This window comes from Pseudophryne corroboree, unplaced genomic scaffold, assembly GCF_028390025.1.
Source record: "Pseudophryne corroboree isolate aPseCor3 unplaced genomic scaffold, aPseCor3.hap2 scaffold_407, whole genome shotgun sequence".
Classification (NCBI taxonomy): domain Eukaryota; kingdom Metazoa; phylum Chordata; class Amphibia; order Anura; family Myobatrachidae; genus Pseudophryne; species Pseudophryne corroboree.
Window position 1 is genome coordinate 324777 of NW_026970044.1, and position 69001 is coordinate 393777.

At 42.0% G+C, this 69001-nt stretch overlaps 29 non-coding genes and 3 pseudogenes across 29 annotated transcripts; 1 reads left to right on the top strand and 31 right to left on the bottom strand.

The window, feature by feature from the left end:
• Nucleotides 1–3188: 3188 nt before the first annotated feature.
• On the bottom strand, nt 3189–3262 carry TRNAN-AUU (transfer RNA asparagine (anticodon AUU)). The gene has a single exon. It is a non-coding gene; the product is annotated as a tRNA-Asn (tRNA).
• A 17891-nt stretch (nt 3263–21153) lies between these two features.
• On the bottom strand, nt 21154–21316 carry LOC135024312 (U1 spliceosomal RNA). The gene has a single exon (XR_010221152.1). It is a non-coding gene; the product is annotated as a U1 spliceosomal RNA (small nuclear RNA).
• A 152-nt stretch (nt 21317–21468) lies between these two features.
• On the bottom strand, nt 21469–21632 carry LOC135024342 (U1 spliceosomal RNA). Its single transcript, XR_010221173.1, has one exon. It is a non-coding gene; the product is annotated as a U1 spliceosomal RNA (small nuclear RNA).
• Nucleotides 21633–22303: 671 nt separating this feature from the next.
• LOC135024294 (U1 spliceosomal RNA) lies at nt 22304–22466 on the bottom strand. Its single transcript, XR_010221136.1, has one exon. It is a non-coding gene; the product is annotated as a U1 spliceosomal RNA (small nuclear RNA).
• A 152-nt stretch (nt 22467–22618) lies between these two features.
• LOC135024329 (U1 spliceosomal RNA) lies at nt 22619–22782 on the bottom strand. Its single transcript, XR_010221160.1, has one exon. It is a non-coding gene; the product is annotated as a U1 spliceosomal RNA (small nuclear RNA).
• Nucleotides 22783–23453: 671 nt separating this feature from the next.
• Nucleotides 23454–23616, bottom strand: LOC135024298 (U1 spliceosomal RNA). Its single transcript, XR_010221140.1, has one exon. It is a non-coding gene; the product is annotated as a U1 spliceosomal RNA (small nuclear RNA).
• Nucleotides 23617–23768: 152 nt separating this feature from the next.
• On the bottom strand, nt 23769–23932 carry LOC135024336 (U1 spliceosomal RNA). Its single transcript, XR_010221167.1, has one exon. It is a non-coding gene; the product is annotated as a U1 spliceosomal RNA (small nuclear RNA).
• Nucleotides 23933–24601: 669 nt separating this feature from the next.
• LOC135024302 (U1 spliceosomal RNA) lies at nt 24602–24764 on the bottom strand. Its single transcript, XR_010221143.1, has one exon. It is a non-coding gene; the product is annotated as a U1 spliceosomal RNA (small nuclear RNA).
• A 152-nt stretch (nt 24765–24916) lies between these two features.
• On the bottom strand, nt 24917–25080 carry LOC135024292 (U1 spliceosomal RNA). Its single transcript, XR_010221134.1, has one exon. It is a non-coding gene; the product is annotated as a U1 spliceosomal RNA (small nuclear RNA).
• Nucleotides 25081–25753: 673 nt separating this feature from the next.
• Nucleotides 25754–25916, bottom strand: LOC135024300 (U1 spliceosomal RNA). Its single transcript, XR_010221141.1, has one exon. It is a non-coding gene; the product is annotated as a U1 spliceosomal RNA (small nuclear RNA).
• Nucleotides 25917–26068: 152 nt separating this feature from the next.
• On the bottom strand, nt 26069–26232 carry LOC135024334 (U1 spliceosomal RNA). The gene has a single exon (XR_010221165.1). It is a non-coding gene; the product is annotated as a U1 spliceosomal RNA (small nuclear RNA).
• Nucleotides 26233–26924: 692 nt separating this feature from the next.
• LOC135024314 (U1 spliceosomal RNA) lies at nt 26925–27066 on the bottom strand (annotated as a pseudogene).
• Nucleotides 27067–27218: 152 nt separating this feature from the next.
• Nucleotides 27219–27382, bottom strand: LOC135024293 (U1 spliceosomal RNA). The gene has a single exon (XR_010221135.1). It is a non-coding gene; the product is annotated as a U1 spliceosomal RNA (small nuclear RNA).
• A 671-nt stretch (nt 27383–28053) lies between these two features.
• LOC135024326 (U1 spliceosomal RNA) lies at nt 28054–28240 on the bottom strand (annotated as a pseudogene).
• Nucleotides 28241–28404: 164 nt separating this feature from the next.
• Nucleotides 28405–28568, bottom strand: LOC135024330 (U1 spliceosomal RNA). The gene has a single exon (XR_010221161.1). It is a non-coding gene; the product is annotated as a U1 spliceosomal RNA (small nuclear RNA).
• A 671-nt stretch (nt 28569–29239) lies between these two features.
• Nucleotides 29240–29402, bottom strand: LOC135024308 (U1 spliceosomal RNA). The gene has a single exon (XR_010221148.1). It is a non-coding gene; the product is annotated as a U1 spliceosomal RNA (small nuclear RNA).
• A 152-nt stretch (nt 29403–29554) lies between these two features.
• On the bottom strand, nt 29555–29718 carry LOC135024353 (U1 spliceosomal RNA). Its single transcript, XR_010221183.1, has one exon. It is a non-coding gene; the product is annotated as a U1 spliceosomal RNA (small nuclear RNA).
• Nucleotides 29719–30364: 646 nt separating this feature from the next.
• On the bottom strand, nt 30365–30527 carry LOC135024309 (U1 spliceosomal RNA). Its single transcript, XR_010221149.1, has one exon. It is a non-coding gene; the product is annotated as a U1 spliceosomal RNA (small nuclear RNA).
• Nucleotides 30528–30679: 152 nt separating this feature from the next.
• On the bottom strand, nt 30680–30843 carry LOC135024331 (U1 spliceosomal RNA). The gene has a single exon (XR_010221162.1). It is a non-coding gene; the product is annotated as a U1 spliceosomal RNA (small nuclear RNA).
• Nucleotides 30844–31541: 698 nt separating this feature from the next.
• On the bottom strand, nt 31542–31677 carry LOC135024307 (U1 spliceosomal RNA; annotated as a pseudogene).
• A 152-nt stretch (nt 31678–31829) lies between these two features.
• LOC135024343 (U1 spliceosomal RNA) lies at nt 31830–31993 on the bottom strand. Its single transcript, XR_010221174.1, has one exon. It is a non-coding gene; the product is annotated as a U1 spliceosomal RNA (small nuclear RNA).
• Nucleotides 31994–32639: 646 nt separating this feature from the next.
• LOC135024310 (U1 spliceosomal RNA) lies at nt 32640–32802 on the bottom strand. Its single transcript, XR_010221150.1, has one exon. It is a non-coding gene; the product is annotated as a U1 spliceosomal RNA (small nuclear RNA).
• A 152-nt stretch (nt 32803–32954) lies between these two features.
• Nucleotides 32955–33118, bottom strand: LOC135024341 (U1 spliceosomal RNA). The gene has a single exon (XR_010221171.1). It is a non-coding gene; the product is annotated as a U1 spliceosomal RNA (small nuclear RNA).
• A 671-nt stretch (nt 33119–33789) lies between these two features.
• Nucleotides 33790–33952, bottom strand: LOC135024311 (U1 spliceosomal RNA). The gene has a single exon (XR_010221151.1). It is a non-coding gene; the product is annotated as a U1 spliceosomal RNA (small nuclear RNA).
• A 152-nt stretch (nt 33953–34104) lies between these two features.
• LOC135024289 (U1 spliceosomal RNA) lies at nt 34105–34268 on the bottom strand. Its single transcript, XR_010221131.1, has one exon. It is a non-coding gene; the product is annotated as a U1 spliceosomal RNA (small nuclear RNA).
• A 665-nt stretch (nt 34269–34933) lies between these two features.
• LOC135024313 (U1 spliceosomal RNA) lies at nt 34934–35096 on the bottom strand. The gene has a single exon (XR_010221153.1). It is a non-coding gene; the product is annotated as a U1 spliceosomal RNA (small nuclear RNA).
• A 152-nt stretch (nt 35097–35248) lies between these two features.
• Nucleotides 35249–35412, bottom strand: LOC135024332 (U1 spliceosomal RNA). The gene has a single exon (XR_010221163.1). It is a non-coding gene; the product is annotated as a U1 spliceosomal RNA (small nuclear RNA).
• A 671-nt stretch (nt 35413–36083) lies between these two features.
• On the bottom strand, nt 36084–36246 carry LOC135024297 (U1 spliceosomal RNA). Its single transcript, XR_010221139.1, has one exon. It is a non-coding gene; the product is annotated as a U1 spliceosomal RNA (small nuclear RNA).
• Nucleotides 36247–36398: 152 nt separating this feature from the next.
• LOC135024333 (U1 spliceosomal RNA) lies at nt 36399–36562 on the bottom strand. The gene has a single exon (XR_010221164.1). It is a non-coding gene; the product is annotated as a U1 spliceosomal RNA (small nuclear RNA).
• Nucleotides 36563–37233: 671 nt separating this feature from the next.
• Nucleotides 37234–37396, bottom strand: LOC135024295 (U1 spliceosomal RNA). The gene has a single exon (XR_010221137.1). It is a non-coding gene; the product is annotated as a U1 spliceosomal RNA (small nuclear RNA).
• A 152-nt stretch (nt 37397–37548) lies between these two features.
• Nucleotides 37549–37712, bottom strand: LOC135024354 (U1 spliceosomal RNA). The gene has a single exon (XR_010221184.1). It is a non-coding gene; the product is annotated as a U1 spliceosomal RNA (small nuclear RNA).
• A 2838-nt stretch (nt 37713–40550) lies between these two features.
• On the top strand, nt 40551–40624 carry TRNAN-AUU (transfer RNA asparagine (anticodon AUU)). The gene has a single exon. It is a non-coding gene; the product is annotated as a tRNA-Asn (tRNA).
• The last annotated feature ends 28377 nt before the right edge of the window (nt 40625–69001 follow it).

Genomic DNA, 69001 nt, shown 5'->3' on the forward strand with positions numbered 1-69001 from the left:
GGCAGATTGAAACTATCTTCTGCTATATGCATTTTTTTTTGTTAATTAAAGTAATCCAAAACTGGGATTGATATTTTGGCTCTTTTATTTTTACTTAAAGTACAACAACTTTTACCATTTTAATTTGTTTTAATAGTATATTGACAGTATTGTTTTCTTTCAAAAATCCACTTCATTTTCTTTACCCTATTATTAAAATGGTAATTGACAAAAACAAACTACATTGTCACCAGAAGAGCAATACAAAATGTACAAGTGATATATTAAAATCATATTTCCAGCTTGAATTTCAATGATGCATTGGGGCAACGATTTTGTGAGAAACATCTTCACCCTTAAATAAAGATTTTCTTAATTCCTTACCTGTGTGCTAATTAGATATCACCTTGTTTTCATATTAAACAGACTTCCACATGAGAAAGCAGCAAGGATGCAGTGGCGTTAATGTTTCCTGGTGTCAACTTGTATTATTTCAGTAGACATTGAAATAAGGATGCATCTTGCTGCCTTTCCAATGAAGCAAGTTTAATTTAGTAATAGGTGAAAAACCATCCTTACAAAGGTGTTATTCAGAGACTTGGCTTTGTGGACACTTTTCAGAGAACAAATTTGTTAGCATAAAAATAAAGCCAGAAAATGAAGAGCTGTTTAATCACTCAATTGGATTTTTCTGCCAGCATATTTTTTTTCTCTGTAACCCACTGCTAAATTGTGCTTCCTAGCTGTTTTCATAAAATCACTGAATCAAATCTAACTCTGATTACATCAGAGAAGGCCAGGTACTCTACACCGTAACAGGGGGTTTGAAATTTTGACTTGTCTACTTAAAGATCACCAAAATCTGATAACAAGGGAAATTAGGTTCCTGGGTGGGATTGAACCACCAACCTTATGGTTAATAGCCGTACATACTAACTGATTGCGCCACAGAGACACTTTGCAAAAGTCTATACTGACAAAGGCTAATAAGCATTCATCTAAAACGTTTCCTAGAAAAACTTTAAAAAGTCAATAATCTGGAGAGTTTTTGTAAGATGTTTCTTCCATCAACCAACGAAGAAACACATTGGTACTTTCCCATAATGAGTGAGTGCTTCAGGATCTCTTGCACTTACATGTGCAGCAGAGTACTGCAATGGAAGCATGCTGGGCCCATAACCCAGAGGTAGGCAGATTGAAACTATCCTCTGCTATATGCATTTTTTTTTGTTAATTAAAGTAATCCAAAACTGGGATTGATATTTTGTCTCTTTTATTTTTACTTAAAGTACAATAACTTTTACCATTTTAATTTGTTTTAATAGTATATTGACAGTATACTAAATCCACTTCATTTTCTTTACCCTATTATTAAAATGGTAATTGACAAAAACAAACTACATTGTCACCAGAAGAGCAATACAAAATGTACAAGTGATATATTAAAATCATCTTTCCAGCTTGAATTTCAATGATGCATTGGGGCAACGATTTTGTGAGAAACATCTTCACCCTTAAATAAAGATTTTCTTAATTCCTTACCTGTGTGCTAATTAGATATCACCTTGTTTTCACATTAAACAGACTTCCACATGAGAAAGCAGCAAGGATGCAGTGGCGTTAATGTTTCCTGGTGTCAACCTGTATTATTTCAGTAGACATTGAAATGAGGATACATCTTGCTGCCTTTCCAATGAAGCAAGTTTAATTTAGTAATAGGTGAAAAACCATCCCTACAAAGGTGTTAATCAGAGACTTGGCTTTGTGGACACTTTTCAGAGAACAAATTTGTTAGCATAAAAATAAAGCCAGAAAATGAAGAGCTGTTTAATCACGCAATTTGATTTTTTTGCCAGCATATTTCTTTTTCTCTGCAACCCACTGCTAAATTGTGCTTCCTAGATGTTTTTATAAAATCACTGAATCAAATCTAACTCTGATTACATCAGAGAAGGCCAGGTACCCTACACCATAACAGGGGGTATGAAATTTGACTTGTCTACTTAAAGATCACCAAAATCTGATAACAAGGTCAATTACTTCCCTGGGTGGGATTGAACCACCAACCTTTTGGTTAAAAGCCGTACACACTAACTGATTGCGCCACAGATACACTTTGCAAAAGTACATACTGACAAATGCTAATAAGCATTCATCTAAAACGTTTCCTAGAAAAACTTAAAAAAGTCAATAATCTGGAGCGTTTTTGTAAAATGTTTCTTCTATCAACCAACGAAGAAACACATTGGTACTTTCCCATGATGAGTGAGTGCTTCAGGATCTCTTGCACTTACATGTGCAGCAGAGTACAGCAATGGAAGCATGCTGGGCCCATAACCCAGAGGTAGGCAGATTGAAACTATCCTCTGCTATATGCATTTTTTTTTGTTAATTAAAGTAATCCAAAACTGGGATTGATATTTTGGCTCTTTTATTTTTACTTAAAGTACAATAACTTTTACCATTTTAATTTGTTTTAATAGTATATTGACAGTATTGTTTTCTTTCAAAAATCCACTTCATTTTCTTTACCCTATTATTAAAATGGTAATTGACAAAAACAAACTACATTGTCACCAGAAGAGCAATACAAAATGTACAAGTGATATATTAAAATCATCTTTCCAGCTTGAATTTCAATGATGCATTGGGTCAACAAATTTGTGAGAAACATCTTCACCCTTAAATAAAGATTTTCTTAATTCCTTACCTGTGTGCTAATTAGATATCACCTTGTTTTCACATTAAACAGACTTCCACATGAGAAAGCAGCAAGGAAGCAGTGGTGTTAATGTTTCCTGGTGTCAACTTGTATTATTTCAGTAGACATTGAAATGAGAATGCATCTTGCTGCCTTTCCAATGAAGCAAGTTTAATTTAGTAATAGGTGAAAAACCATCCTTACAAAGGTGTTAATCAGAGACTTGGCTTTGTGGACACTTTTCAGAGAACAAATTTGTTAGCATAAAAATAAAGCCAGAAAATGAAGAGCTGTTTAATCACTCAATTGGATTTTTCTGCCAGCATATTTTTTTTCTCTGCAACCCACTGCTAAATTGTGCTTCCTAGCTGTTTTTTTATAAAATCACTGAATCAAATCTAACTCTGATTACATCAGAGAAGGCCATGTACCCTACACCATAAAAGGGGGTTTGAAATTTTGACTTGTCTACTTAAATATCACCAAAATCTGATCACAAGTTTAATTACGTCCCTGGGTGGGATTGAACCACCAACCTTTCGGTTAATAGCCGAACACACTAACCGATTGCGCCACAGAGACACTTTGCAAAAAGTGCCTACTGACAAAGGCTAATAAGCATACATCTAGAACGTTTCCTAAAAAAACATAAAAAAATCAATAATCTGGAGAGTTTTTGTAAGATGTTTCTTCCATCAACCAACGAATAAACACATTGGTACTTTCCCATGATGAGTGAGTGCTTCAGGATCTCTTGCACTTACATGTGCAGCAGAGTACTGCAATGGAAGCATGCTGGACCCATAACCCAGAGGTAGGCAGATTGAAACTATCCTTTGCTATATGCATTTTTTTTGTTAATTTAAGTAATCAAAACTGGGATTGATATTTTTGCTCTTTTATTTTTACTTAAAGTACAATAACTTTTACCATTTTAATTTGTTTTAATAGTATATTGACAGTATAGTTTTCTTTCAAAAATCCACTTAATTTTCTTTACCCTGTTATTAAAATGGTAATTGACAAAAAAAACTACATTGTCACCAGAAGAGCAATACAAAATGTACAAGTGATATATTAAAATCATCTTTCCAGCTTGAATTTCAATGATGCATTGGGGCAACAATTTTGTGAGAAACATCTTCACCCTTAAATAAAGATTTTCGTAATTCCTTACCTGTGTGCTAATTAGATATCACCTTGTTTTCACATTAAACAGACTTCCACATGAGAAAGCAGCAAGGATGCAGTGGCGTTAATGTTTCCTGGTGTCAACCTGTATTATTTCAGTAGACATTGAAATGAGGATGCATCTTGCTGCCTTTCCAATGAAGCAAGTTTAATTTAGTAATAGGTGAAAAACCATCCCTACAAAGGTGTTAATCAGAGACTTGGCTTTGTGGACACTTTTCAGAGAACAAATTTGTTAGCATAAAAACAAAGCAAGAAAATTAAGAGCTGTTAAATCAAGCAATTTGATTTTTTTGCAAGCATATTTCTTTTTCTCTGCAACCCACTGCTAAATTGTGCTTCCTAGATGTTTTTATAAAATCACTGAATCAAATCTAACTCTGATTACATCAGAGAAGGCCAGGTACCCTACACAATAAGAGGGGGTTTGAAATTTTGACTTGTCTACTTAAATATCACCAAAATCTGATAACAAGGTCAATTACGTCCCTGGGTGGGATTGAACCACCAACCTTTTGGTTAATAGCCGTACACACTAACTGATTGCGCCACAGAGACACTTTGCAAAAGTACATACTGACAAAGGCTAATAAGCATTCATCTAAAACGTTTCCTAGAAAAACTTAATAAAGTCAATAATCTGGAGAGTTTTTGTAAGATGTTTCTTCTATCAACCAACGAAGAAACACATTGGTACTTTCCCATGATGAGTGAGTGCTTCAGGATCTCTTGCACTTACATGTGCAGCAGAGTACAGCAATGGAAGCATGCTGGGCCCATAACCCAGAGGTAGGCAGATTGAAACTATCCTCTGCTATATGCATTTTTTTGTTTGTTAATTAAAGTATTCCAAAACTGGGATTGATATTTTGGCTCTTTTATTTTTACTTAAAGTACAATAACTTTTACCATTTTAATTTGTTTTAATAGTATATTGACAGTATTGTTTTCTTTCAAAAATCCACTTCATTTTCTTTACCCTATTATTAAAATGGTAATTGACAAAAACAAACTACATTGTCACCAGAAGAGCAATACAAAATGTACAAGTGATATATTAAAATCATCTTTCCAGCTTGAATTTCAATGATGCATTGGGGCAACGATTTTGTGAGAAACATCTTCACCCTTAAATAAAGATATTCTTAATTCCTTACCTGTGTGCTAATTAGATATCACCTTGTTTTCACATTAAACAGACTTCCACATGAGAAAGCAGCAAGGATGCAGTGGCGTTAATGTTTCCTGGTGTCAACCTGTATTATTTCAGTAGACATTGAAATGAGGATGCATCTTGCTGCCTTTCCAATGAAGCAAGTTTAATTTAGTAATAGGTGAAAAACCATCCTTACAAAGGTGTTAATCAGAGACTTGGCTTTGTGGACACTTTTCAGAGAACAAATTTGTTAGCATAAAAATAAAGCCAGAAAATAAAGAGCTGTTTAATCACTCAATTGGATTTTTCTGCCAGCATATTTTTTTTCTCTGCAACCCACTGCTAAATTGTGCTTCCTAGCTTTTTTTATAAAATCACTGAATCAAATCTAACTCTGATTACATCAGAGAAGGCCAGGTACCCTACACAATAACAGGGGGTATGAAATTTGACTTGTCTACTGAAAGATCACCAAAATCTGATAACAAGGTCAATTACGTCCCTGGGTGGGATTGAACCACTAACCTTTTGGTTAATAGCCGTACACACTAACTGATTGCGCCACAGAGACACTTTGCAAAAGTACATACTGACAAATGCTAATAAGCATTCATCTAAAACGATTCCTAGAAAAACTTAAAAAAGTCAATAATCTGGAGAGTTTTTGTAAGATGTTTCTTCTATCAACCAACGAAGAAACACATTGGTACTTTCCCATGATGAGTGAGTGCTTCAGGATCTCTTGCACTTACATGTGCAGCAGAGTACAGCAATGGAAGCATGCTGGGCCCATAACCCAGAGGTAGGCAGATTGAAACTATCCTCTGCTATATGCTTTTTTTTTGTTAATTAAAGTAATCCAAAACTGGGATTGATATTTTGGCTCTTTTATTTTTACTTAAAGTACAATAACTTTTACCATTTTAATTTGTTTTAATAGTATATTGACAGTATTGTTTTCTTTCAAAAATCCACTTAATTTTCTTTACCCTATTATTAAAATGGTAATTGACAAAAACAAACTACATTGTCACCAGAAGAGCAATGCAAAATGTACAAGTGATATATTAAAATCATCTTTCCAGCTTGAATTTCAATGATGCATTGGGGGCAACGATTTTGTGAGAAACATCTTCACCCTTAAATAAAGATTTTCTTAATTCCTTACCTGTGTGATAATTAGATATCACCTTGTTTTTGCATTAAACAGACTTCCACATGAGAAAGCAGCAAGGATGCAGTGGCGTTAATGTTTCCTGGTGTCAACTTGTATTATTTCAGTAGACATTGAAATGAGGATGCATCTTGCTGCCTTTCCAATGAAGCAAGTTTAATTTAGTAATAGGTGAAAAACCATCCTTACAAAGGTGTTAATCAGAGACTTGGCTTTGTGGACACTTTTCAGAGAACAAATTTGTTAGCATAAAAATAAAGCCAGAAAATGAAGAGCTGTTTAATCACTCAATTGGATTTTTCTGCCAGCATATTTTTTTTCTCTGCAAACCACTGCTAAATTGTGCTTCCTCGCTGTTTTTATAAAATCAATGAATCAAATCTAACTCTGATTACATCAGAGAAGGCCAGGTACCCTACACCATAAGAGGGGGTTTGAAATTTTGACTTGTCTACTTAAAGATCACCAAAATCTGATAACAAGATCAATTACATCCCTGGGTGGGATTGAACCACCAACCTTTTAGTTAATAGCCATACACACTAACTGATTGCGCCACAGAAACACTTTGCGAAAGTGCATACTGACAAAGGCTAATAAGCATTCATCTAAAACGTTTCCTAGAAAAACTTTAAAAAGTCAATAATCTGGAGAGAATTTGTAAGATGTTTCTTCCATCAACCAACGAAGAAACACATTGGTACTTTCCCATGATGAGTGAGTGCTTCAGGATCTCTTGCACTTACATGTGCAGCAGAGTACTGCAATGGAAGCATGCTGGGCCCATAACCCAGAGGTAGGCAGATTGAAACTATCCTTTGCTATATGCATTTTTTTTGTTAATTAAAGTAATCCAAAACTGGGATTGATATTTTGGCTCTTTTATTTTTACTTAAAGTACAACAACTTTTACCATTTTAATTTGTTTTGATAGTATATTGACAGTATTGTTTTCTTTCAAAAATCCACTTAATTTTCTTTACCCTATTATTAAAATTGTAATTGACAAAAACAAACTACATTGTCACCAGAAGAGCAATACAAAATGTACAAGTGATATATTAAAATCATCTTTCCAGCTTTAATTTCAATGATGCATTGGGGCAACGATTTTGTGAGAAACATCTTCACCCTTAAATAAAGATTTTCTTAATTCCTTACCTGTGTGCTAATTAGATATCACATTGTTTTCACATTAAACAGACTTCCACATGAGAAAGCAGCAAGGATGCAGTGGCGTTAATGTTTCCTGGTGTCAACCTGTATTATTTCAGTAGACATTGAAATGAGGATGCATCTTGCTGCCTTTCCAATGAAGCAAGTTTAATTTAGTAATAGGTGAAAAACCATCCCTACAAAGGTGTTAATCAGAGACTTGGCTTTGTGGACACTTTTCAGAGAACAAATTTGTTAGCATAAAAATAAAGTCAGAAAATGAAGAGCTGTTTAATCACTCAATTGGATTTTTCTGCCAGCATATTTTTTTTCTCTGCAACCCACTGCTAAATTGTGCTTCCTAGCAGTTTTTTATAAAATCACTGAATCAAATCTAACTCTGATTACATCTGAGAAGGCCAGGTACCCTACACAATAACAGGGGGTATGAAATTTGACTTGTCTACTTAAAGATCACCAAAATCTGATAACAAGGTCAATTACGTCCCTGGGTGGGATTGAACCACCAACCTTTTGGTTAATAGCCGTACACACTAACTGATTGCGCCACAGAGACACTTTGCAAAAGTACATTCTGACAAATGCTAATAAGCATTCATCTAAAACGTTTCCTAGAAAAACTTAAAAAAGTCAATAATCTGGAGAGTTTTTGTAAGATGTTTCTTCTATCAACCAACGAAGAAACACATTGGTACTTTCCCATGATGAGTGAGTGCTTCAGGATCTCTTGCACTTACATGTGCAGCAGAGTACAGCAATGGAAGCATGCTGGGCCCATAACCCAGAGGTAGGCAGATTGAAACTATCCTCTGCTATATGCATTTTTTTTTGTTAATTAAAGTAATCCAAAACTGGGATTGATATTTTGGCTCTTTTATTTTTACTTAAAGTACAATAACTTTTACCATTTTAATTTGTTTTAATAGTATATTGACAGTATTGTTTTCTTTCAAAAATCCACTTCATTTTCTTTACCCTATTATTAAAATGGTAATTGACAAAAACAAACTACATTGTCACCAGAAGAGCAATACAAAATGTACAAGTGATATATTAAAATCATCTTTCCAGCTTGAATTTCAATGATGCATTGGGGCAACGATTTTGTGAGAAACATCTTCACCCTTAAATAAAGATTTTCTTAATTCCTTACCTGTGTGCTAATTAGATATCACCTTGTTTTCACATTAAACAGACTTCCACATGAGAAAGCAGCAAGGATGCAGTGGCGTTAATGTTTCCTGGTGTCAACCTGTATTATTTCAGTAGACATTGAAATGAGGATGCATCTTGCTGCCTTTCCAATGAAGCAAGTTTAATTTAGTAATAGGTGAAAAACCATCCCTACAAAGGTGTTAATCAGAGACTTGGCTTTGTGGACACTTTTCAGAGAACAAATTTGTTAGCATAAAAATAAAGTCAGAAAATGAAGAGCTGTTTAATCACTCAATTGGATTTTTCTGCCAGCATATTTTTTTTCTCTGCAACCCACTGCTAAATTGTGCTTCCTAGCAGTTTTTTATAAAATCACTGAATCAAATCTAACTCTGATTACATCTGAGAAGGCCAGGTACCCTACACAATAACAGGGGGTATGAAATTTGACTTGTCTACTTAAAGATCACCAAAATCTGATAACAAGGTCAATTACGTCCCTGGGTGGGATTGAACCACCAACCTTTTGGTTAATAGCCGTACACACTAACTGATTGCGCCACAGAGACACTTTGCAAAAGTACATACTGACAAATGCTAATAAGCATTCATCTAAAACGTTTCCTAGAAAAACTTAAAAAAGTCAATAATCTGGAGAGTTTTTGTAAGATGTTTCTTCTATCAACCAACGAAGAAACACATTGGTACTTTCCCATGATGAGTGAGTGCTTCAGGATCTCTTGCACTTACATGTGCAGCAGAGTACAGCAATGGAAGCATGCTGGGCCCATAACCCAGAGGTAGGCAGATTGAAACTATCCTCTGCTATATGCATTTTTTTTTGTTAATTAAAGTAATCCAAAACTGGGATTGATATTTTGGCTCTTTTATTTTTACTTAAAGTACAATAACTTTTACCATTTTAATTTGTTTTAATAGTATATTGACAGTATTGTTTTCTTTCAAAAATCCACTTCATTTTCTTTACCCTATTATTAAAATGGTAATTGACAAAAACAAACTACATTGTCACCAGAAGAGCAATACAAAATGTACAAGTGATATATTAAAATCATCTTTCCAGCTTGAATTTCAATGATGCATTGGGGCAACGATTTTGTGAGAAACATCTTCACCCTTAAATAAAGATTTTCTTAATTCCTTACCTGTGTGCTAATTAGATATCACCTTGTTTTCACATTAAACAGACTTCCACATGAGAAAGCAGCAAGGATGCAGTGGCGTTAATGTTTCCTGGTGTCAACCTGTATTATTTCAGTAGACATTGAAATGAGGATGCATCTTGCTGCCTTTCCAATGAAGCAAGTTTAATTTAGTAATAGGTGAAAAACCATCCCTACAAAGGTGTAATCAGAGACTTTGCTTTGTGGACACTTTTCAGAGAACAAATTTGTTAGCATAAAAATAAAGCCAGAAAATGAAGAGCTGTTTAATCACTCAATTGGATTTTTCTGCCAGCATATTTCTTTTTCTCTACAACCCACTGCTAAATTGTGCTTCCTAGCTGTTTTTATAAATCACTGAATCAAATCTAACTCTGATTACATCAGAGAAGGCCAGGTACCCTACACCATAACAGGGGGTTTGAAATTTTGACTTGTCTACTTAAAGATCACCAAAATCTGATAACAAGGTCAATTACGTACCTGGGTGGGATTGAACCACCAACCTTTTGGTTAATAGCCGTACACACTAACTGATTGCGCCACAGAGACACATTGCAAAAGTATATACTGACAAGGGCTAATAAGCATTCATCTAAAACGTTTCCTAGAAAATCTTTAAAAAGTCAATAATCTGGAGAGTTTTTGTAAGATGTTTCTTCCATCAACCAACGAAGAAACACATTGGTACTTTCCCATGATGAGTGAGTGCTTCAGGATCTCTTGCACTTACATGTGCAGCAGAGTACAGCAATGGAAGCATGCTGGGCCCATAACCCAGAGGTAGGCAGATTGAAACTATCCTCTGCTATATGCTTTTTTTTTTGTTAATTAAAGTAATCCAAAACTGGGATTGATATTTTGGCTCTTTTATTTTTACTTAAAGTACAATAACTTTTACCATTTTAATTTGTTTTAATAGTATATTGACAGTATTGTTTTCTTTCAAAAATCCACTTAATTTTCTTTACCCTATTATTAAAATGGTAATTGACAAAAACAAACTACATTGTCACCAGAAGAGCAATACAAAATGTACAAGTGATATATTAAAATCATCTTTCCAGCTTGAATTTCAATGATGCATTGGGGCAACGATTTTGTGAGAAACATCTTCACCCTTAAATAAAGATTTTCTTAATTCCTTACCTGTGTGATAATTAGATATCACCTTGTTTTTGCATTAAACAGACTTCCACATGAGAAAGCAGCAAGGATGCAGTGGCGTTAATGTTTCCTGGTGTCAACTTGTATTATTTCAGTAGACATTGAAATGAGGATGCATCTTGCTGCCTTTCCAATGAAGCAAGTTTAATTTAGTAATAGGTGAAAAACCATCCTTACAAAGGTGTTAATCAGAGACTTGGCTTTGTGGACACTTTTCAGAGAACAAATTTGTTAGCATAAAAATAAAGCCAGAAAATGAAGATCTGTTTAATCACTCAATTGGATTTTTCTGCCAGCATATTTTTTTTCTCTGCAAACCACTGCTAAATTGTGCTTCCTCGCTGTTTTTATAAAATCAATGAATCAAATCTAACTCTGATTACATCAGAGAAGGCCAGGTACCCTACACCATAAGAGGGGGTTTGAAATTTTGACTTGTCTACTTAAAGATCACCAAAATCTGATAACAAGATCAATTACATCCCTGGGTGGGATTGAACCACCAACCTTTTAGTTAATAGCCGTACACACTAACTGATTGCGCCACAGAGACACTTTGCGAAAGTGCATACTGACAAAGGCTAATAAGCATTCATCTAAAACGTTTCCTAGAAAAACTTTAAAAAGTCAATAATCTGGAGAGTTTTTGTAAGATGTTTCTTCCATCAACCAACGAAGAAACACATTGGTACTTTCCCATGATGAGTGAGTGCTTCAGGATCTCTTGCACTTACATGTGCAGCAGAGTACTGCAATGGAAGCATGCTGGGCCCATAACCCAGAGGTAGGCAGATTGAAACTATCCTTTGCTATATGCATTTTTTTTGTTAATTAAAGTAATCCAAAACTGGGATTGATATTTTGGCTCTTTTATTTTTACTTAAAGTACAATAACTTTTACCATTTTAATTTGTTTTGATAGTATATTGACAGTATTGTTTTCTTTCAAAAATCCACTTAATTTTCTTTACCCTATTATTAAAATTGTAATTGACAAAAACAAACTACATTGTCACCAGAAGAGCAATACAAAATGTACAAGTGATATATTAAAATCATCTTTCCAGCTTGAATTTCAATGATGCATTGGGGCAACGATTTTGTGAGAAACATCTTCACCCTTAAATAAAGATTTTCTTAATTCCTTACCTGTGTGCTAATTAGATATCACCTTGTTTTCACATTAAACAGACTTCCACATGAGAAAGCAGCAAGGATGCAGTGGCGTTAATGTTTCCTGGTGTCAACCTGTATTATTTCAGTAGACATTGAAATGAGGATGCATCTTGCTGCCTTTCCAATGAAGCAAGTTTAATTTAGTAATAGGTGAAAAACCATCCCTACAAAGGTGTTAATCAGAGACTTGGCTTTGTGGACACTTTTCAGAGAACAAATTTGTTAGCATAAAAATAAAGCCAGAAAATGAAGAGCTGTTTAATCACTCAATTGGATTTTTCTGCCAGCATATTTTTTTTCTCTGCAACCCACTGCTAAATTGTGCTTCCTAGCAGTTTTTTATAAAATCACTGAATCAAATCTAACTCTGATTACATCAGAGAAGGCCAGGTACCCTACACAATAAGAGGGGGTTTGAAATTTTGACTTGTCTACTTAAATATCACCAAAATCTGATCACAAGGTCAATTACGTCCCTGGGTGGGATTGAACCACCAACCTTTTGGTTAATAGCCGAACACACTAACCGATTGCGCCACAGAGACACTTTGCGAAAAGTACATACTGACAAAGGCTAATAAGCATACATCTAGAACGTTTCCTAGAAAAACATTAAAAATCAATAATCTGGAGAGTTTTTGTAAGATGTTTCTTCTATCAACCAACGAATAAACACATTGGTACTTTCCCATGATGAGTGAGTGCTTCAGGATCTCTTGCACTTACATGTGCAGCAGAGTACTGCAATGGAAGCATGCTGGACCCATAACCCAGAGGTAGGCAGATTGAAACTATCCTTTGCTATATGCATTTTTTTTTGTTAATTTAAGTAATCAAAACTGGGATTGATATTTTTGCTCTTTTATTTTTACTTAAAGTACAATAACTTTTACCATTTTAATTTGTTTTAATAGTATATTGACAGTATAGTTTTCTTTCAAAAATCCACTTAATTTTCTTTACCCTATTATTAAAATGGTAATTGACAAAAAAAACTACATTGTCACCAGAAGAGCAATACAAAATGTACAAGTGATATATTAAAATCATCTTTCCAGCTTGAATTTCAATGATGCATTGGGGCAACAATTTTGTGAGAAACATCTTCACCCTTAAATAAAGATTTTCGTAATTCCTTACCTGTGTGCTAATTAGATATCACCTTGTTTTCACATTAAACAGACTTCCACATGAGAAAGCAGCAAGGATGCAGTGGCGTTAATGTTTCCTGGTTTCAACCTGTATTATTTCAGTAGACATTGAAATGAGGATGCATCTTGCTGCCTTTCCAATGAAGCAAGTTTAATTTAGTAATAGGTGAAAAAACATCCCTACAAAGGTGTTAATCAGAGACTTGGCTTTGTGGACACTTTTCAGAGAACAAATTTGTTAGCATAAAAATAAAGCCAGAAAATGAAGAGCTGTTTAATCACGCAATTTGATTTTTTTGCCAGCATATTTCTTTTTCTCTGCAACCCACTGCTAAATTGTGCTTCCTAGATGTTTTTATAAAATCACTGAATCAAATATAACTCTGATTACATCTGAGAAGGCCAGGTACCCTACACAATAACAGGGGGTATGAAATTTGACTTGTCTACTTAAAGATCACCAAAATCTGATAACAAGGTCAATTACGTCCCTGGGTGGGATTGAACCACCAACCTTTTGGTTAATAGCCGTACACACTAACTGATTGCGCCACAGAGACACTTTGCAAAAGTACATACTGACAAATGCTAATAAGCATTCATCTAAAACGTTTCCTAGAAAAACTTAAAAAAGTCAATAATCTGGAGAGTTTTTGTAAGATGTTTCTTCTATCAACCAACGAAGAAACACATTGGTACTTTCCCATGATGAGTGAGTGCTTCAGGATCTCTTGCACTTACATGTGCAGCAGAGTACAGCAATGGAAGCATGCTGGGCCCATAACCCAGAGGTAGGCAGATTGAAACTATCCTCTGCTATATGCATTTTTTTTTGTTAATTAAAGTAATCCAAAACTGGGATTGATATTTTGGCTCTTTTATTTTTACTTAAAGTACAATAACTTTTACCATTTTAATTTGTTTTAATAGTATATTGACAGTATTGTTTTCTTTCAAAAATCCACTTCATTTTCTTTACCCTATTATTAAAATGGTAATTGACAAAAACAAACTACATTGTCACCAGAAGAGCAATACAAAATGTACAAGTGATATATTAAAATCATCTTTCCAGCTTGAATTTCAATGATGCATTGGGGCAACGATTTTGTGAGAAACATCTTCACCCTTAAATAAAGATTTTCTTAATTCCTTACCTGTGTGCTAATTAGATATCACCTTGTTTTCGCATTAAACAGACTTCCACATGAGAAAGCAGCAAGGATGCAGTGGCGTTAATGTTTCCTGGTGTCAACTTGTATTATTTCAGTAGACATTGAAATGAGGATGCATCTTGCTGCCTTTCCAATGAAGCAAGTTTAATTTAGTAATAGGTGAAAAACCATCCCTACAAAGGTGTTAATCAGAGACTTGGCTTTGTGGACACTTTTCAGAGAACAAATTTGTTAGCATAAAAATAAAGCCAGAAAATGAAGAGCTGTTTAATCACTCAATTGGATTTTTTTTGCCAGCATATTTTTTTTCTCTGCAACCAACTGCTAAATTGTGCTTCCTAGCTGTTTTTTATAAAATCACTGAATCAAATCTAACTCTGATTACATCAGAGAAGGCCAGGTACCCTACACCATAAGAGGGGGTTTGAAATTTTGACTTGTCTACTTAAAGATCACTAAAATCTGATAACAAGATCAATTACATCCCTGGGTGGGATTGAACCACCAACCTCTTAGTTAATAGCCGTACACACTAACTGATTGCGCCACAGAGACACTTTGCGAAAATGCATACTGACAAAGGCTAATAAACATTCATCTAAAACGTTTCCTAGAAAAACTTTAAAAAGTCAATAATCTGGAGAGTTTTTGTAAGATGTTTCTTCCATCAACCAACGAAGAAACACATTGGTACTTTCCCATGATGAGTGAGTGCTTCAGGATCTCTTGCACTTACATGTGCAGCAGAGTACAGCAATGGAAGCATGCTGGGCTCATAACCCAGAGGTAGGCAGATTGAAACTATCCTCTGCTGTATGCTTTTTTTTTTTAATTAAAGTAATCCAAAACTGGGATTGATATTTTGGCTCTTTTATTTTTACTTAAAGTACAATAACTTTTACCATTTTAATTTGTTTAATAGTATATTGACAGTATTGTTTTCTTTCAAAAATCCACTTAATTTTCTTTACCCTATTATTAAAATGGTAATTGACAAAAACAAACTACATTGTCACCAGAAGAGCAATACAAAATGTACAAGTGATATATTAAAATCATCTTTCCAGCTTGGATTTCAATGATGCATTGTGGCAACGATTTTGTGAGAAACATCTTCACCCTTAAATAAAGATTTTCTTAATTCCTTACCTGTGTGCTAATTAGATATCACCTTGTTTTCGCATTAAACAGACTTCCACATGAGAAAGCAGCAAGGATGCAGTGGCGTTAATGTTTCCTGGTGTCAACTTGTATTATTTCAGTAGACATTGAAATGAGGATGCATCTTGCTGCCTTTCCAATGAAGCAAGTTTAATTTAGTAATAGGTGAAAAACCATCCCTACAAAGGTGTTAATCAGAGACTTGGCTTTGTGGACACTTTTCAGAGAACAAATTTGTTAGCATAAAAATAAAGCCAGAAAATGAAGAGCTGTTTAATCACTCAATTGGATTTTTTTTGCCAGCATATTTTTTTTTCTCTGCAACCCACTGCTAAATTGTGCTTCCTAGATGTTTTTTATAAAATCACTGAATCAAATCTAACTCTGATTACATCAGAGAAGGCCAGGTACCCTACACAATAAGATGGGGTTTGAAATTTTGACTTGTCTACTTAAATATCACCAAAATCTGATCACAAGGTCAATTACGTTCCTGGGTGGGATTGAACCACAAACCTTTTGGTTAATAGCCTTACACACTAACCAATTGCACCACAGAGACACTTTGCAAAAAGTACATACTGACAAAGGCTAATAAGCATTCATCAAGAACGTTTCCTAGAAAAACTTTAAAAAGTCAATAATCTGGAGAGTTTTTGTAAGATGTTTCTTCCATCAACCAATGAAGAAACACATTGGTACTTTCCCATGATGAGTGAGTGCTTCAGGATCTCTTGCACTTACATGTGCAGCAGAGTACTGCAATGGAAGCATGCTGGGCCCATAACCCAGAGGTAGGCAGATTGAAACTATCCTTTGCTATATGCATTTTTTTTGTTAATTAAAGTAATCCAAAACTGGGATTGATATTTTGGCTCTTTTATTTTTACTTAAAGTACAATAACTTTTACCATTTTAATTTGTTTTGATAGTATATTGACAGTATTGTTTTCTTTCAAAAATCCACTTAATTTTCTTTACCCTATTATTAAAATGGTAATTGACAAAAACAAACTACATTGTCACCAGAAGAGCAATACAAAATGTACAAGTGATATATTAAAATCATCTTTCCAGCTTGAATTTCAATGATGCATTGGGGCAACGATTTTGTGAGAAACATCTTCACCCTTAAATAAAGATTTTCTTAATTCCTTACCTGTGTGATAATTAGATATCACCTTGTTTTCGCATTAAACAGACTTCCACATGAGAAAGCAGCAAGGATGCAGTGGCGTTAATGTTTCCTGGTGTCAACTTGTATTATTTCAGTAGACATTGAAATGAGGATGCATCTTGCTGCCTTTCCAATGAAGCAAGTTTAATTTAGTAATAGGTGAAAAACCATCCTTACAAAGGTGTTAATCAGAGACTTGGCTTTGTGGACACTTTTCAGAGAACAAATTTGTTAGCATAAAAATAAAGCCAGAAAATGAAGAGCTGTTTAATCACTCAATTGGATTTTTCTGCCAGCATATTTTTTTTCTCTGCAAACCACTGCTAAATTGTGCTTCCTAGCTGTTTTTATAAAATCAATGAATCAAATCTAACTCTGATTACATCAGAGAAGGCCAGGTACCCTACACCATAAGAGGGAGTTTGAAATTTTGACTTGTCTACTTAAAGATCACCAAAATCTGATAACAAGATCAATTACATCCCTGGGTGGGATTGAACCACCAACCTTTTAGTTAATAGCCGTACACACTAACTGATTGCGCCACAGAGACACTTTGCGAAAGTGCATACTGACAAAGGCTAATAAGCATTCATCTAAAACGTTTCCTAGAAAAACTTTAAAAAGTCAATAATCTGGAGAGTTTTTGTAAGATGTTTCTTCCATCAACCAACGAAGAAACACATTGGTACTTTCAAATGATGAGTGAGTGCTTCAGGATATCTTGCACTTACATGTGCAGCAGAGTACAGCAATGGAAGCATGCTGGGCTCATAACCCAGAGGTAGGCAGATTGAAACTATCCTCTGCTGTATGCTTTTTTTTTTTTAATTAAAGTAATCCAAAACTGGGATTGATATTTTGGCTCTTTTATTTTTACTTAAAGTACAATAACTTTTACCATTTTAATTTGTTTTAATAGTATATTGACAGTATTGTTTTCTTTCAAAAATCCACTTAATTTTCTTTACCCTATTATTAAAATGGTAATTGACAAAAACAAACTACATTGTCACCAGAAGAGCAATACAAAATGTACAAGTGATATATTAAAATCATCTTTCTAGCTTGAATTTCAATGATGCATTGGGGCAACGATTTTGTGAGAAACATCTTCACCCTTAAATAAAGATTTTCTTAATTCCTTACCTGTGTGCTAATTAGATATCACCTTGTTTTCGCATTAAACAGACTTCCACATGAGAAAGCAGCAAGGATGCAGTGGCGTTAATGTTTCCTGGTGTCAACTTGTATTATTTCAGTAGACATTGAAATGAGGATGCATCTTGCTGCCTTTACAATGAAGCAAGTTTAATTTAGTAATAGGTGAAAAACCATCCCTACAAAGGTGTTAATCAGAGACTTGGCTTTGTGGACACTTTTCAGAGAACAAATTTGTTAGCATAAAAATAAAGGCAGAAAATGAAGAGCTGTTTAATCACTCAATTGGATTTTTTTTGCCAGCATATTTTTTTTCTCTGCAACCCACTGCTAAATTGTGCTTCCTAGCTGTTTTTTATAAAATCACTGAATCAAATCTAACTCTGATTACATCAGAGAAGGCCAGGTACCCTACACAATAAAAGGGGGTTTGAAATTTTGACTTGTCTACTTAAATATCACCAAAATCTGATCACAAGGTCAATTACGTTCCTGGGTGGGATTGAACCACCAACCTTTTGGTTAATAGCCTTACACACTAACCAATTGCACCACAGAGGCACTTTGCAAAAAGTACGTACTGACAAAGGCTAATAAGCATTCATCAAGAACGTTTCCTAGAAAAACTTTAAAAAGTCAATAATCTGGAGAGTTTTTGTAAGATGTTTCTTCCATCAACCAATGAAGAAACACATTGGTACTTTCCCATGATGAGTGAGTGCTTCAGGATCTCTTGCACTTACATGTGCAGCAGAGTACTGCAATGGAAGCATGCTGGGCCCATAACCCAGAGATAGGCAGATTGAAACTATCCTTTGCTATATGCATTTTTTTTGTTAATTAAAGTAATCCAAAACTGGGATTGATATTTTTGCTCTTTTATTTTTACTTAAAGTACAATAACTTTTACCATTTTAATTTGTTTTAATAGTATATTGACAGTATTGTTTTCTTTCAAAAATCCACTTCATTTTCTTTACCCTATTATTAAAATGGTAATTGACAAAAACAAACTACATTGTCACCAGAAGAGCAATACAAAATGTACAAGTGATATATTAAAATCATCTTTCCAGCTTGAATTTCAATGATGCATTGGGGCAACGATTTTGTGAGAAACATCTTCACCCTTAAATAAAGATTTTCTTAATTCCTTACCTGTGTGCTAATTAGATATCACCTTGTTTTCACATTAAACAGACTTCCACATGAGAAAGCAGCAAGGATGCAGTGGCGTTAATGTTTCCTGGTGTCAACCTGTATTATTTCAGTAGACATTGAAATGAGGATGCATCTTGCTGCCTTTCCAATGAAGCAAGTTTAATTTAGTAATAGGTGAAAAACCATCCCTACAACGGTGTTAATCAGAGACTTGGCTTTGTGGACACTTTTCAGAGAACAAATTTGTTAGCATAAAAATAAACCAGAAAATGAAGAGCTGTTTAATCACTCAATTGGATTTTTTTGCCAGCATATTTTTTTTCTCTGCAACCCACTGCTAAATTGTGCTTCCTAGCTGTTTTTTATAAAATCACTGAATCAAATCTAACTCTGATAACATCAGAGAAGGCCAGGTACCCTACACAATAAGATGGGGTTTGAAATTTTGACATGTCTACTTAAATATCACCAAAATCTGATCACAAGGTCAATTACGTTCCTGGGTGGGATTGAACCTCCAACCTTTTGGTTAATAGCCTTACACACTAACCAATTGCGCCACAGAGACACTTTGCAAAAGTACATACTGACAAAGGCTAATAAGCATTCATCTAGAACGATTCCTAGAAAAACTTTAAAAAGTCAATAATCTGGAGAGTTTTTGTAAGATGTTTCTTCCATCAACCAACGAAGAAACACATTGGTACTTTCCCATGATGAGTGAGTGTTCCAGGATCTCTTGCACTTACATGTGCAGCAGAGTACTGCAATGGAAGCATGCTGGGCTCATAACCCAGAGGTATGCAGATTGAAACTATCCTCTGCTGTATGCTTTTTTTTTTTAATTAAAGTAATCCAAAACTGGGATTGATATTTTGGCTCTTTTATTTTTACTTAAAGTACAATAACTTTTACCATTTTAATTTGTTTTAATAGTATATTGACAGTATTGTTTTCTTTCAAAAATCCACTTAATTTTCTTTACCCTATTATTAAAATGGTAATTGACAAAAACAAACTACATTGTCACCAGAAGAGCAATACAAAATGTACAAGTGATATATTAAAATCATCTTTCCAGCTTGAATTTCAATGATGCATTGGGGCAACGATTTTGTGAGAAACATCTTCACCCTTAAATAAAGATTTTCTTAATTCCTTACCTGTGTGCTAATTAGATATCACCTTGTTTTCGCATTAAACAGACTTCCACATGAGAAAGCAGCAAGGATGCAGTGGCGTTAATGTTTCCTGGTGTCAACCTGTATTATTTCAGTAGACATTGAAATGAGGATGCATCTTGCTGCCTTTCCAATGAAGCAAGTTTAATTTAGTAATAGGTGAAAAACCATCCCTACAAAGGTGTTAATCAGATACTTGGCTTTGTGGACACTTTTCAGAGAACAAATTTGTTAGCATAAAAATAAAGCCAGAAAATGAAGAGCTGTTTAATCACTCAATTGGATTTTTTTGCCAGCATATTTCTTTTTCTCTGCAACCCACTGCTAAATTGTGCTTCCTAGCTGTTTTTTTTTATAAAATCACTTAATCAAATCTAACTCTGATTACATCAGAGAAGGCCAGGTACCCTACACCACAAGAGGGGGTTTGAAATTTTGACTTGTCTACTTAAAGATCACCAAAATCTGATAACAAGGTAAATTACGTCCCTGGGTGGGATTGAACCACCAGCCTTTTGGATAATAACCGAACACGCTAACTGATTGCGCCACAGAGACACTTTGCAAACGTACATTCTGACAAACGCTAATAAGCATTCATCTAGAACGTTTCCTAGAAAAACTTTAAAAAGTCAATAATCAGGAGAGTTTTTGTAAGATGTTTCTTCCATCAATCAACGAAGAACATTCAAGCTGATTTCTTGCAGCAGCTGGGCACTGTAACAGCTCCAGAGCTGCTCTGTAAGGCAACTAAAAGGGTGTGGGCCCTGCAGCACTACCTGAAGTTCGCATTGTGCGTTGGAAGGCACAAAGTAAGCAGACGGGAGAAGTCAGGATAGTGCGCAAGGGCATAGAAGGGAGCGGCTCAAGAAAAGAGAAGTGGAAACAGACAGCAAATTAGGCTGGAGAGAGCCCTGAGACAAAGAGATCTGAATTATACGAGAGCCGACCAGGGGAAACACAAATTATGCAGTCGAGTTTCCCACATTTGGGGAAATCGCTGGAGCAGCGCACACAGAGTGCAATGGGTGAGCCTTGCCCTGGGAGAAGCACCTTCCTGATCATAGTATCTCACCTGGCAGGTAAGTAGGAGTTGGGCAAGAGCTGAGGAGGGTCGCTGCTCGGGCACCCCCCTGTCAAGTGAAGGAGATCCAACTGAGGCAGCACAAGAGAACTCTCGAAAGAAGAACAAGGCTAGAGGAAGATCTGAGACAAAGAAATCTGGCTTTTACCAGAGCTGACCAGAGGAAAGCACAAACACAGTCCCCCACTACCACAAATAATGCAGTCGAGTTTCCCACATTTGGGGAAATCACAGGGGTCAGCATACCCAGAATGCAATGAATGAACCTCACCCTGGGAGAACAATCTTCATGACCATGGTATCTCCTATACAAAATAAGTATGATTTGGGATAGGGCTGGGGAGGGCCGCTGCTCAGGCACATCTCTGTCAAGTAAAGGAGATTCAACTGAGGCAGCACAAGGGAACTCTCATCTGGGGACAACAACTGCAGGGAGAACACATATTTTCAGATGAACATGGGAGGGCAGAAGGCTGCCTAATACTGAAGCACCCCCAAACAACAAACCAAATGCAACAACTAGTACAAGCATTCCTGGGGGAAGGCCTGCAGCAGATGGATTTGCATATGGTGATGTCATCCAAGCAGTGGGTCAAAGTTGGCTTCAACCCTCGTCTGCATATGAAAAGAGAAAAGGGGCGTGCAGGGCATGGCGGCCTTTTGCGGCGCTTGGATGACCCCTAGTTCGCATTAAACACCTCCACCCTACTTCGGTGTGGGGCTCATGTTGGCTATGCCCCAGCCCCTGAAGCATTCAAGCTGATTACTTGCAGCAGCTGGGCACTGTAATAGCTCCAGAGCTGCTCTGTAAGGCAAGTAAAAGGGTGTGGGCCCTGCAGCACTACCTGTAGTTCGCATTGTGCGTTGGAAGGCACAAAGTAAGCAGATGGGAGAAGTCAAGATAGTGCGCAAGGGCATAGAAGGGAGCGGCTCAAGAAAAGAGAAGTGGAAACAGACAGCAAACTAGGCTGGAGAAAGACCTGAGACAAAGAGATCTGAATTATACGAGAGCCGACCAGAGGAAACACAAATTATGCAGTCAAGTTTCCCACATTTGGGGAAATCGCAGGAGCAGCACACCCAGAGTGCAATGGGTGAGCCTTGCCCTGGGAGAAGCACCTTCCTGATCATAGTATCTCACCTGGCAGGTAAGTAGGAGTTGGGCTAGAGCTGGGGAGGGTCGCTGCTCGGGCACCCCCCTGTCAAGTGAAGGAGATCCAACTGAGGCAGCACAAGGGAACTCTCGAAAGAAGAACAAGGCTAGAGGAAGATCTGAGACAAAGAAATCTGACTTTTACCAGAGCTGAGCAGAGGAAAGCACAAACACAGTCCCCCACTACCACAAATAATGCAGTCGAGTTTCCCACATTTGGGGAAATCACAGGGGTCAGCATACCCAGAATGCAATGAATGAACCTCACCCTGGGAGAACAATCTTCATGACCATGGTATCTCCTATGCAAAATAAGTATGATTTGGGATAGGGCTGGGGAGGGCCGCTGCTCAGGCACATCTCTGTCAAGTAAAGGAGATTCAACTGAGGCAGCACAAGGGAACTCTCATCTGGGGACAACAACTGCAGGGAGAACACATATTTTCAGATGAACATGGGAGGGCAGAAGGCTGCCTAATACTGAAGCACCCCCAAACAACAAACCAAAGGCAACAACTAGTGCAAGCATTCCTGGGGGAAGGCCTGCAGCATATTGATTTGCATATGGTAATGCCATCCAAGCAGTGGGTCAAAGTTGGCTTCAACCCTCGTCTGCATATGAAAAGAGAAAAGGGGCGTGCAGGGCATGGCGGCCTTTTGCGGCGCTTGGGTGACCCTTAGTTCGCATTAAACACCCCCACCCTCCTTCGGTGTGGGGCTCATGTTGGCAATGCCCCAGCCCCTGAAGCATTCAAGCTGATTTCTTGCAGCAGCTGGGCACTGTAACAGCTCCAGAGCTGCTCTGTGAGGCAAGTAAAAGGGTGTGGGCCCTGCAGCACTACCTGTAGTTTGCATTGTGTGTTGGAAGGCACAAAGTAAGCAGACGGGAGAAGTCAGGATAGTGCGCAAGGGCATAGAAGGGAGCGGCTCAAGAAAAGAGAAGTGGAAACAGACAGCAAACTAGGCTGGAGAGAGACCTGAGACAAAGAGATCTGAATTATACGAGAGCCGACCAGGGGAAACACAAATTATGCAGTCAAGTTTCCCACATTTGGGGAAATCACAGGGGCAGCACACCCAGAGTGCAATGGGTGAGCCTTGCCCTGGGAGAAGCACCTTCATGATCATAGTATCTCACCTGGCAGGTAAGTAGGAGTTGGGCTAGAGCTGCGAAGGGTCGCTGCTCGGGTACCCCCCTGTCAAGTGAAGGAGATCCAACTGAGGCAGCACAAGGGAACTCTCGAAAGAGGAACAAGGCTAGAGGAAGATCTGAGACAAAGAAATCTGATTTTTACCAGAGTTGACCAGAAGAAAGCACAAACACAGTCCCCCACTACCACAAATAATGCAGTTGAGTTTCCCACATTTGGGGAAATCACAGGGGTCAGCATACCCAGAATGCAATGAATGAACCTCACCCTGGGAGAACAATCTTCATGACCATGGTATCTCCTATGCAAAATAAGTATGATTTGGGATAGGGCTGGGGAGGGCCGCTGCTCAGGCACATCTCTGTCAAGTAAAGGAGATTCAACTGAGGCAGCACAAGGGAACTCTCATCTGGGGACAACAACTGCAGGGAGAACACATATTTTCAGATGAACATGGGAGGGCAGAAGGCTGCCTAATACTGAAGCACCCCCAAACAACAAACCAAATGCAACAACTAGTGCAAGCATTCCTGGGGGAAGGCCTGCAGCAGATGGATTTGCATATGGTGATGTCATCCAAGCAGTGGGTCAAAGTTGGCTTCAACCCTCGTCTGCATATGAAAAAAAAAAAGGGATGTGCAGGGCATGGCGTCCTTTTGTGGCGCTTGGATGACCCCTAATTCGCATTAAACATCTCCACCCTCCTTCGGTGTGGGGCTCATGTTGGCTATGCCCCAGCCCCTGAAGCATTCAAGATGATTTCTTGCAGCAGCTGGGCACTGTAACAGCTCCAGAGCTGCTCTGTAAAGCATGTAAAAGGGTGTGGGCCCTGCAGCACTACCTGTAGTATGCATTGTGCGTTGGAAGGCACAAAGTAAGCAGACGGGAGAGGTCAGGATAGTGCGCAAGGGCATAGAAGGGAGCGGCTCAAGAAAAGAGAAGTGGAAACAGACAGCAAACTAGGCTGGAGAAAGACCTGAGACAGAGATCTGAATTATATGAGAGCCGACCAGAGGAAACACAAATTATGCAGTCAAGTGTCCCACATTTGGGGAAATCGCAGGAGCAGCACACCCAAAGTGCAATGGGTGAGCCTTGCCCTGGGAGAAGCACCTTCCTGATCATAGTATCTCACCTGGCAGGTAAATAGGAGTTGGGCTAGAGCTGGGGAGGGTCGCTGCTCGTGCACCCCCCTGTCAAGTGAAGGAGATCCAACTGAGGCAGCACAAGGAAACTCTCGAAAGAAGAACAAGGCTAGAGGAAGATCTGAGACAAAGAAATCTGACTTTTACCAGAGCTGACCAGAGGAAAGCACAAACACAGTCCCCCACTACCTCAAATAATGCAGTTGAGTTTCCCACATTTGGGGAAATCACAGGGGTCAGCATACCCAGAATGCAATTAATGAACCTCACCCTGGGAGAACAATCTTCATGACCATGGTATCTCCTATGCAAAATAAGTATGATTTGGGATAGGGCTGGGGAGGGCCGCTGCTCAGGCACATCTCTGTCAAGTAAAGGAGATTCAACTGAGGCAGCACAAGGGAACTCTCATCTGGGGACAACAACTGCAGGGAGAACACATATTTTCAGATGAACATGGGAGGGCAGAAGGCTGCCTAATACTGAAGCACCCCCAAACAACAAACCAAATGCAACAACTAGTGCAAGCATTCCTGGGGGAAGGCCTGCAGCAGATTGATTTGCATATGGTAATGCCATCCAAGCAGTGGGTCAAAGTTGGCTTCAACCCTCGTCTGCATATCAAAAAAGAGAAAAGGGGCGTGCAGGGCATGGCGGCCTTTTGCGGCGCTTGGATGACCCCTAGTTCGCATTAAACACCTCCACCCTCCTTCGGTGTGGGGCTCATGTTGGCTATGCCCCAGCCCCTGAAGCATTCAAGCTGATTTCTTGCAGCAGCTGGGCACTGTAACAGCTCCAGAGCTGCTCTGTAAGGCAAGTAAAAGGGTGTGGGCCCTGCAGCACTACCTGTAGTTTGCATTGTGCATTGGAAGGCACAAAGTAAGCAGACGGGAGAAGTCAGGATAGTGCACAAGGGCATAGAAGGGAGCGGCTCAAGAAAAGAGAAGGGGAAACAGACAGCAAACTAGGCTGGAGAGAGACCTGAGACAAAGAGATCTGAATTATACGAGAGCCGACCAGGGGAAACACAAATTATGCAGTCAAGTGTCCCACATTTGGGGAAATTGCAGGTGTAGCACACCCAGAGTGCAATGGGTGAGCCTTGCCCTGGGAGAAGCACCTTCATGATCATAGTATCTCACCTGGCAGGTAAGTAGGAGTTGGGCTAGAGCTGGGGAGGGTCGATGCTCGGGCACCCCCCTGTCAAGTGAAGGAGATCCAACTGAGGCAGCACAAGGGAACTCTTGAAAGAGGAACAAGGCTAGAGGAAGATCTGAGACAAAGAAATCTGACTTTTACCAGAGCTGACCAGAGGAAAGCACAAACACAGTCCCCCTCTACCACAAATAATGCAGTCGAGTTTCCCACATTTGGGGAAATCACAGGGGTCAGCATACCCAGAATGCAATGAATGAACCTCACCCTGGGAGAACAATCTTCATGACCATGGTATCTCCTATGCAAAATAAGTATGATTTGGGATAGGGCTGGGGAGGGCCGCTGCTCAGGCACATCTCTGTCAAGTAAAGGAGATTCAACTGAGGCAGCACAAGGGAACTCTCATCTGGGGACAACAACTGCAGGGAGAACACATATTTTCAGATGAACATGGGAGGGCAGAAGGCTGCCTAATACTGAAGCACCCCCAAACAACAAACCAAATGCAACAACTAGTACAAGCATTCCTGGGGGAAGGCCTGCAGCAGATGGATTTGCATATGGTGATGTCATCCAAGCAGTGGGTCAAAGTTGGCTTCAACCCTCATCTGCATATGAAAAGAGAAAAGGGGCGTGCAGGGCATGGCGGCCTTTTGCGGCGCTTGGATGACCCCTAGTTCGCATTAAACACCTCCACCCTCATTCGGTGTGGGGCTCATGTTGGCTATGCCCCAGCCCCTGAAGCATTCAAGCTGATTTCTTGCAGCAGCTGGACACTGTAACAGCTCCAGAGCTGCTCTGTAAGGCAAGTAAAAGGGTGTGGGCCCTGCAGCACTACCTGTAGTTCGCATTGTGCGTTGGAAGGCACAAAGTAAGCAGACGGGAGAAGTCAGGATAGTGCGCAAGGGCATAGAAGGGAGCGGCTCAAGAAAAGAGAAGTGGAAACAGACAGCAAACTAGGCTGGAGAGAGACCTGAGACAAAGAGATCTGAATTATATGAGAGCCGACCAGGGGAAACACAAATTATGCAGTCAAGTTTCCCACATTTGGGGAAATCAAAGGGGCAGCACACCCAGAGTGCAATGGGTGAGCCTTGCCCTGGGAGAAGCACCTACATGATCATAGTATCTCACCTGGCAGGTAAGTAGGAGTTGGGCTAGAGCTGGGGAGGGTCGCTGCTCGGGCACCCCCCTGTCAAGTTAAGGAGATCCAACTGAGGCAGCACAAGGGAACTCTCGAAAGAAGAACAAGGCTAGAGGAAGATCTGAGACAAAGAAATCTGACTTTTACCAGAGCTGACCAGAGGAAAGCACAAACACAGTCCCCCACTACCACAAATAATGCAGTCGAGTTTCCCACATTTGGGGAAATCACAGGGGTCCTCATACCCAGAATGCAATGAATGAACCTCACCCTGGGAGAACAATCTTCATGACCATGATATCTCCTATGCAAAATAAGTATGATTTGGGATAGGGCTGGGGAGGGCCGCTGCTCAGGCACATCTCTGTCAAGTAAAGGCGATTCAACTGAGGCAGCACAAGGGAACTCTCATCTGGGGACAACAACTGCAGGGAGAACACATATTTTCAGATGAACATGGGAGGGCAGAAGGCTGCCTAATACTGAAGCACCCCCAAACAACAAACCAAATGCAACAACTAGTGTAAGCATTCCTGGGGGAAGGCCTGCAGCAGATGGATTTGCATATGGTGATGTCATCCAAGCAGTGGGTCAAAGTTGGCTTCAACCCTCGTCTGCATATGAAAAGAAAAAAGGGATGTGCAGGGCATGGCGTCCTTTTGTGGCGCTTGGATGACCCTTAATTCGCATTAAACATCTCCACCCTCCTTCGGTGTGGGGCTCATGTTGGCTATGACCCAGCCCCTGAAGCATTCAAGATGATTTCTTGCAGCAGCTGGGCACTGTAACAGCTCCAGAGCTGTTCTGTAAAGCATGTAAAAGGGTGTGGGCCCTGCAGCACTACCTGTAGTATGCATTGTGCGTTGGAAGGCACAAAGTAAGCAGACGGGAGAGGTCAGGATAGTGCGCAAGGGCACAGAAGGGAGCGGCTCAAGAAAAGAGAAGTGGAAACAGACAGCAAACTAGGCTGGAGAAAGACCTGAGACAAAGAGATCTGAATTATACGAGAGCCGACCAGAGGAAACACAAATTATGCAGTCAAGTTTCCCACATTTGGGGAAATCGCAGGAGCAGCACACCCAGAGTGCAATGGGTGAGCCTTGCACCTTGCACACCCAGAGTGCAATGGGTGAGCCTTGCACCTTCCTGATCATAGTATCTCACCTGGCAGGTAAGTAGGAGTTGGGCTAGAGCTGGGGAGGGAGCTGGGGAGGGTCGCTGCTCGGGCACCCCCCTGTCAAGTGAAGGAGATCCAACTGAGGCAGCACAAGGGAACTCTCGAAAGAAGAACAAGGCTTGAGGAAGATCTGAGACAAAGAAATCTGACTTTTACCAGAGCTGAGCAGAGGAAAGCACAAACACAGTCCCCCACTACCACAAATAATGCAGTCGAGTTTCCCACATTTGGGGAAATCACAGGGGTCAGCATACCCAGAATGCAATGAATGAACCTCACCCTGGGAGAACAATCTTCATGACCATGGTATCTCCTATGCAAAATAAGTATGATTTGGGATAGGGCTGGGGAGGGCCGCTGCTCAGGCACATCTCTGTCAAGTAAAGGAGATTCAACTGAGGCAGCACAAGGGAACTCTCATCTGGGGACAACAACTGCAGGGAGAACACATATTTTCAGATGAACATGGGAGGGCAGAAGGCTGCCTAATACCGAAGCACCCCCAAACAACAAACCAAATGCAACAACTAGTGCAAGCATTCCTGGGGGAAGGCCTGCAGCAGATTGATTTGCATATGGTAATGCCATCCAAGCAGTGGGTCAAAGTTGGCTTCAACCCTCGTCTGCATATGAAAAGAGAAAAGGGGCGTGCAGGGCATGGCGGCCTTTTGCGGCGCTTGGGTGACCCTTAGTTCGCATTAAACACCTCCACCCTCCTTCGGTGTGGGGCTCATGTTGGCAATGCCCCAGCCCCTGAAGCATTCAAGCTGATTTCTTGCAGCAGCTGGGTACTGTAACAGCTCCAGAGCTGCTCTGTGAGGCAAGTAAAAGGGTGTGGGCCCTGCAGCACTACCTGTAGTTTGCATTGTGTGTTGGAAGGCACAAAGTAAGCAGACGGGAGAAGTCAGGATAGTGCGCAAGGGCATAGAAGGGAGCGGCTCAAGAAAAGAGAAGTGGAAACAGACAGCAAACTAGGCTGGAGAGAGACCTGAGACAAAGAGATCTGAATTATACGAGAGACGACCAGGGTAAACACAAATTATGCAGTCAAGTTTCCCACATTTGGGGAAATCACAGGGGCAGCACACCCAGAGTGCAATGGGTGAGCCTTGCCCTGGGAGAAGCACCTACATGATCATAGTATCTCACCTGGCAGGTAAGTAGGAGTTGGGCTAGAGCTGGGGAGGGTCGCTGCTCGGGTACCCCCCTGTCAAGTGAAGGAGATCCAACTGAGGCAGCACAAGGGAACTCTCGAAAGAGGAACAAGGCTAGAGGAAGATCTGAGACAAAGAAATCTGATTTTTACCAGAGTTGACCAGAAGAAAGCACAAACACAGTCCCCCACTACCACAAATAATGCTGTCGAGTTTCCCACATTTGGGGAAATCACAGGGGTCAGCATACCCAGAATGCAATGAATGAACCTCACCCTGGGAGAACAATCTTCATGACCATGGTATCTCCTATGCAAAATAAGTATGATTTGGGATAGGGCTGGGGAGGGCCGCTGCTCAGGCACATCTCTGTCAAGTAAAGAAGATTCAACTGAGGCAGCACAAGGGAACTCTCATCTGGGGACAACAACTGCAGGGAGAACACATATTTTCAGATGAACATGGGAGGGCAGAAGGCTGCCTAATACTGAAGCACCCCCAAACAACAAACCAAATGCAACAACTAGTGCAAGCATTCCTGGGGGAAGGCCTGCAGCAGATGGATTTGCATATGGTGATGTCATCCAAGCAGTGGGTCAAAGTTGGCTTCAACCCTCGTCTGCATATGAAAAGAAAAAAGGGATGTGCAGGGCATGGTGTCCTTTTGTGGCGCTTGGATGACCCCTCCTTCGGTGTGGGGCTCATGTTGGCTATGCCCCAGCCCCTGAAGCATTCAAGATGATTTCTTGCAGCAGCTGGGCACTGTAACAGCTCCAGAGTTGCTCTGTAAAGCATGTAAAAGGGTGTGGGCCCTGCAGCACTACCTGTAGTATGCATTGTGCGTTGGAAGGCACAAAGTAAGCAGACGGGAGAGGTCAGGATAGTGCGCAACTGCATAGAAGGGAGCGGCTTAAGAAAAGAGAAGTGGAAACAGACAGCAAACTAGGCTGGAGAAAGACCTGAGACAAAGAGATCTGAATTATATGAGAGCCGACCAGAGGAAACACAAATTATGCAGTCAAGTGTCCCACATTTGGGGAAATCGCAGGAGCAGCACACCCAGAGTGCAATGGATGAGCCTTGCCCTGGGAGAAGCACCTTCCTGATCATAGTATCTCACCTGGCAGGTAAATAGGAGTTGGGCTAGAGCTGGGGAGGGTCGCTGCTCGTGCACCCCCCTGTCAAGTGAAGGAGATCCAACTGAGGCAGCACAAGGGAACTCTCGAAAGAAGAACAAGGCTAGAGGAAGATCTGAGACAAAGAAATCTGACTTTTACCAGAGCTGACCAGAGGAAAGCACAAACACAGTCCCCCACTACCACAAATAATGCAGTCGAGTTTCCCACATTTGGGGAAATCACAGGGGTCAGCATACCCAGAATGCAATGAATGAACCTCACCCTGGGAGAACAATCTTCATGACCATGGTATCTCCTATGCAAAATAAGTATGATTTGGGATACGGCTGGGGAGGGCCGCTGCTCAGGCACATCTCTGTCAAGTAAAGGAGATTCAACTGAGGCAGCACAAGGGAACTCTCATCTGGGGACAACAACTGCAGGGAGAACACATATTTTCAGATGAACATGGGAGGGCAGAAGGCTGCCTAATACTGAAGCACCCCCAAACAACAAACCAAATGCAACAACTAGTGCAAGCATTCCTGGGGGAAGGCCTGCAGCAGATTGATTTGCATATGGTAATGCCATCCAAGCAGTGGGTCAAAGTTGGCTTCAACCCTCGTCTGCATATGAAAAGAGAAAAGGGGCGTGCAGGGCATGGCGGCCTTTTGCGGCGCTTGGATGACCCTTAGTTCGCATTAAACACCTCCACCCTCCTTCGGTGTGGGGCTCATGTTGGCTATGCCCCAGCCCCTGAAGCATTCAAGCTGATTTCTTGCAGCAGCTGGGCACTGTAACAGCTCCAGAGCTGCTCTGTAAGGCAAGTAAAAGGGTGTGGGCCCTGCAGCACTACCTGTAGTTTGCATTGTGCATTGTAAGGCACAAAGTAAGCAGACGGGAGAAGTCAGGATAGTGCGCAAGGGCATAGAAGGGAGCGGCTCAAGAAAAGAGAAGTGGAAATAGACAGCAAACTAGGCTGGAGAGAGACCTGAGACAAAGAGATCTGAATTATACGAGAGCCGACAAGGGGAAACACAAATTATGCAGTCAAGTGTCCCACATTTGGGGAAATTGCAGGAGCAGCACACCCAGAGTGCAATGGGTGAGCCTTGCCCTGGGAGAAGCACCTTCATGATCATAGTATCTCACCTGGCAGGTAAATAGGAGTTGGGCTAGAGCTGGGGAGGGTCGCTGCTCGGGCACCCCCCTGTCAAGTGAAGGAGATCCAACTGAGGCAGCACAAGGGAACTCTCGAAAGACGAACAAGGCTAGAGGAAGATCTGAGACAAAGAAATCTGACTTTTACCAGAGCTGACCAGAGGAAAGCACAAACACAGTCCCCCTCTACCACAAATAATGCAGTCGAGTTTCCCACATTTGGGGAAATCACAGGGGTCAGCATACCCAGAATGCAATGAATGAACCTCACCCTGGGAGAACAATCTTCATGACCATGGTATCTCCTATGCAAAATAGGTATGATTTGGGATAGGGCTGGGGAGGGCCGCTGCTCAGGCACATCTCTGTCAAGTAAAGAAGATTCAACTGAGGCAGCACAAGGGAACTCTCATCTGGGGACAACAACTGCAGGGAGAACACATATTTTCAGATGAACATGGGAGGGCAGAAGGCTGCCTAATACTGAAGCACCCCCAAACAACAAACCAAATGCAACAACTAGTGCAAGCATTCCTGGGGGAAGGCCTGCAGCAGATTGATTTGCATATGGTGATGTCATCCAAGCAGTGGGTCAAAGTTGGCTTCAACCCTCGTCTGCATATGAAAAGAAAAAAGGGATGTGCAGGGCATGGTGTCCTTTTGTGGCGCTTGGATGACCCCTCCTTCGGTGTGGGGCTCATGTTGGCTATGCCCCAGCCCCTGAAGCATTCAAGATGATTTCTTGCAGCAGCTGGGCACTGTAACAGCTCCAGAGTTGCTCTGTAAAGCATGTAAAAGGGTGTGGGCCCTGCAGCACTACCTGTAGTATGCATTGTGCGTTGGAAGGCACAAAGTAAGCAGACGGGAGAGGTCAGGATAGTGCGCAACTGCATAGAAGGGAGCGGCTTAAGAAAAGAGAAGTGGAAACAGACAGCAAACTAGGCTGGAGAAAGACCTGAGACAAAGAGATCTGAATTATATGAGAGCCGACCAGAGGAAACACAAATTATGCAGTCAAGTGTCCCACATTTGGGGAAATCGCAGGAGCAGCACACCCAGAGTGCAATGGATGAGCCTTGCCCTGGGAGAAGCACCTTCCTGATCATAGTATCTCACCTGGCAGGTAAATAGGAGTTGGGCTAGAGCTGGGGAGGGTCGCTGCTCGTGCACCCCCCTGTCAAGTGAAGGAGATCCAACTGAGGCAGCACAAGGGAACTCTCGAAAGAAGAACAAGGCTAGAGGAAGATATGAGACAAAGAAATCTGACTTTTACCAGAGCTGACCAGAGGAAAGCACAAACACAGTCCCCCACTACCACAAATAATGCAGTCGAGTTTCCCACATTTGGGGAAATCACAGGGGTCAGCATACCCAGAATGCAATGAATGAACCTCACCCTGGGAGAACAATCTTCATGACCATGGTATCTCCTATGCAAAATAGGTATGATTTGGGATAGGGCTGGGGAGGGCCGCTGCTCAGGCACATCTCTGTCAAGTAAAGGAGATTCAACTGAGGCAGCACAAGGGAACTCTCATCTGGGGACAACAACTGCAGGGAGAACACATATTTTCAGATGAACATGGGAGGGCAGAAGGCTGCCTAATACTGAAGCACCCCCAAACAACAAACCAAATGCAACTACTAGTACAAGCATTCCTGGGGGAAGGTCTGCAGAAGACGGATTTGCATACAGTGATGTCATCCAAGCAGTGGGCCAAAGTTGGCTGGAACCCTCATCTGCATATGAAAAGAGAAAAGGGGTATGCAGGGCATGGCGGCCTTTTGCGGCGCTTGGATGACCCTTAGTTCGCATTAAACACCCCCACCCTCCTTCGGTGTGGGGCTCATGTTGGCAATGCCCCAGCCCCTGAAGCATTCCAGCTGATTTCTTGCAGCAGCTGGGCACTGTAACAGCTCCAGAGCTGCTCTGTAAGGCAACTAAAAGGGTGTGGGCCCTGCAGCACTACCTGTAGTTCGCATTGTGCGTTGGAAGGCACAAAGTAAGCAGACGGGAGAAGTCAGGATAGTGCGCAAGGGCATAGAAGGGAGCAGCTCAAGAAAAGAGAAGTGGAAACAGACAGCAAACTAGGCTGGAGAGAGACCTGAGACAAAGAGATCTGAATTATACGAGAGCCGACCAGAGGAAAAACAAATTATGCAATCAAGTGTCCCACATTTGGGGAAATCGCAGGAGCAGCACACCCAGAGTGCAATGGGTGAGCCTTGCCCTGGGAGAAGCACCTTCCTGATCATAGTATCTCACCTGGCAGGTAAGTAGGAGTTGGGCTAGAGCTGGGGAGGGTCGCTGCTCGGGCACCCCCCTGTCAAGTGAAGGAGATCCAACTGAGGCAGCACAAGGGAACTCTCGAAAGAAGAACAAGGCTAGAGGAAGATCTGAGACAAAGAAATCTGACTTTTACCAGAGCTGACCAGAGCAAAGCACAAACACAGTCCCCCACTACCACAAATAATGCAGTCGAGTTTCCCACATTTGGGGAAATCACAGGGGTCAGCATACCCAGAATGCAATGAATGAACCTCTCCCTGGGAGAACAATCTTCATGACCATGGTATCTCCTATGCAAAATAAGTATGATTTGGGATAGGGCTGGGGAGGGCCGCTGCTCAGGCATATCTCTGTCAAGTAAAGGAGATTCAACTGAGGCAGCACAAGGGAACTCTCATCTGGGGACAACAACTGCAGGGAGAACACATATTTTCAAATGAACATGGGAGGGCAGAAGGCTGCCTAATACTGAAGCACCCCCAAACAACAAACCAAATGCAACAACTAGTACAAGCATTCCTGGGGGAAGGTCTGCAGAAGACGGATTTGCATACAGTGATGTCATCCAAGCAGTGGGCCAAAGTTGGCTGGAACCCTCATCTGCATATGAAAAGAGAAAAGGGGTATGCAGGGCATGGCGGCCTTTTGCGGCGCTTGGATGACCCTTAGTTCGCATTAAACACCCCCACCCTCCTTCGGTGTGGGGCTCATATTGGCAATGCCCCAGCATTCAAGCTGATTTCTTGCAGCAGCTTGGCACTGTAACAGCTCCAGAGCTGCTCTGTAAGGCAAGTAAAAGGTTGTGGGCCCTGCAGCACTACCTGTAGTTTGCATTGTGCATTGGAAGGCACAAAGTAAGCAGACAGGAGTAGAAGTCAGGATAGTGCACAAGGGTATAGAAGGGAGGGGCTCAAAAAAAAAGAAGTGGAAACAGACAGCAAACTAGGCTGGAGAGAGACCTTAGACAAAGAGATCTGAATTATATGAAAGCCGACCAGTGGAAACACAAATTATGCCGTCAAGTTTCCCACATTTGGGGAAATCACAGGGGCAGCACACCCAGAGTGCAATGGATGAGCCTTGCCCTGGGAGAAGCACCTTCATGATCATAGTATCTCACCTGGCAGGTAAGTAGGAGTTGGGCTAGAGCTGGGGAGGGTCGCTGCTCGGGCACCCCCCTGTCAAGTGAAGGAGATCCAACTGAGGCAGCACAAGGGAACTCTCGAAAGAAGAACAAGGCTAGAGGAAGATCTGAGACAAAGAAATCTGACTTTTACCAGAGCTGACCAGAGGAAAGCACAAACACAGTCCCCCACTACCACAAATAATGCAGTCGAGTTTCCCACATTTGGGGAAATCACAGGGGTCAGCATACCCAGAATGCAATGAATGAACCTCACCCTGGGAGAACAATCTTCATGACCATGGTATCTCCTATGCAAAATAAGTATGATTTGGGATAGGGCTGGGGAGGGCTGCTGCTCAGGCACATCTCTGTCAAGTAAAGGAGATTCAACTGAGGCAGCACAAGGGAACTCTCATCTAGGGACAACAACTGCAGGGAGAACACATATTTTCAGATGAACATGGGAGGGCAGAAGGCTGCCTAATACTGAAGCACCCCCAAACAACAAACCAAATGCAACAACTAGTGCAAGCATTCCTGGGGGAAGGCCTGCAGCAGATGGATTTGCATATGGTGATGTCATCCAAGCAGTGGGTCAAAGTTGGCTTCAACCCTCGTCTGCATATGAAAAGAGAAAAGGGGCGTGCAGGGAATGGCGGCCTTTTGCGGCGCTTGGATGACCCCTAGTTCGCATTAAACACCTCCACCCTCCTTCGGTGTGGGGCTCATGTTGGCTATGCCCCAGCCCCTGAAGCATTCAAGCTGATTTCTTGCAGCAGCTGGGCACTGTAACAGCTCCAGAGCTGCTCTGTAAGGCAAGTAAAAGAGTGTGGGCCCTGCAGCACTACCTGTAGTTCGCATTGTGCGTTGGAAGGCACAAAGTAAGCAGACGGGAGAAGTCAGGATAGTGCGCAAGGGCATAGAAGGGAGCGGCTCAAGAAAAGAGAAGTGGAAACAGACAGCAAACTAGGCTGGAGAGAGACCTGAGACAAAGAGATCTGAATTATACGAGAGCCGACCAGAGGAAACACAAATTATGCAGTCAAGTGTCCCACATTTGGGGAAATCGCAGGAGCAGCACACCCAGAGTGCAATGGGTGAGCCTTGCCCTGGGAGAAGCACCTTCCTGATCATAGTATCTCACCTGGCAGGTAAGTAGGAGTTGGGCTAGAGCTGGGGAGGGTCGCTGCTCGGGCACCCCCCTGTCAAGTGAAGGAGATCCAACTGAGGCAGCACAAGGGAACTCTCGAAAGAAGAACAAGGCTAGAGGAAGATCTGAGACAAAGAAATCTGACTTTTACCAGAGCTGACCAGAGGAAAGCACAAACACAGTCCCCCACTACCACAAATAATGCAGTCGAGTTTCCCACATTTGGGGAAATCACAGGGGTCAGCATACCCAGAATGCAATGAATGAACCTCACCCTGGGAGAACAATCTTCATGACCATGGTATCTCCTATGCAAAATAAGTATGATTTGGGATAGGGCTGGGGAGGGCCGCTGCTCAGGCACATCTCTGTCAAGTAAAGGAGATTCAACTGAGGCAGCACAAGGGAACTCTCATCTGGGGACAACAACTGCAGGGAGAACACATATTTTCAGATGAACATGGGAGGGCAGAAGGCTGCCTAATACTGAAGCACCCCCAAACAACAAACCAAATGCAACAACTAGTGCAAGCATTCCTGGGGGAAGGCCTGCAGCAGATTGATTTGCATATGGTAATGCCATCCAAGCAGTGGGTCAAAGTTGGCTTCAACCCTCGTCTGCATATGAAAAGAGAAAAGGGGCGTGCAGGGCATGGCGGCCTTTTGCGGCGCTTGGATGACCCCTAGTTCGCATTAAACACCTCCACCCTCCTTCGGTGTGGGGCTCATGTTGGCTATGCCCCAGCCCCTGAAGCATTCAAGCTGATTTCTTGCAGCAGCTGGGCACTGTAACAGCCCCAGAGCTGCTCTGTAAGGCAAGTAAAAGGGTGTGGGCCCTGCAGTACTACCTGTAGTTTGCATTGTGCAATGGAAAGCACAAAGTAAGCAGACGGGAGAAGTCAGGATAGTGCGCAAGGGCATAGAAGGGAGCGGCTCAAGAAAAGAGAAGTGGAAACAGACAGCAAACTAGGCTAGAGAGAGACCTGAGACAAAGAGATCTGAATTATACGAGAGCCGACCAGGGGAAACACAAATTATGCAGTCAAGTTTCCCACATTTGGGGAAATCGCAGGAGCAGCACACCCAGAGTGCAATGGGTGAGCCTTGCCCTGGGAGAAGCACCTTCATGATCATAGTATCTCACCTGGCAGGTAAGTAGGAGTTGGGCTAGAGCTGGGGAGGGTTGCTGCTCGGGTACCCCCCTGTCAAGTGAAGGAGATCCAACTGAGGCAGCGCAAGGGAACTCTAGAAAAAAGAACAAGGCTAGAGGAAGATCTGAGACAAAGAAATCTGACTTTTACCAGAGCTGACCAGAGGAAAGCACAAACACAGTCCCCCACTACCACAAATAATGCAGTCGAGTTTCCTACATTTGGGGAAATCATAGGGGTCAGCATACCCAGAATGCAATGAATGAACCTCACCCTGGGAGAACAATCTTCATGACCATGGTATCTCCTATGCAAAATAAGTATGATTTGGGATAGAGCTGGGGAGGGCCGCTGCTCAGGCACATCTCTGTCAAGTAAAGGAGATTCAACTGAGGCAGCACAAGGGAACTCTCATCTGGGGACAACAACTGCAGGGAGAACACATATTTTCAGATGAACATGGGAGGGCAGAAGGCTGCCTAATACTGAAGCACCCCCAAACAACAAACCAAATGCAACAACTAGTGCAAGCATTCTTGGGGGAAGGCCTGCAGCAGATGGATTTGCATATGGTGATGTCATCCAAGCAGTGGGTCAAAGTTGGCTTCAACCCTCGTCTGCATATGAAAAGAGAAAAGGGGCGTGCAGGGCATGGCGGCCTTTTGCGGCGCTTGGATGACCCCTAGTTCGCATTAAACACCTCCACCCTCCTTCGGTGTGGGGCTCATGTTGGCTATGCCCCAGCCCCTTAAGCATTCAAGCTGATTTCTTGCAGCAGCTGGGCACTGTAACAGCTCCAGAGCTGCTCTGTAAGGCAAGTAAAAAGGTCTCTGTGGCGCAATCAGTTAGTATGTACGGCTATTAACCAAAAGGTTGGTGGTTCAATCCCACCCAGGGACCTAATTGACCTTGTTATCAGATTTTGGTGATCTTAAAGTAGACAAGTCAAAATTTCAAACCCCCTGTTATGGTGTAGGGTACCTGGCCTTCTCTGATGTAATCAGAGTTAGATTTGATTCAGTAATTTTATAAAAACATCTAGGAAGCACAATTTAGCAGTGGGTTGCAGAGAAAAAGAAATATGCTGGCAAAAAAATCAAATTGCGTGATTAAACAGCTCTTCATTTTCTGGCTTTATTTTTATGCTAACAAATTTGTTCTCTGAAAAGTGTCCACAAGGCCAAGTCTCTGATTAACACCTTTGTAGGGATGGTTTTTCACCTATTACTAAATTAAACTTGCTTCATTGGAAAGGCAGCAAGATGCATCCTCATTTCAATGTCTACTGAAATAATACAGGTTGACACCAGGAAACATTAACGCCACTGCATCCTTGCTGCTTTCTCATGTGGAAGTCTGTTTAATGTGAAAACAAGGTGATATCTAATTAGCACACAGGTAAGAAATTACGAAAATCTTTATTTAAGGGTGAAGATGTTTCTCACAAAATTGTTGCCCCAATGCATCATTGAAATTCAAGCTGGAAAGATGATTTTAATATATCACTTGTACATTTTGTATTGCTCTTCTGGTGACAATGTAGTTTTTTTTTTCAATTACCATTTTAATAATAGGGTAAAGAAAATTAAGTGGATTTTTGAAAGAAAACTATACTGTCAATATACTATTAAAACAAATTAAAATGGTAAAAGTTATTGTACTTTAAGTAAAAATAAAAGAGCAAAAATATCAATCCCAGTTTTGATTACTTAAATTAACAAAAAAAAATGCATATAGCAAAGGATAGTTTCAATCTGCCTACCTCTGGGTTATGGGTCCAGCATGCTTCCATTGCAGTACTCTGCTGCACATGTAAGTGCAAGAGATCCTGAAGCACTCACTCATCATGGGAAAGTACCAATGTGTTTATTCATTAGTTGATGGAAGAAACATCTTACAAAAACTCTCCAGATTATTGATTTTTTAATGTTTTTCTAGGAAACGTTCTAGATGTATGCTTATTAGCCTTTGTCAGTATGTACTGTTTGCAAAGTGTCTCTGTGGCGCAATTGGTTAGTGTGTTCGGCTATTAACCAAAAGGTTGGTGGTTCAATCCCACCCAGGGACGTAATTGACCTTGTGATCAGATTTTGGAGATATTTAATTAGACAAGTCAAAATTTCAAACCTCCTCTTATGGTGTAGGGTACCTGGCCTTCTCTGATGTAATCAGAGTTAGATTTGATTCAGTGATTTTATAAAAACCAGCTAGGAAGCACAATTTAGCAGTGGGTTGCAGAGAAAAAAAATATGCTGGCAGAAAAATCCAATTGAGTGATTAAACAGCTCTTCATTTTCTGGCTTTATTTTTATGCTAACAAATTTGTTCTCTGAAAAGTGTCCACAAATCCAAGTCTCTGATTAACACCTTTGTAAGGATGGTTTTTCACCTATTACTAAATTAAACTTGCTTCATTGGAAAGGCAGCAAGATGCATCCTCATTTCAATGTCTACTGAAATAATACAGGTTGACACCAGGAAACATTAACGCCACTGCATCCTTGCTGCTTTCTCATGTGGAAGTCTGTTTAATGTGAAAACAAGGTCATTTCTAATTAGCACACAGGTAAGGAATTAAGAAAATCTTTATTTAAGGGTGAAGATGTTTCTCACAAAATTGTTGACCCAATGCATCATTGAAATTCAAGCTGGAAAGATGAATTTAATATATCACTTGTACATTTTGTATTGCTCTTCTGGTGACAATGTAGTTTGTTTTTGTCAATTACCATTTTAATAATAGGGTAAAGAAAATGAAGTGGATTTTTGAAAGAAAACAATACTGTCAATATACTATTAAAACAAATTAAAATGGTAAAAGTTATTGTACTTTAAGTAAAAATAAAAGAGCAAAAATATCAATCCCAGTTTTGATTACTTAAATTAACAAAAAAAATGCATATAGCAAAGGATAGTTTCAATCTGCCTACTTCTGGGTTATGGGCCCAGCATGCTTCCATTGCAGTACTCTGCTGCACATGTAAGTGCAAGAGATCCTGAAGCACTCACTCATCATGGGAAAGTACCAATGTGTTTCTTCGTTGGTTGATGGAAGAAACATCTTACAAAAACTCTCCAGATTATTGACTTTTTAAAGTTTTTCTAGGAAACGTTTTAGATGAATGCTTATTAGCCTTTGTCAGTATGTACTTTTTGCAAAGTGTCTCTGTGGCGCAATCGGTTAGTGTGTTTGGCTATTAACCAAAAGGTTGGTGGTTCAATCCCACCCAGGGACCTAATTGACCTTGTTATCAGATTTTGGTGAACTTTAAGTAGACAAGTCAAAATTTCAAACCCCATGTTATGGTGTAGGGTACCTGGCCTTCTCTGATGTAATCAGAGTTAGATTTGATTCAGTGATTTTATAAAAAACAGCTAGGAAGCACAATTTAGCAGTGGGTTGCAGAGAAAAAAAATATGCTGGCAAAAAAAATCCAATTGAGTGATTAAACAGCTCTTCATTTTCTGGCTTTATTTTTATGCTAACAAATTTGTTCTCTGAAAAGTGTCCACAAAGCCAAGTCTCTGATTAACACCTTTGTAGGGATGGTTTTTCACCTATTACTAAATTAAACTTGCTTCATTGGAAAGGCAGCAAGATGCATCCTCATTTCAATGTCTACTGAAATAATACAAGTTGACACCAGGAAACATTAACGCCACTGCATCCTTGCTGCTTTCTCGTGTGGAAGTCTGTTTAATGTGAAAACAAGGTGATTCTAATTAGCACACAGGTAAGGAATTAAGAAAATCTTTATTTAAGGGTGAAGATGTTTCTCACAAAATTGTTGACCCAATGCATCATTGAAATTCAAGCTGGAAAGATGATTTTAATATATCACTTGTACATTTTGTATTGCTCTTCTGGTGACAATGTAGTTTGTTTTTGTCAATTACCATTTTAATAATAGGGTAAAGAAAATGAAGTGGATTTTTGAAAGAAAACAATACTGTCAATATACTATTAAAACAAATTAAAATGGTACAAGTTATTGAGTAAAAATAAAAGAGACTAAAATTTCAATCCCAGTTTTGGATTACTTTAATTAACAAAAAAAATGCATATAGCAGAGGATAGTTTCAATCTGCCTACCTCTGGGTTATGGGCCCAGCATGCTTCCATTGCAGTACTCTGCTGCACATGTAAGTTCAAGAGATCCTGAAGCACTCACTCATCATGGGAAAGTACCAATGTGTTTCTTCGTTGGTTGATGGAAGAAACATCTTACAAAAACTCTCCAGATTATTGACTTTTTAAAGTTTTTCTAGGAAACGTTTTAGATGAATGCTTATTAGCCTTTGTCAGTATGGACTTTTGCAAAGTGTCTCTGTGGCGCAATCAGTTAGTATGTACGGCTATTAACCAAAAGGTTGGTGGTTCAATCCCACCCAGGGACCTAATTGACCTTGTTATCAGATTTTGGTGATCTTTAAGTAGACAAGTCAAAATTTCAAACCCCCTTTTATGGTGTAGGGTACCTGGCCTACTCTGATGTAATCAGAGTTAGATTTGATTCAGTGATTTTATAAAAACAGCTAGGAAGCACAATTTAGCAGTGGGTTGCAGAGAAAAAAAATATGCTGGCAGAAAAATCCAATTGAGTGATTAAACAGCTCTTTATTTTCTGGCTTTATTTTTATGCTAACAAATTTGTTCTCTGAAAAGTGTCCACAAAGCCAAGTCTCTGATTAACACCTTTGTAAGGATGGTTTTTCACCTATTACTAAATTAAACTTGCTTCATTGGAAAGGCAGCAAGATGCATCCTCATTTCAATGTCTACTGAAATAATACAGGTTGACACCAGGAAACATTAACGCCACTGCATCCTTGCTGCTTTCTCATGTGGAAGTCTGTTTAATGTGAAAACAAGGTGATATCTAATTAGCACACAGGTAAGGAATTAAGAAAATCTTTATTTAAGGGTGAAGATGTTTCTCACAAAATCGTTGCCCCAATGCATCATTGAAATTCAAGCTGGAAAGATGATTTTAATATATCACTTGTACATTTTGTATTGCTCTTCTGGTGACAATGTAGTTTGTTTTTGTCAATTACCATTTTAATAATAGGGTAAAGAAAATGAAGTGGATTTTTGAAAGAAAACAATACTGTCAATATACTATTAAAACAAATTAAAATGGTAAAAGTTATTGTACTTTAAGTAAAAATAAAAGAGCCAAAATATCAATCCCAGTTTTGGATTACTTTAATTAACAAACAAAAAAATGCATATAGCAGAGGATAGTTTCAATCTGCCTACCTCTGGGTTATGGGCCCAGCATGCTTCCATTGCTGTACTCTGCTGCACATGTAAGTGCAAGAGATCCTGAAGCACTCACTCATCATGGGAAAGTACCAATGTGTTTCTTCGTTGGTTGATAGAAGAAACATCTTACAAAAACTCTCCAGATTATTGACTTTTTAAAGTTTTTCTAGGAAACGTTTTAGATGAATGCTTATTAGGCTTTGTCAGTATGAACTTTCGCAAAGTGTCTCTGTGGCGCAATCAGTTAGTGTGTACGACTATTAACCAAAAGGTTGGTGGTTCAATCCCACCCAGGGACCTAATTGACCTTGTTATCAGATTTTGGTGATCTTTAAGTAGACAAGTTAAATTTCATACCCCCTGTTATGGTGTAGGGTACCTGGCCTTCTCTGATGTAATCAGAGTTAGATTTGATTCAGTGATTTTATAAAAACATCTAGGAAGCACAATTTAGCAGTGGGTTGCAGAGAAAAAGAAATATGCTGGCAAAAAAATCAAATTGCGTGATTAAACAGCTCTTCATTTTCTGGCTTTATTTTTATGCTAACAAATTTGTTCTCTGAAAAGTGTCCACAAAGCCAAGTCTCTGATTAACACCTTTGTAGGGATGGTTTTTCACCTATTACTAAATTAAACTTGCTTCATTGGAAAGGCAGCAAGATGCATCCTCATTTCAATGTCTACTGAAATAATACAGGTTGACACCAGGAAACATTAACGCCACTGCATCCTTGCTGCTTTCTCATGTGGAAGTCTGTTTAATGTGAAAACAAGGTGATATCTAATTAGCACACAGGTAAGGAATTAAGAAAATCTTTATTTAAGGGTGAAGATGTTTCTCACAAAATAGTTGCCCCAATGCATCATTGAAATTCAAGCTGGAAAGATGATTTTAATATATCACTTGTACATTTTGTATTGCTCTTCTGGTGACAATGTAGTTTGTTTTTGTCAATTACCATTTTAATAATAGGGTAAAGAAAATTAAGTGGATTTTTGAAAGAAAACAATACTGTCAATATACTATTAAAACAAATTAAAATGGTAAAAGTTATTGTACTTTAAGTAAAAATAAAAGAGCCAAAATATCAATCCCAGTTTTGGATTACTTTAATTAACAAAAAAAAAAAAAAGCATACAGCAGAGGATAGTTTCAATCTGCCTACCTCTGGGTTATGGGTCCAGCATGCTTCCATTGCAGTACTCTGCTGCACATGTAAGTGCAAGAGATCCTGAAGCACTCACTCATCATGGGAAAGTACCAATGTGTTTCTTCGTTGGTTGATGGAAGAAACATCTTACAAAAACTCTCCAGATTATTGACTTTTTAAAGTTTTTCTAGGAAACGTTTTAGATGAATGCTTATTAGCCTTTGTCAGTATGGACTTTTGCAAAGTGTCTCTGTGGCGCAATCAGTTAGTATTTGCGGCTATTAACCAAAAGGTTGGTGGTTCAATCCCACCCAGGGACCTAATTGACCTTGTTATTAGATTTTGGTGATCTTTAAGTAGACAAATCAAAATTTCAAACCCACTGTTATGGTGTAGGGTACTTGGCCTTCTCTGATGTAATCAGATTTAGATTTGATTCAGTGATTTTATAAAAACAGCTAGGAAGCACAATTTAGCAGTGGGTTGCAGAGAAAAAAAATATGCTGGCAGAAAAATCCAATTGAGTGATTAAACAGCTCTTTATTTTCTGGCTTTATTTTTATGCTAACAAATTTGTTCTCTGAAAAGTGTCCACAAAGCCAAGTCTCTGATTAACACCTTTGTAAGGATGGTTTTTCACCTATTACTAAATTAAACTTGCTTCATTGGAAAGGCAGCAAGATGCATCCTCATTTCAATGTCTACTGAAATAATACAGGTTGACACCAGGAAACATTAACGCCACTGCATCCTTGCTGCTTTCTCATGTGGAAGTCTGTTTAATATGAAAACAAGGTGATATCTAATTAGCACACAGGTAAGGAATTAAGAAAATCTTTATTTAAGGGTGAAGATGTTTCTCACAAAATCGTTGCCCCAATGCATCATTGAAATTCAAGCTGGAAAGATGATTTTAATATATCACTTGTACATTTTGTATTGCTCTTCTGGTGACAATGTAGTTTGTTTTTGTCAATTACCATTTTAATAATAGGGTAAAGAAAATGAAGTGGATTTTTGAAAGAAAACAATACTGTCAATATACTATTAAAACAAATTAAAATGGTAAAAGTTATTGTACTTTAAGTAAAAATAAAAGAGACAAAATATCAATCCCAGTTTTGGATTACTTTAATTAACAAAAAAAAATGCATATAGCAGAGGATAGTTTCAATCTGCCTACCTCTGGGTTATGGGCCCAGCATGCTTCCATTGCAGTACTCTGCTGCACATGTAAGTGCAAGAGATCCTGAAGCACTCACTCATCATGGGAAAGTACCAATGTGTTTCTACGTTGGTTGATGGAAGAAACATCTTACAAAAACTCTCCAGATTATTGACTTTTTAAAGTTTTTCTAGGAAACGTTTTAGATGAATGCTTATTAGCCTTTGTCAGTATGAACTTTTGCAAAGTGTCTCTGTGGCGCAATCAGTTAGTATGTACGGCTATTAACCAAAAGGTTGGTGGTTCAATCCCACCCAGGGACCTAATTGACCTTGTTATCAGATTTTGGTGATCTTTAAGTAGACAAGTCAAATTTCATACCCCCTGTTATGGTGTAGGGTACCTGGCCTTCTCTGATGTAATCAGAGTTAGATTTGATTCAGTGATTTTATAAAAAACATCTAGGAAGCACAATTTAGCAGTGGGTTGCAGAGAAAAAGAAATATGCTGGCAAAAAAATCAAATTGCGTGATTAAACAGCTCTTCATTTTCTGGCTTTATTTTTATGCTAACAAATTTGTTCTCTGAAAAGTGTCCACAAAGCCAAGTCTCTGATTAACACCTTTGTAGGGATGGTTTTTCACCTATTACTAAATTAAACTTGCTTCATTGGAAAGGCAGCAAGATGCATCCTCATTTCAATGTCTACTGAAATAATACAGGTTGACACCAGGAAACATTAACGCCACTGCATCCTTGCTGCTTTCTCATGTGGAAGTCTGTTTAATGTGAAAACAAGGTGATATCTAATTAGCACACAGGTAAGGAATTAAGAAAATCTTTATTTAAGGGTGAAGATGTTTCTCACAAAATCGTTGCCCCAATGCATCATTGAAATTCAAGCTGGAAAGATGATTTTAATATATCACTTGTACATTTTGTATTGCTCTTCTGGTGACAATGTAGTTTGATTTTGTCAATTACCATTTTAATAATAGGGTAAAGAAAATTAAGTGGATTTTTGAAAGAAAACAATACTGTCAATATACTATTAAAACAAATTAAAATGGTAAAAGTTATTGTACTTTAAGTAAAAATAAAAGAGCCAAAATATCAATCCCAGTTTTGGATTACTTTAATTAACAAAAAAAAAAAAAGCATACAGCAGAGGATAGTTTCAATCTGCCTACCTCTGGGTTATGGGTCCAGCATGCTTCCATTGCAGTACTCTGCTGCACATGTAAGTGCAAGAGATCCTGAAGCACTCTCTCATCATGGGAAAGTACCAATGTGTTTCTTCGTTGGTTGATGGAAGAAACATCTTACAAAAACTCTCCAGATTATTGACTTTTTAAAGTTTTGCCAGGAAACGTTTTAGATGAATGCTTATTAGCCTTTGTCAGTATGGACTTTTGCAAAGTGTCTCTGTGGCGCAATCAGTTAGTATGTACGGCTATTAACCAAAAGGTTGGTGGTTCAATCCCACCCAGGGACCTAATTGACCTTGTTATCAGATTTTGGTGATCTTTAAGTAGACAAGTCAAAATTTCAAACCCCCTGTTATGGTGTAGGGTACCTGGCCTTCTCTGATGTAATCAGAGTTAGATTTGATTCAGTGATTTTATAATAACAGCTAGGAAGCACAATTTAGCAGTGGGTTGCAGAGAAAAAAAATATGCTGGCAGAAAAATCCAATTGAGTGATTAAACAGCTCTTTATTTTCTGGCTTTATTTTTATGCTAACAAATTTGTTCTCTGAAAAGTGTCCACAAAGCCAAGTCTCTGATTAACACCTTTGTAAGGATGGTTTTTCACCTATTACTAAATTAAACTTGCTTCATTGGAAAGGCAGCAAGATGCATCCTCATTTCAATGTCTACTGAAATAATACAGGTTGACACCAGGAAACATTAACGCCACTGCATCCTTGCTGCTTTCTCATGTGGAAGTCTGTTTAATGTGAAAACAAGGTGATATCTAATTAGCACACAGGTAAGAAATTACGAAAATCTTTATTTAAGGGTGAAGATGTTTCTCACAAAATTGTTGCCCCAATGCATCATTGAAATTCAAGCTGGAAAGATGATTTTAATATATCACTTGTACATTTTGTATTGCTCTTCTGGTGACAATGTAGTTTTTTTTGTCAATTACCATTTTAATAATAGGGTAAAGAAAATTAAGTGGATTTTTGAAAGAAAACTATACTGTCAATATACTATTAAAACAAATTAAAATGGTAAAAGTTATTGTACTTTAAGTAAAAATAAAAGAGCAAAAATATCAATCCCAGTTTTGATTACTTAAATTAACAAAAAAAAATGCATATAGCAAAGGATAGTTTCAATCTGCCTACCTCTGGGTTATGGGTCCAGCATGCTTCCATTGCAGTACTCTGCTGCACATGTAAGTGCAAGAGATCCTGAAGCACTCACTCATCATGGGAAAGTACCAATGTGTTTATTCATTAGTTGATGGAAGAAACATCTTACAAAAACTCTCCAGATTATTGATTTTTTAATGTTTTTCTAGGAAACGTTCTAGATGTATGCTTATTAGCCTTTGTCAGTATGTACTGTTTGCAAAGTGTCTCTGTGGCGCAATTGGTTAGTGTGTTCGGCTATTAACCAAAAGGTTGGTGGTTCAATCCCACCCAGGGACGTAATTGACCTTGTGATCAGATTTTGGAGATATTTAATTAGACAAGTCAAAATTTCAAACCTCCTCTTATGGTGTAGGGTACCTGGCCTTCTCTGATGTAATCAGAGTTAGATTTGATTCAGTGATTTTATAAAAACATCTAGGAAGCACAATTTAGCAGTGGGTTGCAGAGAAAAAGAAATATGCTGGCAAAAAAATCAAATTGCGTGATTAAACAGCTCTTCATTTTCTGGCTTTATTTTTATGCTAACAAATTTGTTCTCTGAAAAGTGTCCACAAAGCCAAGTCTCTGATTAACACCTTTGTAGGGATGGTTTTTCACCTATTACTAAATTAAACTTGCTTCATTGGAAAGGCAGCAAGATGCATCCTCATTTCAATGTCTACTGAAATAATACAGGTTGACACCAGGAAACATTAACGCCACTGCATCCTTGCTGCTTTCTCATGTGGAAGTCTGTTTAATGTGAAAACAAGGTGATATCTAATTAGCACACAGGTAAGGAATTACGAAAATCTTTATTTAAGGGTGAAGATGTTTCTCACAAAATTGTTGCCCCAATGCATCATTGAAATTCAAGCTGGAAAGATGATTTTAATATATCACTTGTACATTTTGTATTGCTCTTCTGGTGACAATGTAGTTTGTTTTTGTCAATTACCATTTTAATAATAGGGTAAAGAAAATGAAGTGGATTTTTGAAAGAAAACAATACTGTCAATATACTATTAAAACAAATTAAAATGGTAAAAGTTATTGTACTTTAAGTAAAAATAAAAGAGCCAAAATATCAATCCCAGTTTTGGATTACTTTAATTAACAAAAAAAAAAATGCATATAGCAGAGGATAGTTTCAATCTGCCTACCTCTGGGTTATGGGCCCAGCATGCTTCCATTGCAGTACTCTGCTGCACATGTAAGTGCAAGAGATCCTGAAGCACTCACTCATCATGGGAAAGTACCAATGTGTTTCTTCGTTGGTTGATGGAAGAAACATCTTACAAAAACTCTCCAGATTATTGACTTTTTAAAGTTTTTCTAGGAAACGTTTTAGATGAATGCTTATTAGCCTTTGTCAGTATGAACTTTTGCAAAGTGTCTCTGTGGCGCAATCAGTTAGTATGTACGGCTATTAACCAAAAGGTTGGTGGTTCAATCCCACCCAGGGACCTAATTGACCTTGTTATCAGATTTTGGTGATCTTTAAGTAGACAAGTCAAATTTTCAAACCCACTGTTATGGTGTAGGGTACTTGGCCTTCTCTGATGTAATTAGAGTTAGATTTGATTCAGTGATTTTATAAAAAAAGCTAAGAAGCACAATTTAGCAGTGGGTTGCAGAGAAAAAAAATATGCTGGCAGAAAAATCCAATTGAGTGATTAAACAGCTCTTCATTTTCTGGAATTTATTTTTATGCTTACAAATTTGTTCTCTGAAAAGTGTCCACAAAGCCAAGTCTCTGATTAACACCTTTGTAAGGATGGTTTTTCACCTATTACTAAATTAAACTTGCTTCATTGGAAAGGCAGCAAGATGCATCCTCATTTCAATGTCTACTGAAATAATACAGGTTGACACCAGGAAACATTAACGCCAGTGCATCCTTGCTGCTTTCTCATGTGGAAGTCTGTTTAATATGAAAACAAGGTGATATCTAATTAGCACACAGGTAAGGAATTAAGAAAATCTTTATTTAAGGGTGAAGATGTTTCTCACAAAATCGTTGCCCCAATGCATCATTGAAATTCAAGCTGGAAAGATGATTTTAATATATCACTTGTACATTTTGTATTGCTCTTCTGGTGACAATGTAGTTTGTTTTTGTCAATTACCATTTTAATAATAGGGTAAAGAAAATGAAGTGGATTTTTGAAAGAAAACAATACTGTCAATATACTATTAAATCAAATTAAAATGGTAAAAGTTATTGTACTTTAAGTAAAAATAAAAGAGACAAAATATCAATCCCAGTTTTGGATTACTTTAATTAACAAAAAAAAATGCATATAGCAGAGGATAGTTTCAATCTGCCTACCTCTGGGTTATGGGCCCAGCATGCTTCCATTGCAGTACTCTGCTGTACATGTAAGTGCAAGAGATCCTGAAGCACTCACTCATCATGGGAAAGTACCAATGTGTTTCTTCGTTGGTTGATGGAAGAAACATCTTACAAAAACTCTCCAGAATATTGACTTTTTAAAGTTTTTCTAGGAAACGTTTTAGATGAATGCTTATTAGCCTTTGTCAGTATGGACTTTCGCAAAGTGTCTCTGTGGCGCAATCAGTTAGTATGTACGGCTATTAACCATAAGGTTGGTGGTTCAATCCCACCCAGGGACCTAATTGACCTTGTTATCAGATTTTGGTGAACTTTAAGTAGACAAGTCAAAATTTCAAACCCCATGTTATGGTGTAGGGTACCTGGCCTTCTCTGATGTAATCAGAGTTAGATTTGATTCAGTGATTTTATAAAAACAGCTAGGAAGCACAATTTAGCAGTGGGTTGCAGAGAAAAAAAATATGCTGGCAGAAAAATCCAATTGAGTGATTAAAAAGCTCTTCATTTTCTGGCTTTATTTTTATGCTAACAAATTTGTTCTCTGAAAAGTGTCCACAAAGCCAAGTCTCTGATTAAAACCTTTGTAAGGATGGTTTTTCACCTATTACTAAATTAAACTTGCTTCATTGGAAAGGCAGCAAGATGCATCCTCATTTCAATGGTAAGTCAACCTTCTTGCCCTATGTTCCCTGTCAACGGATGAAGACGCATCATTATCTACCGCAGTCATTTTGGCCCAATAGATATGCAAGAAGTTTAGATTCCCCTTTCTTTGCAGGTAGAGGAAGGAAAAGGAAGAGGTCTGTAGCCTCTTCAAGATCGCAGGACCAGAGATTGTCCTCTGCTTCTGCCAAATCCACTGCATGACACTGGGGCTTTCTTGCAGGAGCCCACACCAGTGGGGGCACGTCTAAAACTCTTCAGTCAGTTCTGGATTCATTCGGACCTGGACTCGTGGGTTTTACAAATAGTGCCCCAAGGGTACAAACTGGGGTTTCAAGACGTTCCCCCTCACCGATTGTTCAAATTGGCCTTAGTCAGCAGGGAGAAGGTTTTTATTCAAGCCTCTTCGTGGTCCCGAAGCCGGACGGCTCAGTCAGACCAATCTTAAATCTGAAATCCCTCAATTTCTTCCTAAAGAAATTCAATTTCAAGATGGAATTTCTCAGGGCAGTGATCTCCAGTCCGGAGGACGGAGATTTCATGGTTTTGGTAGACATAAAGGATGCCTACTTACATGTTCCCATTTAGCCACTGCCTCAAGCTACCTAAGGTTTGCAATTCAGGATTGTCATTACCAATTTCAGACATTGCCGTTTGGTCTGTCCACGGCTCCGAGGATTTTCACCAGGGTGATGGCGGAAATTATGGTTCTCCTTCGCAAGCAAGGAGTCACAATTATCCCGTACTTGGATGATCTCCTGATAAAGGCGAGATCCAGGGACCAGTTGGTGCAAAACATTGCACTCTCCCTGACAGTTCTTCAACAACATGGTTGGCTCCTAAACTTGCCAAAATCGCAGTTGGTCCCAATGACGCGGTTGTTGTTTTTGGGAGTCATACTGTTAGGCGCCAGGGTCCGCTTGATGGTCTGCGCGGCCCGGCGCCTAGCAACTAGAGACGCCGTGCACGTACAGCCGCCGGCTCCCTAGCAACGCTAGACGCCGGGCGCGCTGAGCCGCACGGACCCTAGCAACGGGGACGCCACTGGCGGACCGCGTTCCCCATTGCTAGGCTTTAGGAAATTAAGATATTCACCTGCTCTCTGGCCGTGCAGCAAGGCAGCTGCACGGCATTTATTCTAATCAGCCTTTAGCAGCTGATTGGAGGACTCCTTGTTAAATACACTCCCAGGGCTTCTCACAGACGCCGGTAATAGCTTCCTGCATGCTGCCTTTGTTTGCTGAGAGTCTGTTTCCAGTCCTGCTGTATCCGGTCATTCCAGTCCGCAGAAGTCCGGTATTCGGGAGTTGTCATCTCATCCCAAGAGGTCGTTTGGTTCCCTGGAGTCCTGACTGATCACCGTTTTATATCCAGTGGTGTTCGTGAGTTGCGGTTCTGCCGTGTGTTGCGGCTCAGCCGCTTTACCTTTTATATTTTGTGTTTGGAGCATTTGCGGAGGGTTCCGCTTCCACAAGTCCTCTCTGGTACTTGGCGGTGCCGGGTAGGAGAATTGGACAAGTGGATATTTTGGTTGTCCTTTTTCCTGGCGGTTTCTCCGCACATATTATAGTTTTGAGTTTGCTTAGCCCCTGGCCTGGTTGTTTAGTTAGAGGGCCTCTTGTTATCACCCTGTCTCAGGTTTCCCTTTGTCTCTCATTAAGACCGGGGGGCATCGAAGTTGGGCAGACATAATCCGCCCTTCAAACGCGGCTGCCAAGGGCTCAAGAAACCATAGTCTCGCAGGGGATTTCTGACAACACGGGTGAGACAACAGAGTTTAGGGCGCCAGGGGCTATTTTCCTGTCCTGCTCCCTTCCCCAGCATTCCGTTCCAGTGCTCCAGTCCTTGCCATAAGATCTTCTCTGACCAGAGTGCTGGAATCATAACATTATTACCGGCCATACCAAAACTTAAAATTAAACGGGGTTTAATTTTAGCTCATTCAGTTTTGTGAGAGTTTATCGGCCTCATGAATCCAACAGGTTTAGGGCCAAATCCTGGTCAGCTCTTAGTCAGCCAGATTCAAGAACTTACTCAGATGGTTCAGGATCTTTCTCTTCGGGTGAAGTCGCAGGAAGATCTTTTGCGAGCTTCCCCAAGGGTAGTCCCTGAACCAAAGATGCATTTGCCTGACCGTTTTTCTGGTGATAGAAAAGAGTTTTTTTAATTTTAAAGAATCCTGTAAACTTTATTTTCGTTTAAGACCGACTTCCTCGGGTACTGAATCTCAGCGGGTCGGGTTTATTATTTCTTTGCTCCAGGGGGATCCTCAGACCTGGGCATTTGGTTTAAGAGCAGAGGATCCGGCATTGTTGTCAATTGACGCTTTTTTTGAGTCTTTAGGGCTCTTGTATGATGACCCTGATAGAGAGGCGTCCGCTGAAAGTCAGTTGCGCGCTCTCAGACAGGGTAGAAATCCTGCAGAGGTTTATTGTACAGAGTTTCGCCGTTGGTCGAACGACTGTGGCTGGAATGACCCAGCCCTGCGCAGTCAGTTTCGCCTCGGCTTATCAGAGTCTATAAAAGACAGTCTCCTTCAGTACCCCGCTCCTGAGACTCTCGATAAACTCATGGAGCTTTCTATTAAGATTGATCGTCGTCTCAGAGAGCGGAGGGCTGAAAAAGGAGCACCTGTAAGGTCAAGTCCGTGTGTATATTCCATTCCTGAAGACGTAGAGGAGACCATGCAGATGGGTCTCTCCCGGCTGTCTCCTGAAGAAAGAGCCAGAAGGCAAAATTCTGGTCTTTGTCTGTACTGTGGGGGTAAGGGACATTTTGCTCGTAATTGTCCGAACAAGTCGGGAAACGCTTTGACCAGGTGAATTGTGAGGGGGTTCACCTAGGTCTGCAGCTTATCTCCTCGAATAACTCCCTTTTAGTCCCAGTTAAAGTTTCCTTTGGCAGCCTCAGTTCTTTGGTGTCGGCTTTTGTTGACAGTGGAGCTGCAGGAAACTTTATGGATTTAACTTGGGCTAAGGCCTTAGGCATTCCTCAGTTACCTTTGGGTAGGTGTGTCACCATGCATGGCTTAGATGGGAGTCCGCTGTCTAATGGGATTATTTCTCTCCGTACACCCCCTGTACTACTTACAGTAGGAGCTCTACATTCCGAGAAAATCGAGTTCTTTCTTACACATTGCCCAGCAGTTCCAGTTGTTCTGGGTCACCCTTGGCTGGCCTTTCATAATCCCACCATTGATTGGCGGTCGGGGGAGATTTCACATTGGGGTACTTTTTGTGATAAGGAATGTATCACGTTTCCAGTCAGAGTAGCAGCTATCATTCCAGAACTCATTCCGGTGGAATACCAGGAGTTTGCTGATGTTTTCTCCAAAGGCAATGCGGACATTCTGCCTCCCCATCGGCCTTATGATTGTGCTATTGAGTTAATTCCTGGTGCCGCATTGCCAAAGGGAAGATTATATGCATTATCCGGGCCAGAAACTGCGGCTATGAATGATTATGTAAAGGAGAGCCTTGAGAAAGGATTTATTAGACCATCAAAATCTCCTTTAAGTGCAGGCTTCTTCTTTGTGGAGAAAAAGGATGGCTCGCTTAGACCTTGCATTGATTTTAGAGCCCTGAATAAGATCTCAGTTAAAAACACCTATCCTTTGCCGTTGATTTCTGTACTCTTTGATCAGTTACGTTCTGCTGTGATTTTTTCTAAAATTGACCTTAGAGGAGCGTACAACCTCATCCGAATTAAATCTGGAGATGAGTGGAAAACGGCCTTCAGTTCTCAGTCGGGTCACTACGAATACCTGGTGATGCCGTTCGGCCTGTCCAATGCTCCGGCAGTTTTTCAAGACCTCATTAACGATGTGCTCCGTGACTTCCTAGGGAAATTCGTGGTCGTTTACTTAGACGACATCCTGATTTTTTCTAAATCAATGGAACAACATGTTACCCAGGTGCGTCTGGTTCTTCAAAAGTTATGTGAGAATCATTTATATGCCAAGCTGGAGAAGTGTGAGTTTCATGTCACGGAAGTATCTTTTTTAGGGTACATAATTTCCCCTCAGGGATTTTCCATGGAACCAAAGAAACTCCAGGCCATCCTTAGTTGGGCGCAACCCACCAATTTAAAAGCAATTAAGCGTTTTTTAGGGTTTGCGAATTATTATAGGAGGTTCATTCATTCTTTTTCTGACCTGGTTGCTCCCATTGTAGCTCTGACAAAGAAAGGAGCGGATCCTACCAACTGGTCGCGTGAAGCTGAGTTGTCCTTCCGGGCCTTGAAACAAGCCTTTGTCTCGGCTCCAGTCCTCAGACTTCCTAATCCGGAATTGCCCTTTGTGGTGGAGGTTGATGCCTCGGAGGTTGGAGTGGGGGCTATCCTTTCTCAAAAGGATCCGGAGTCTCTGGAGTTACATCCTTGTGCCTTTATGTCCAGGAAATTCTCCTCCGCTGAATCCAACTATGACGTTGGTAATCGGGAGTTACTGGCGGTAAAATGGGCTTTCGAGGAGTGGAGGCATTGGCTGGAGGGAGCAAAACATACTATTTCGGTATTGACTGACCATAAGAACCTGCAATAGATTGAATCGGCTAAGCGGCTTAATGCCCGGCAGGCACGTTGGGCATTATTTTTTACGCGTTTCAAATTTATAATCACTTTCAGGCCTGGTTCCAAGAATACTAAGGCTGATGCCCTGTCACATAGCTTTCTTCCGGTTCACAATAACAATCCTGTTACCCCCATACTTCCATCTTCGGTCATCTGGGCGGGCCTCACACAAGATTTATTTACCCAGTTAAAACAGCTTCAACACCAAGCTCCTAGAATTACTCCTGCTGGTCGTCTTTACGTCCCTGAGTTTTTGAGAGTTACTGTTTTAACGGAATTCCATGATAACAAAGTTTCAGGGCATCCAGGAGTCTCTAAGACATTGGAGTTAGTCTCTCGCTCAGTATGGTGGCCTGGTCTTTCTAAAGACGTCAAGGAATTTGTTTATTCATGTCAGGTTTGTGCACAGCATAAGGTTCCCCGTTCCTTGCCCATCGGGCAACTTATGCCCTTAAATGTTCCTCTCAGGCCGTGGTCTCATATTTCCATGGATTTTGTGGTTGACCTTCCCCTTTCAGCCGGATTCCGAGTCATATGGGTGGTAGTGGACCGTTTTAGTAAAATGGCTCATTTTATTGCTCTTCCCCGATTGCCTTCTGCCCAAGGGTTGGCAGTTTTGTTTCTCCGCCATGTATTCAGGCTTCATGGGTTGCCTACTGATATTGTTTCTGATCGGGGTCCACAATTCATCGCACAATTCTGGAAATGTTTTTGTGCCTCATTGAAGATGAAATTGTCGTTAACATCCGGTTACCACCCACAATCCAACGGGCAAACCGAACGAGTTAACCAATCATTGAAACAATATTTGCGCTTGTATTCAGCCAAACTCCAGAATGATTGGTCCGAGTTTCTTCCGTTGGCTGAATTTGCTTACAATAATTCTTGTCATTCCTCCACTAAAGAGTCTCCATTCTTTTCAGTTTTTGGTTTTCATCCCAGAGCTAATTCTTTTTTTCATCATTCCTCAGTCTCCTCGCTTACCTTAACCTCCCATCTCAGAGCCATTTGGAAAAAGGTGCACCTTGCTCTCAGAAAAGCGGCCTTTCGAGAGAAGAAATTTTCTGACAGGCTCCGACGTCCTTGCACTTTTAAGGTGGGAGATAGGGTGTGGTTGTCGACTCGCAACATCAGGCTTCGACAATCCTCAGCTAGACTGGGACCCAAATTTATTGGGCCATTTCTTATTATTAAAAGAGTCAACCCAGTTGCCTTTCGGTTACGTTTACCAAGATCTCTCAGGATTGGAAATACGTTTCATTGTTCCCTGTTGAAACAATACGTTTCTTCCAGTAGATTTCCTCGGAAGATCTCTCAGGGTAGATCTCCAGTGGATGTACAGGGACAACAGGAGTTCTTGGTAGAGAAGGTTCTCGATTCCAAATTGTCCCGGGATCGGCTGTATTTTCTGGTTCACTGGAAAGGCTATGGTCCGGAGGAAAGGTCTTGGGTCCTGGATAAGGATCTTCATGCCCCGAGGCTCAAGAGGGCATTTTTTCGGGAATTTCCTCAGAAACCTGGCTTTAGGGGTTCCTTGACCCCTCCTCAAGGGGGGGGTACTGTTAGGCGCCGGGGTCCGCTTGATGGTCTGCGCGGCCCGGCGCCTAGCAACTAGAGATGCCGTGCACGTACAGCCGCCGGCTCCCTAGCAACGCTAGACGCCGGGCGCGCTGAGCCGCACGGACCCTAGCAACGGGGACGCCACTGGTGGACCGCGTTCCCCGTTGCTAGGCTTTAGGAAATTAAGATATTCACCTGCTCTCTGGCCGTGCAGCAAGGCAGCTGCACGGCATTTATTCTAATCAGCCTTTAGCAGCTGATTGGAGGACTCCTTGTTAAATACACTCCCAGGGCTTCTCACAGATGCCGGTAATAGCTTCCTGCATGCTGCCTTTGTTTGCTGAGAACCACAGAGAGAAGCGCTGTCACTAAAGTATTAATATATTTTATTAAAAATGACCTTATTCATATATAAAAATTATGAGAAAACCTAAACATCCTGTGACTATAAAAAATCTTTTAGCAGCAACACATCAAAACATGTAACAATTTGTATTCCTCACTAAGGTCTCCTTTGGAACAATGTATCAATCTACCCTTTATATAATGTATAGTAACTCTTGTGATTAACAGGAATTCCTTAGAGTAAGCTCCACGCGTGGGCTGATTGAAACACTTGAAACCATATATTGGTAGAGGGTTTAAAAGTTCATCCGTGATGTATATAGGGATTATTCACATTGATGTCATCCGCTCCATTATTTGTGAAATCCCTATTTAGCTCTTATTTCTCAATAATGCCGTCCAGAATTGATCAGCTTTTCTTATGAAGCTTATAATTGCACAATAACAGATTAAGCATGTGACGCTATTTTGGAGTCTGTTATTATACTTAACCCAACTTATGCAATGGGCAACAATTGTGTTATGTCCGTAGGGCGCCGGCTGCCCGCTCTGGGACACTGCAATAGAATGTGCAGGGCTTGTGAGAAATAATAGATAAAATGCTCACAGTCTCATTCAGATCGGCATAAAAATTCAAAGACTATAATGCTCTCTCACCACTTTCCATCAAGCTTCACCTGGAGCATACTGCTAGTTGTCATAAGCTGAATCTCCGTTTGGTGCGGTGAGCCAAATGCCGAACAGATGCTGGGTAAGGCGCTGAGCGGCGGATGCTGTCGGGGACGTGCTGCAGAAATCAGTCTCTGTTCGTGATGGTTAGCTGGATGCCATGCAGAATGTCGGGCAATGTAATCAGACGGATTGCTTGACGCGTTTCTCAGCCTCAATCCTGGGGCTGTTTCCTCAGAAGTACCGCCTCTAGAGCCCCTGGTCTCCTTTATACTCCTCTGCTTCCTTAATTGGCAATACACCTGTCTGTTGGTAATCACTTGTAATCAGAAGGAGCTCAGCTGCCATCATTTAATTTAATCTATTAATGACTTGCAGACTCCTATTCAAGCAGTGGCAGTCAAAAAATTTCTTATACATATATATATTAACACATTTGCAGAGAAACAAAGGAGAGTGGACTCGAATTATTTAAAATACACTTAAATGAACTATTAAAAAACAATAATATAAAAACCAATGTCTCATAGCCAGAAGTTACTTTAAATCACGATTAAACAATAACGATACTCTCAATCATTATGTTTATAAATCTTTCATAAACCTCCTAATTTTTATTACTCTTATGAGAATGATGCTCATGGAATTTTTATTACCCTTAAAACCAAGAAGCTCTTTTAACCATATATTAATGCCAGATTGACCATTCAGATCTGTAGAAATCCATGAATATAGACAGTAAAATTACCCAACCTAATACCAAATAATCTCTAAATCTTAAAGTATTTCAAAAAAACTCTTAAATCTAGATCCAAATAAGATCATTTTAGTCAGAATACAATTGATGCAGTTATATTTCTTTGTAGATTTGTTTGCTGAGAGTCTGTTTCCAGTCCTGCTGTATCCGGTCATTCCAGTCCGCAGAAGTCCGGTATTCGGGAGTTGTCATCTCATCCCAAGAGGTCGTTTGGTTCCCTGGAGTCCTGACTGATCACCGTTTTATATCCAGTGGTGTTCGTGAGTTGCGGCTCTGCCGTGTGTTGCGGCTCAGCCGCTTTACCTTTTATATTTTGTGTTTGGAGCATTTGCGGAGGGTTCCGCTTCCACAAGTCCTCTCTGGTACTCGGCGGTGCCGGGTAGGAGAATTGGACAAGTGGATATTTTGGTTGTCCTTTTTCCTGGCGGTTTCTCCGCACATATTATAGTTTTGAGTTTGCTTAGCCCCTGGCCTGGTTGTTTAGTTAGAGGGCCTCTTGTTATCACCCTGTCTCGGGTTTCCCTTTGTCTCTCATTAAGACCGGGGGGCATCGAAGTTGGGCAGACATAATCCGCCCTTCAAACGCGGCTGCCAAGGGCTCAAGAAACCATAGTCTCGCAGGGGATTTCTGACAACACGGGTGAGACAACAGAGTTAGGGCGCCAGGGGCTATTTTCCTGTCCTGCTCCCTTCCCCAGCATTCCGTTCCAGTGCTCCGGTCCTTGCCATAAGATCTTCTCTGACCAGAGTGCTGGAATCATAACACATACTGGACACAGAAGAGGTTTTCTTCCAGTGGAAAGGCTATGGAGATCCAGAGTCTGGTCAAACAAATTCTGAAACCAGCAAGAGTGTTAATCCATCAATGCATTCAGTTGCTGGGGAAGATGGTTGTGGCCTACGAGGCCATTCAGTTTGGCAGGTTCCATGCCAGAGTGTTCCAGTGGGACCTGTTGGACAATTGGTCCGGATCCCACCTACACATGCACCGGAGGATAATCCTGTCTTCCAAGACCAGAATCTCACTCCATTGGTGGCTGCACAGTTCTCACCTCCTAGAGGGGCGATGGTTCGGGATCCAGGACTGGATCCTAGGGACCACAGATGCAACCCTCCGAGGCTGGGGAGCAGTCACACAGGGGGAAAACGTCCAAGGAAGATGGTCAAGTCAGGAAAGTTGTCTCCACATAAATGTTCTGGAGTTAAGGGCCATTTAATAACTGCAGACACAGTACACACTGGGACGGGTGCCCAGCATCCTCAACAGACTAAGAGAAAAGGATTTACCGGTAGGTATTAAAATCCTAGTTTCTCTAACGTCCTAGAGGATGCTGGGGACTCCGTAAGGACCATGGGGATAGACGGGCTCCACAGAGTTCATGATCTTCACTGAGGTAGCGCACAGCACTGCAGCTGTGCGCCATTGCTCCCATACACCTCACATACTCCGGTCACTGTAAGGGTGCAGGGCGCAGGGGGGGCGCCCTGGGCAGCAATATAAACCTCTTTTTGGCAAAAATATAACATATATACAGCTGGGCACTGTATATATGTATGAGCCCCCACCAATTTTACAGTTTAAGCGGGACAGAAGCCCGCCGCCGAGGGGGCGGGGCTTCTCCCTCAGCACTCACCAGCGCCATTTTTTCTCCTCAGCACCGCTGAGAGGAAGCTCCCCGGACTCTCCCCTGCTTATACCACGGTAGAGAAGAGGGTTGAAAAGAGAGGGGGGGCACATAATTCGGCGCAAATTACATACAGCAGCGCTACTGGACAAACATTAAGTTACTGTGTTATTCCTGGGTTATATAGCGCTGGGGAGTGTGCTGGCATACTCTCTCTCTGTCTCTCCAAAGGGCCTTGTGGGGAAACTGTCTTCAGAAAAAGTATTCCCTGTGTGTGTGGTGTGTCGGTACACGTGTGTCGACATGTCTGAGGAAGAAGGCTATATTAGAGAGGAGCGGGAGCAAATGAATGTGGTGTCTCCGCTGACACCTGATTGGATGGATATGTGGAATGTTTTAAATGCTAGTGTAAACTCATTGTACAAAAGATTAGACAAGGCTGAAGCTTTGGGACAGTCAGGGACTCAACCCATGCCTGATCCTATGTTGCAGGGACTGTCAGGGTCTCATAAGCGCCCACTATCCCAGATTGTTGACACAGATACCGACACGGATTCTGACTCCAGTGTCGATTACGATGATGCAAAGTTACAGCCAAAATTGGCAAAATCCATTCGATATATGATTATGGCAATAAAAGATGTTTTGCACATCACAGAGGAACCCCCTGTCCCTGACAAGAGGGTACATATGTACAAGGGAAAGAAGCCTGAGGTAACCTTTGAGGGGGTCACACGAGCTGAACGAGTTATGTGAAAAAGCTTGGGAATCTCCAGAAAATTGGCGGGGGCTCATACATATATACAGTGCCCCGCTGTATATGTGTTATATTTTTGCCAAAAAGAGGTTTATATTGCTGCCCAGGGTGCCGCCCCCCCCCCCCCTGCGCCCTGCACCCTTACAGTGACCGGGGTGTGTGAGGTGTATGGGAGCAATGGCGCACAGCTGCAGTGCTGTGCGTTACTTCAGTGAAGATCATGAAGTCTTCTGCCGCCTCTGAAGTCTTCTTTTCTTCTCATACTCACCCGGCTTCTATCTTCCGGCTCTGCAAGGGGGACGGAGGCGCGGCTCTGGGACGGACGGCGAGGGTGAGATCCTGCGTACCAATCCCTCTGGAGCTAATGGTGTCCAGTAGCCTAAGAAGCAGGACCTTGCAACTCAGAGAGTAGGGCTGCTTCTCTCCCCTCAGTCCCTCGATGAGGGAGTCTGTTGCCAGCAGTGCTCCCTGAAAATTAAAAACCTAACAAAATACTTTCTGTCAGAAAGCTCAGGAGAGCTCCTGAAAAGCACCCAGTCTCCACTGGGCACAGTATCAAACTGAGGTCTGGAGGAGGGGCATAGAGGGAGGAGCCAGTGCACACCCAGAACTAAAGTCTTTCTTAAAGTACCCATGTCTCCTGCGGAGCCTATCTATCCCCATGGTCCTTACGGAGTCCCCAGCATCCTCTAGGACGTTAGAGAAAATAGGATTTTAATACCTACCGGTAAATCCTTTTCTCTTAGTCCGTAGAGGATGCTGGGCACCCGTCCCAGTGCGTACTGTGTCTGCAGTTATTAAATGGCCCTTAACTCCAGAACATTTATGTGGAGAAAACTTTCCTGACTTGACCATCTTCCTTGGATGTTTTCCCCCTGTGTGACTGCTCCCCAGCCTCGGAGGGTTGCATCCATGGTCCCTAGGATCCAGTCCTGGATCCCGAACCATCGCCCCTCTAGGAGGTGAGAACTGTGCAGCCACCAATGGAGTAAGATTCTGGTCTTGGAAGACAGGATTATCCTCCGGTGCATGTGTAGGTGGGATCCGGACCACTTGTCCAACAGGTCCCACTGGAACACTCTGGCATGGAACCTGCCAAACTGAATGGCCTCGTAGGCCGCAACCATCTTCCCCAGCAACAGAATGCATTGATGGATTAACACTCTTGCTGGTTTCAGAATTTGTTTGACCAGACTCTGGAACTCCATAGCCTTTCCACTGGAAGAAAGCCTCTTCTGTGTCCAGTATTACTCCCAGAAACAACAACCGCGTCATTGGGACCAACTGCGATTTTGGCAAGTTTAGGAGCCAACCATGTTGTTGAAGAACTGTCAGGGAGAGTAGATGTTTTGCACCAACTGGTCCCTGGATCTCGCCTTTATCAGGAGATCATCCAAGTACGGCATAATTGTGACTCCTTGCTTGCGAAGGAGAACCATCATTTCCACCATCACCCTGGTGAAAATCCTCGGAGCCGTGGACAGACCAAACGGCAACGTCTGAAATTGGTAATGACAATCCTGAATTGCAAACCTCAGGTAGCTTGATGCAGTGGCTAAACGGGAACATGTAATTAGGCATCCTTATGTCTACCAAAACCATGAAATCTCCGTCCTCCGGACTGGAGATCCCTACCCTGAGAGATTCCATCTTGAAATTGAATTTCTTTAGGTAGAAATTGAGGGATTTCAGATTTAAGATTGGTCTGACTGAGCCGTCCGGCTTCGGGAGCACGAAGAGGCTTGAATAAAAACCTTCTCCCTGCTGACTAAGGCCGATTTGAACAATCGGTGAGGGGGAACGTCTTGAAACCCCAGTTTGTACCCTTGTGACACTATTTGTAAAACCCACGAGTCCAGGTCCAAATTAATCCAGAACTGACTGAAGTGTTTTAGACGTGCCCCCACTGGTGTGGGCTCCAGCAAGAGAGCCCCAGCGTCATGCAGTGGATTTGGCAGAAGCAGAGGACGATCTCTGCTCCTGCGATCTTGAAGAGGCTACAGACCTCTTCCTTCTTCTCCTTCCTCTACCTGCAAAGAAAGGGGAATCTTAACTTCTTGCATATCTATAGGGACAAAATGACTGCGTTAGACAATGATGCGTCTTCATCCGTTGAGAGGGAAGATAGGGCAAGAAGGTTGACTTACCTGCGGGAGCTGCCGAGATCAAATTAACTAAATGGTTGAAAATCTCTGTGCTACAGTATCCCCCTCACCGATTGTTCAAATCAGCCTTAGTCAGCAGGGAGAAGGTTTTTATTCAAGCCTCTTCGTGGTCCCGAAGCCGGATGGCTCAGTCAGACCAATCTTAAATCTGAAATCCCTTAATTTCTACCTAAAGAAATTCAATTTCAAGATGGAATCTCTCTGGGTAGTGATCTCCAGTCCGGGGGATAAAGGAGATTTCATGGTTTTGGTAGACATAAAGGATGCCTACTTATATGTTCCCATTTAGCCACTGCATCAAGCTACCTGAGGTTTGCAATTCAGGATTGTCATTACCAATTTCAGACGTTGCCGTTTGGTCTGTCCACGGCTCCGAGGATTTTCACCAGGGTGATGGCGGAAATGATGGTTCTCCTTCGCAAGCAAGGAGTCACAATTATCCCGTACTTGGATGATCTCCTGATAAAGGCGAGATCCAGGGACCAGTTGGTGCAAAACATCTACTCTCCCTGACAGTTCTTCAACAACATGGTTGGCTCCTAAACTTGCCAAAATCGCAGTTGGTCCCAATGACGCGGTTGTTGTTTTTGGGAGTGATACTGGACACAGAAGAGGTTTTCTTCTAGTGGAAAGGCTCTGGAGATCCAGAGTCTGGTCAAACAAATTCTGAAACCAGCAAGAGTGTTAATCCATCAATGCATTCAGTTGCTGGGGAAGATGGTTGCGGCCTACGAGGCCATTCAGTTTGGCAGGTTCCATGCCAGAGTGTTCCAGTGGGACCTGTTGGACAAGTGGTCCGGATCCCACCTACACATGCACCGGAGGATAATCCTGTCTTCCAAGACCAGAATCTCACTCCATTGGTGGCTGCACAGTTCTCACCACCTAGAGGGGCGATGGTTCGGGATCCAGGACGGGATCCTAGGGACCACGGATGCAACCCTCCGAGGCTGGAGAGCAGTCACACAGGGGGAAAACATCCAAGGAAGATGGTCAAGTCTTCCTTGGATGTTTTCATCTCCACATAAATGTTCTGGAGTTAAGGGCCATTTAATAACTGCAGACACAGTACGCACTGGGACGGGTGCCCAGCATCCTCTACGGACTAAGAGAAAAGGATTTACCGGTAGGTATTAAAATCCTATTTTCTCTAACGTCCTAGAGGATGCTGGGGACTCCGTAAGGACCATGGGGATAGACGGGCTCCGCAGGAGACATGGGCACTTTAAGAAAGACTTTAGTTCTGGGTGTGCACTGGCTCCTCCCTCTATGCCCCTCCTCCAGAACTCAGTTTGATACTGTACCCAGTGGAGACTGGATGCTTTTCAGGAGCTCTCCTGAGCTTTCTGACAGAAAGTATTTTGTTAGGTTTTTAATTTTCAGGGAGCACTGCTGGCAACAGACTCCCTCATCGAGGGACTGAGGGGAGAGAAGCAGCCCTACTCTCTGAGTTGCAAGGTCCTGCTTCTTAGGCTACTGGACACCATTAGCTCCAGTGGGATTGGTACGCAGGATCTCACCCTCGCCGTCCGTCCCAGATCCGCGCCGCCGTCCCCCTCGCAGAGCCGGAAGATAGAAGCCGGGTGAGTATGAGAAGAAAAGAAGACTTCAGAGGCGGCAGAAGACTTCATGATCTTCACTGAGGTAACGCACAGCACTGCAGCTGTGCGCCTTTGCTCCCATACACCTCACATACTCCGGTCACTGTAAGGGTGCAGGGCGCAGGGGGGGCGCCCTGGGCAGCAATATAAACCTCTTTCGCAAAAATATAACATATATACAGCTGGGCGCTTTATATATGTATAAGCCCCCACCAATTTTACAGTTTAAGCGGGACAGAAGCCCGCCTCCGAGGGGGCGGGGCTTCTCCCTCAGCACTCACCAGCGCCATTTTTTCTCCACAGCACCGCTGAGAGGAAGCTCCCCGGACTCTACCCTGCTTATACCACGTTAGACAAGAGGGTTGAAAAGAGGGGTGGGGGGGGGCACATAATTCGCAAATTACATACAGCAGCACTACTGGGCAAACATTAAGTTACTGTTTTATTCCTGGGTTATATAGCGCTGGGGGGTGTGCTGGCATACTCTCTCTCTGTCTCTCCAAAGGGCCTTGTGGGGAAACTGTCTTCAGAAAAAGCATTCCCTGTGTGTGTAGTGTGTCGGTACACGTGTGTCGACATGTCTGAGGAAGAAGGCTATATTAGAGAGGAGCGGGAGCAAATGAATGTGGTGTCTCCGCCGACAGCTGATTGGATGGATATGTGGAATGTTTTAAATGCTAGTGTAAACTCATTGCACAAAAGATTAGACAAGGCAGAAGCTTTGGGTCAGTCAGGGTTTCAACCCATGCCTGATCCTATGTTGCAGGGACTGTCAGGGTCTCATAAGCGCCCACTATCCCAGATTGTTGACACAGATACCGACACGGATTCTGACTCCAGTGTCGATTACGATGATGCAAAGTTACAGCCAAAATTGGCAAAATCCATTCGATTTATGATTATGGCAATAAAAGATGTTTTGCACATCACAGAGGAACCCCCTGTCGCTGACAAGAGGGTACATATGTACAAGGGAAAGAAGCCTGAGGTAACCTTTCCCCCCTCACACGAGCTGAACGAGTTATGTGAAAAAGCTTGGGAATCTCCAGATAAAAGACTGCAGATTTCCAAAAGGATTCTTATGGCGTATCCTTTCCCATCAACGGATAGGTTACGATGGGAATCCTCCCCTAGGGTGGACAAAGCATTAACACGCTTATCCAAGAAGGTAGCCCTCCCGTCCCAGGATACGGCTACCCTCAAAGAGTGTGCTGACCGCAAACAGGAGATTACACTGAAGTCCATTTATACACATTCAGGTACCTTACTCAGACCGGCAATTGCGTCGGCCTGGGTGTGTAGTGCTGTAGCGGCATGGACAAATACCTTATCTGAGGGGATGGATAGCCTAGACAAGGATACTATTTTATTGACCCTGGGGCATATAAGAGATGCTGTCCTATATATGTGTGTATGCAAACTACAGGTGGTGCTGCAGGGCCCACACCCTTTTACTTGTCTTGTAGAGCAGCTCTGAAGCTGTTACAGTGCCCAGCTGCTGCAAGAAATAACTTTGAATGCTTCAGGGGCTTGGGCATGGCCAACATGAGCCCCACACCGAAGGAGGGTGGGGGTGTTTAATGCAAACTTGGGGTTATCCAAGCGCCGCAAAAGGCCGCCATGCCCTGCATGCCCCTTTTCTCTTTTCATATACAGATGAGGGTTCCAGCCAACTTTGGCCCACTGCTTGGATGACATCACCGTATGCAAATCCGTCTTCTGCAGACCTTCCCCCAGGAATGCTTGCAATAGTTGTTGCATATGGTTTAATGTCTGAGGGTGCTTCAGTATTAGGCAGCCTTCCGCCCTCCCATGTTCATCTGAAAAGATGTGGTCTCCCTGCAGTTGTTGTCCCCAGACGAGAGTTCCCTTGTGCTTCCTCAGTTAAATCTCCTTAACTTGACGGGGGGGTGCCCGAGCAGCCGCCCTCCCCAGCCCTATTCCAACACATACTTATCTTGCATATGAGATCTCTTGATCATGAAGATAGTTCTCACAGGTTGAGGTTCATCCTGGCCCCGCTCCCCGCTGGAGAGCGCTGATGGGGACAGCAGCGGGGCTTCAGCAGAAGGGTGAGTATGTGTGGCCAGAGACCTCCCTTCCCATGTGCAGGCCTGCAGAGTCTGCCACGCAGGATGGGGCATGTGGCACTCTCCCTCCCAGGGGCTCTTCCAGATGTAGCTCCTCAGCAGTATTTTTCCCGGGCTGCGCGGCGCTCTCCCCGACTGGCATCCGCCCTGGAACACTGCCTTCCTCAATGCAACATCAGCAGGGGGCCCTGGCCTCATCACCATCCCAGGTCTTTCTCATGTATGTATCATGTATGTGTGTGTGATATATGTATGAATCATATATGTTTGTGATATATATATATATATATATATATATATATGTGTATCTATCTATCTATCTATCTATCTATCTATCTATCTATCTATCTATCTATCTATCGTATGTGTGTGTATATATATGTATCTATCATGTATGTATGTATGTATCTATCTATCTTGTATGTATGTGTTCTATCTATCTATCTATCTATCGTGTGTGTGATATATGTATGTATCTATCATGTATGTGTTATATGTATGTATCACACCTTCCTCTATACATATACATACATACATACATACATACATACATACATACATACATACATACATACACACACCTATATCTGTACGTACACTGACATACACACACCAACATCTATACATAAACACGCTGACCCCTAAACGTACACCAACGTACCCACACCTGCATCTATACCTACACATGCTGACACGTGGACGTACACCGGCTTACCCACATGTGAATCTATACATACATGTGCTGACACCTGGACATACACTGATGTACCCACACCTAACATCTATACATACACATGCTAACACCTGGACGTATACAGACGTACCCACATTTGCATCCATGCATATATAGATGTAGGTGTGTGTACGTCAGTGTACGTCCAGGTGTCAACGCGTGTATGTATAGATGCAGGTGTGGGTACGTCTGTGTATGTCCAGGTGTCAGAATGTGTATGTATAGATGCAGGTGTGGGAACGTCAGTGTAGGTTCAGGTGTCAGCGCGTGTATGTATAGATGCAGGTGCTTGTATGTCCAGATGTCAGTGCATGTATGTATAGATGCAAGTGTGGGTACGTCGGTGTATGTCCATTTGTCAGCGCGTGTATATATAGATGCAGGTGCTTGTATGTTGGTGTATGTCCAGGTGTCAGCATGTGTATGTATAGATGCAGGTGTGGAAATGTTGGTGTATGTCCAGGTGTCAGGGCGTGTATGTATGGATATTAGGTGTGGGTACATCAGTGTATGTCCAGGTGTTAGCGCATGTATGTATAGATGCAGGATAATAATCACACAGCGTGCCCCCCACCAACCACAAACCTCCCCAACCCCCCTGTATGACATAAACACCGCTAATTCCACTTACACACAATAATTTCAGTTTGCGACCAGGAGCCGGCAATGTATGTGCACCCAAATGAAGCCACTGTACATGCCCTGCAGGCTGCTATGTACTGCAACAGGTGCAACAAATGTAAATGCCCTATCTTTAAAATGGGGCATATTTTACTAAATTAAAAAAACCTTTAACTTTCTGTAAAACCTTAACCCCAAAAGGCACTACACTAACATCGGGGTGTAGAGTTGGATCTTGATCCAAGGCACCAACAGGCTAAAGCTTTGACTGTTCCCAGGATGCCTTGCACCGCCTCCTCTATAACCCTGCCCAGTGGCGTAACTAGACCTTTGTGGGCCCCATAGCAAAATTCTGAATGGGCCCACCAGCACTCAACAAGAATGAGTGGCGTTTGGGGTCAGAAAAGTAGAGGGGAAGGGGTCTGACAGAGTAGGGGGCAGGACATGAATGAATAGAAACTGAGGTGTCCATTATATAAAGAAATACAGTATGTGTGTCTGTGTGTATATCACACACACACACATATAAGGGAAATTCAAATGCCCTCAATTATTGCGCCCATTACACTCTGGTTTAGGTGCACAAAGCACCTAAACCTGAATAAAGTAATGGGCGCGATCATGAAAAGACACCGTTTGGTTGCCCAAATGGGTCTCTTTGCACACATTTCAGCTTGTTTCCCCTGGGGGTAGCGAGCTGAAATAAACATGTCGCACCCGTTGGCAGCAACATTAGAATAGCTGCTGACGGGCACGATTGAGGGAGGAAAGGGACATTTGAATCCATCCCATAGATGCAATGTGAATATGTAATTTGTACCTTCCTATCTTAAAATGTATATAGTAGTGTTTACACTAGAGGTCTTTCCGAACCCCCTAATCCTAACATTGTAATTTGCTTTAGGGCGCACCTCCAATTAGTCTAGTGTTTCGTATTTTCACATTAAATACTTTCTTGCATTGGTTGGTTAAAGATTAGATCGTATATTTTTCTAGATATAGCTGTGCATAGTCTACAAGGCTACATGCTTCTCCCCTAACTAGAGATGTGCAGCGGGCATTTTTCGTGTTTCATGTTTTGGTTTTGGTTTCGGATCCGCAGTTGTGTTTTGGATACGGACGCGTTTTGGCAAAACCACCCTTTCGGGTTTT